Source organism: Sycon ciliatum, chromosome 1 (genome assembly GCF_964019385.1).
Source record: "Sycon ciliatum chromosome 1, ocSycCili1.1, whole genome shotgun sequence".
Lineage (NCBI taxonomy): Eukaryota > Metazoa > Porifera > Calcarea > Leucosolenida > Sycettidae > Sycon > Sycon ciliatum.
This window is the reverse complement of record NC_088643.1, coordinates 73,747,789-73,819,877: the sequence shown is the minus strand read 5'-3', so window position 1 is coordinate 73,819,877 and position 72,089 is coordinate 73,747,789. Positions and strand designations below refer to the sequence as shown.

The following is a 72,089-nucleotide window of genomic DNA, read 5'->3' as shown; positions in this document are numbered from 1 at the left end:
TCTTCTTACCCTGAGTTGTCACCACTTTCATAATGTGGGGGCATAACTGCCCATTTGACATGCAATGTAAACAACAACAACAACAACAACAACAACAACAACAACAACAACAACAACAACAACAACAACAACAACAACAACAACAACAACAACAACAACAACAACAACAACAACAACAACAACAACAACAGTAGCAGCAGCAACAACCTGTCAGTCAGCCTTCATAACATGCAACATATTTGCCTCATACTAGCTGCAGCCGTAACCAACAGCTATAGTCTGTTTCAAAAAGATTTACAATCAGGTTTGGGTCTTAAAAAGTATGAAGATAAGGGAAATTTGGACAACAAAGTACATAGAATGGCTTGTTAGGACACGGCAAATTGTTCTGTGAAGGTTTCGGAAAAATTGGATCAGCCGTTGAGTTAGAATTTCGGCCAGGTTTCCGGCCTTTTCCCATGGTTTACAATTTGCCCAGGAAGCCAGTATCGATTTTTTATCAAAACCCACGATTTATCCTTTCCTTTTTGGCCTTGTGGTTATGAATGCTGTCTGCTGATCATGAAATTGTGAGTTCAAATCCCAACCTATCCTCAAGTCAAACTTTTTTTCTTCATTGTTTTGGTGGTCAAGCTGGTACGAGACAAAGAAGATGGCTGTACCAAACGACTTGTTGTTGGAGCTCGCGCTTCCTGCCGAACTGACTGACACTTGACTGGCCCACGCCATGTGAACACACCCACAACATGTAACACTGCAATGGTGTGAGTGAATATGGAAGACATCGCGCTGTAGCTTTTTGAGATTTATTCTAGTATTTCAAGATCGCCAATTTATTTGAATTTAGCAGTCAACGCCGTCTTCTATCAGCGTTCACAAGCGTCTGCTTTTCTCAATGTCGTCGAAGTCACACGGATAGCTTTGCCAAGTCATGGCCTTGGGAATGAGTCCGTGTCGATGTCGTTTTCGTCACAAGGTGAGTAAATTGCATCGCAGCTCAAAGAAACTATTTTGGTCACAAAACGAATTGGGACCCATGCCGCTCGTCAACATTTACAACACTTTCGTTTCGACATGTCCTCTCTGACTCCATTATCGATACGAGGAAGAACTCGTTTGTTGTAAACCAGACGACAGACGTACATGACTGTATCAACGTGAGTGAGTTGTCATTTTTCCTGCTTTCGCGCGGAATATTTCTTCGAGTTCACAGTGAGTTTTTCCAGGCAGCGCTCGAGTGCTCATACGGTAAGACGCCAAACTCCGCGGGCGATCGCCAGGATTACAAATCTTTTTGAAACGGACTGTAGTGCAGCCCAACCCGGCTATTTGTTGATCGCCAGTGTCTGCTTTCATGTGAAGGTAACACTCCAGGCGATCCCTTGGCATATAGTCATGCTGGCCTTGGGTACTGTTGGGTACTGTTCCTCTATGCCAGGAGTTCTACAGGAGCAAAACAACACACAGTCTTGGTATGTGGATGACTCTACGGCTGCCGCTACCATTCGGGAGCTACGCCATTGGTGATCACTACTGGAGCAGCAAGGCCCTTTTAAATGGCTACTTTCTCAATTCAGCTAAGTCTATCCGGCTTGTCAAGACTGAATTTCTCCAAGTTGCAGAAACGCTGTCTGCCATACTGATCCTTGAAGGGTGGTGGCGTTCCTACAGATGCCGAAAACTTGCCTTCTAGCTGTGTCTAACGCGACCATGAACATTTTTGCGTGGGGAGAATGTTGCGAAACCACAAGCTCTCGAGAGTGAAAGGCCTTCTCGCTTGTGACATTGTGTTCGTTTCAATGCAGTTGTATCCCGACTCCGCCGTACCACTGATGATTACGACGTAGCATACGCTACATGCGCTATGTGTGGTTTGCTGTGTGCGCTGTAGTTGTATGTTGTATGTGTATGCTTTTCTCATATACGCTGTCATTTTCACGCTATAACTACCTGGTGGTTTTAGTGTTAGTTATTCATTCATTATTGTTAGTCGATCGAAGTCAATATACTGTTGAGAATAAATAGTTGTCCTCGTGCCGTGTGGTCGTTCGTTCCTGACACTTTAGAGAACCTGAGGGTTCACAACATTTGGCGACCACGCCAGGATACGAAGCGAGCATGGCATAGGAACTATGGATCATTGAAGCCCGCTTTATCGCCAATGGAATTCTGTTAGGATTGGAAGGCGATGAGTTGAGGGACTATGTGAAGAAGAGGCTCCGACAGTGCGAGGAGTTTGAAGAGCGCAGTGCTAGACGGCAAGAGGGTGCGCTCCGCAGAGAGTTTAACGAAAAGCTCAAGAAGATGAACGAGCGCATCGCCAGCAGTACATATGAGGAAGCAAAGCTAGATTTGCTTGCCTCGCTCGGAAGGACGCCGGACAAGGCGTGGAACACTTTGCTTACGGACAAGCAGCGGTCAGAAGAGTATTTGAAGCCAGTGGGAGGATCAAATCCAAGGCCCACTGCGTCGGTGCAGTGCATGGCGACATCGGTCGGAGACGCTCAGAAGCAGCTGGAGTCTCGGCCGAAGGACGTAGAAGAGCAAGACGTAGAAGAGCAAGACGTAGAGGCGCAAGACGTAGAGGCGCAAGACGTAGAGGCGCAAGACGTAGAAGCGCAAGACGTAGAGGCGCAAGACGTAGAAGCGCAAGACGTAGAAGATAAGGAAATGAGAAGGGCGATACTGGTTAGCACGGAAGAGGTCAACGGCGAGACTGTGTGGAACACAGAGATCGGATGTGTGTCCTCGGGTTCCGCGCCCGCCCCGGGTCGAAGCAGTGTACCGGTGACCGTGTCGTGTGTGACAGCCCACATCGGCGAGCTTGGTGAAATTATCGGTTGTGTGTTGTCTGGTCCAGCGTCCGCCCCATGTCGAAGTGGATCGGTGACAGTGTCGTGTGCGACAGCCCGCAGCGGCAAGCTTAGCAAAATCGAGTTGGCCGAAGTGGTGAGCAGTAGTGATATTCCACCTTGGCCACCGCCACCGCAGGGGATGACTCGTTCTGGGCGTGTAGTCAGAGCCCCGGTCGTTTTTGACTTGTGAGTTGTTGTACGGCGGTGAGAAGCCCTTTGGTGGGGAGAATGTTGCGAAACCACAAGCTCTCGAGTGTGAAAGGCCTTTTCGCTTGTGACATTGTGTTCGTTCCAATGCAGTTGTATCCCGACTCCGCCGTACCGCTGATGTTAACGACGTGGCATACGCTACATGCGCTATGTGCGGTTTTGCTGTGTGCGCTGTTGTTGTATGTGGTATGTGTATACTTTTCTCATATACGCTGTCATTTTCACGCTATAACTACCTGGTGGTTTTAGTGTTAGTTATTCATTATTCCTGAATTGAGTAACTGAGTTTTATGTTTCGTTACATTGTCGACAGATCTCCTGTGTACCGGTTTTGTGGCACAATGATTATAGCCATTTGTCGTCTCCATTCTTGTGCAATCATGCATATGTAGGTTGGTTCTCTTCATGTCCATGTTATTGTGACCTATTTCATAGATGTTGGTTGCCTTGTTGTTTTCTTTCCCCTCTCCTCTCACCCAAGCCATTCTGCATAAGCGAAGCTGTGGACGCAGCATACTGCTGCTACACTTCAATGCGGAAATGCGTATAATAATAATAATATTCATTATTCATTATTGTTAGGCGATCGAAGTCACTGTGGAGAATAAATAGTTGTCCTCGTGCCGTGTGGTCGTTCGTTCCTGACACTTTAGAGAACCAGAGGGTTCACAACAGCTAGTGACTGTCCTTGTCCGTGCCTTCTCTTCGCTTCCTTACACCTCTATACTTCTTCAACAAGGGGCCGTCCGGGGTTACCGTTTGTTTTACAAAGCGAAAAGTTTTAGTATTTTTCAGCCCCCACCCACCCACCCACCTTTTCTGCAGGTAAAACGAATTCCAATAAAACATTGATGTCAATTTTCGACACCCAGAAGTAATTGGGCATTCTCCATCTGCATTCAATAATTATTTTCAAAACGAAACTCCATCAAACCCACCCACCCACCCCCAAACGAAAACTTTTCGTTTTGAAAATATTATTGGTAACCTTGGACTAAGGTGGACTGGCATTTGCTGAGTTTGAAAGTAACTTCATCATTTCCAAGGCTCATGTGTGTTATGGGTCGTTATACGTCATAATAACTATGGGGCTAGCATAATTATGTAGACACACTACATGTGCCTGTTTGTGCTGCGACTTAAAATAAAATCCAGCAACAACAACAGCGGCATGCTACAGGAATCCTGGATCATGGGGTGTTCTATAAATTTGAGGACATCTCCAGGACTGTAGCAAAGACGTGGCGGCGCACAGCAGCAGCAGCAGCAACATGCTCTGCAGATCACAGCCATGGGCCGCATAGATCTATCGGCGAAGAACGGTCAGTCGAGTCATTATGACAAGTGAACCTCCCCGTCCCCTATGTGCCTCCCAACGAATCCACGCTGCGCTACTTTTCACTACTTTTATTTTAGCTCATACAAAGATATTATTATTTATCACTCTCTTATTATTGACCCCCACAGAAACTTGTGATCTCTAAGCGGTCAAATATCAGCATAAGTATATTGACCGCTTATTATTGACCACTTAGCCCGAGGACTTAGAACTTTTTCCTCAACTTAGAAAAAAATCAGAACTGAAAGAAGAAAAATCTGAAGCCAAATGCTTGGATTCGAACCCAAACTGTCAGATTCTCAGTCAAAGACTTGGGGAACATACTACAAGAGACAACTGAAAACTTTGGTTTACACAGAAGTAATGTCCAATGTAAACGGCATATGTACATACTATTATACTATTACAATAGTATTCCTTTCTTCCTATAGCAAAGCAAAAACAGTTTTAGGTATGCTATGTCGTGATAAATCTATTATTGCCCTCATAATCGGTCAATATATGAAATATAGACCTCGTAAAAGACCTCGGGGGACCTCGGTCTTTTACTCGTTCTATATTTCATATATTGACCTCTTTAATCGTGCAATAATAGATACTTAAAAAGGGGGAAAAAATGTTCATGGTCGCGTTAGACACAGCTAGAAGGCAAGTTTTCGGCATCTGTAGGAACACCACCACCCTTCAAGGATCAGTATGGCCTAAAATCAATTTTTCACCAATAATTATTGTAGTCTTGCTTGAACTTTTGAAGGTGTTTCAGTTCGTGTATTTTTCGATTTTTGATCTTGGTCATTATCTAAGGGCGCGTTCGAATTGTCACTCTTTGACTTTTCGAGGAGTTTCGTTTTTCTGAAGAGGTGGCCTTATTGGCCTCTTCAGAAATTCAAAGCTCCTCGAAACTCCACAACCTCATCCGATGGGAGTGGTGGATTAGTTTCGAAGGGTTTGGAATAGCTACGTCACGTCGCACGTGGAGATGGTCGATCTGATCGGACGTCATCATCGCCATGACAATTCCACTGAAAACTTGACTCTAAAAATGATAGAAACCGTTCTAATGGGACACCTCAACTAATCTCTTTATAAAATTTGTTTGAACGATGAAGACAATTCGAACGCGCCCTAAAGACGGGAGGGTTTCTGGATCAAGCTGTCATAGTGAGTGCATTCGACTATGCATTTGAATCGATTCATGAATTCACATCACCCCATGTGAATGGAGTCATGAATCGATTCAAGTGCATAATCGAACGCAGCCACTGGGTGAATGAGGTCCACCTAGGGATAAAAGCCTGGAGGAGCCAACTAATAATTACTTTGAGCGAAATCGTGCGTGCACTTGACTGCACCGGATTACTCGCAGGTAGGCGCTACAGCCAGCACAGTAAAAGGTGCACGCGCACGCAGCACTAGGGGATCGCGTTCGCCATAAGGGTCAAGTAAAACGCTGTATGGCAGGTTCCTCGGACCAAGGCCATTCGATTCAGCGTACTGAATACTACATATCCTGAGAGTTTTACCTTCGTCCGTCCTTCTAATAAAGAACGAAGTGATGCTTTCAGTGAAATTTTTTACACAAATCCCTATTTTTAGTAGGGCGCACGCATCCAATGTTGGAAGCAGGGAGTAGTAAAATACTACTCCCTGGTTGGAAGTGTGCAAGTTTGATTGGGAATCCGAATAGGACGAAGGGAGCATTTCGGGTGAACTCCATTTTGACTCAGTGCTCAGAACCCTACAAGCAGCGAAATTTTAGGCCACGCTTCGCCTTTCGGAGAAGACGAAAAAGAAAAGAAAGGAACGCTCAACATCGACTTACCGCTTGAAGACATAGAGCGGAACCGTAGTCCCCACTCGGGTGTTGTTTCGGACGACCTCGATGCATTCCTAGATCATCCAGCTGAGACAAACTTTCGATTAGGGCTTATAAGTAATAGTTATAGGAGATTCTTCAAAACCTTGACACAGTGACAGTGACTCAAAACCAAACGTGCTTGGCGGTTGAAACTACTGAAACTGGAGATCTACAGGAAGAAAGAGTTCATCCTGGAGAGCCACAAGCCTGAGCTGTGGGGCCGGGGAATCCTTAAATTAAAATTACAAAATTACAATAATTACATTATGTTGTAGCATCAAGAGTACATAAGGTTATGTACTCTTGGTAGCATCTTGGTAGCATGCTAGCAGCAGTCTGCTTGGCCACGTGGCTACGCATGGTATCAAAATAATAACCCATACATGAACCCATTTTGGTCATGTACGCTTGGTCTATCCGAGGTGCCGCATGGCCCATGCGGCATGCCCATGCATGGTACGGTAGGGACTAGGGTAGGGGGTATAGGGGCCGTTTTCAGCATAATTATGGTAGATCTACCATGGTACGACTATTTATAGCTGTGTTTAGCGCTGCTGCCACGTGCTACGTGTAGGCTTTTGACTTTTGTAGCATTTTTCTTTTCTTGAATCTTGTTCTTTCCGCACACACCACGCAGACACCCTTCAATCCGTTGCAAAGTACGGAAACTCGACGTCCACTGCACATGCATGGTGATTTTAGAGAGGTTCTGCACAACGAAAATTCGAACGAAGTTTCGCGACAGGCCTTGCGAAAATGTGTACGAATTTTCGCACGAACTTTGTGTTCTGCACATTTTCGTAGTTTGCACGCGCCAAGTGCACGTACGACATGACCCAATCTCACGAAACTTCCTACGAAAGTAAGTTAGTTTAGAAAAGCGATCCTGTCAGCTTTTCTATTATTGTGTTCACATGGCAAGAAAAACGACACCGCTATGCTACGTAAGTTTCTACGTAAGGTGCTCGGTATTTCACTTAGGCTACGTAAGTCTCTACGTAAGGTGCTCGGTATGGATCTACCAACGGTTGGTAGCCGCGTGCTGTGCACGTGCACGGCAGACATTGTGTTGCAGTGCAGTCCGTGTTCGGATGTGCATGCGCGAGGAACTTCCTCCTTTGGAACTGCTTCTTGTATGAGCTGTTTCGGATATTTCGTCTCCTGGCCTGGCTTATTTCGTTTCGGCGCTGCTGAGACCTCCTTTCGCGGAATATTATATAACTCAATGACAGGTGAGTTGACCAGTTCCCTTTGATTCTTTTGCTTGTGTTGACTCTTTCATTTACGAAAAGTGTGCTCATTTTGGGCGGAATGCAATAAATAATGGAATGGTTTATACTCGCTTAGCTTTCTTGGTTCCGATCGTTGGAACGCGCTTCCTGCTGATATTCGCACAATCTCCTTGCTCAGAAACTTCCGTTCATCTATTCAACAATTCATAGGGTACCCTGTAAAAAGGCCCAAGGCCTGTGGGACTGCCCTATTCAAAATTTAATAATAATAATAATAATAATAAAAGCTGGCAGGATCTCTTTTCTAAATTTAGCTTTTCCGCTGCCGAGGCCTCCTTTTACGGAATACTCGATGACAGGTGATCTCTGAGTTGACCGGTTTCCTTCGATTCATTTGCTTATGCCCACCCTTTCATTTACGGAAACGTGTGCTGATTTTATTCGGATTTAGATCCATTTTTACCTCTTTGCCCTTGTCTACAGTGTGCGAAGAACGCGAGTTCACCTTCTTGACGGTAAGGCTTATGTTAGATGTGTTGTCGAAATACTCATATTCATTGTACATTGGTACGTTACAAGTAAGGCACTGGTCAGTGGCATACTATCGTTGGCAGTTCCCAATCTGGAGGGAAAGGTTCAAGGACCCATTGACCAATTTTGCAAAATAAATTCGCATATCAGGGAAAATCTCCATTGTGGAGAGGTTCAGTAAACTTGTTTGCTTCATACGAAACAAGTCAAAGGGTGCAGTCTCGTCTCGTGAAGATGTCGTACTTGTATGATTAGATTTGCTTACCCGAGTCTGGGCTGTTTGATTTATTATTTGTGAGTTCCGCCGAGATTGCACTGCCCCAAATGAAGTTTCGTGCCGCCAAGGCAAGAATTACGATCTGCAATCTGTTTGTAGTACCTGCAAGAATGTGCTGTACATGTATCGTACTTTCTCTCTTGCTGTTTCAGTTGCCGTCATGTTGCTAAAGAAACGTTCAGTAGAGAGGTTCTGCAAAACGAAAATTCGAACGAAGTTTCGCGACAGTCCTTGCGAAAGTGTGTACGAATTTTTGCACGAACTTTGCGTTCTGCACGTTTTCGTAGTTTGCGCGGGCCAAGTGCACGTACGCCATGACCCGATCTCACGAAAGTGTGTACGACTGTTCATTTCGCGTTCCCTGCAAGTTTCGCGTCCAAAGTTGCGAAAGTTCGTGCGAAGTTTCGCACTTCAGGACGTGGAAGGACTGTTTGTACGCATTTTCGTTTTGCAGAACCTCTCTAGTGACTCATTTGTTTCATACGAGACGAGTCAATGAGTTGGTGTGGCTTAGAATCTTTCGCTGTAGAAGAAATCTATTCGTATGTCTATTGGAGAAATAATTGTATTCACTGGTTATAAAATAGGTTAAGACAAACTCACAGAATAAATACCATCGGTCCCTTGGTGTTCGTCCTTAAGAGGTTCGACTGGATATCATTCATACTCACCAAAAAATGTGTACGATTCTATTATTATGGAGTGCCTTGTTTATCTCTCAGTACCTCCAACCATAGCCTTGCCCCTTTTATCCTCAGTTTCAGTGTAGTTGTTGGAACGAGGTGTCGGACTCAGCAATGTATTTGTTTACATTTTAATACATATTTATTGTTCCTCCTTTGCTGTGTTGTTTTAGAAAATCGTGGACTAACAGTTTGAAGTCATTGAACTACTTCCAAAAGTTGTATCGACATCAACAGGGTTACGATTTCAGTGCAATATGATGCAGGATGACCTTATCACGATAACCCATGATTATAAACCATTATAAACACAGAATCAACAAAAACATCTGCAACACGCACCTGGTTACATTTCTCAAATAAATCTGTTCAAGGGTGGGGAAATCTGAAATATCTGAAAGGCAAGACAATTTTATGACAGTCATGAAATTCTGCTACTGCAACATGCACAGAATGACCTCCGTCTAAAAAAAGTATCACCACGGTCCACCACTACTCACATGTATCCCCGCAGAAGAACATGCTAGTCCCATTTTCTGCAAGAAAAGGCTTGCACATCAATGCGCATAATACGGTATTGATATGATGTGAAGGCCATCATTTACATATTGATATAGGGCATTCCATTGATTGGTGACAGAAAAAACAAAAGAAATTATAGCAATAAAAACTGCTTTATGGCAGTTTTCTAAAAAACGTTATTGTGTTCTAGTCCATGGACCCCGTCTAAAAAGTAAGAAATTAACGAAATGTGATAGCTGAAAATTAAAATTTCACACAAAACCTCACAATAATCACACACAGAATGAAAAGCTACATGTACATGTACATGTAGAAGACCTTTTCCCCTCGTGATCCTCTTTCCTATGCATGCATGTTGCCAATTGTTGGTGCAGTACAAGTAAGTTTAGTGTTGAAAGCAGCATTTCAAGTGTTGTGATTATTGTGAGGTTTTGTGTGAAATTTTAATTTTCAGCTATCACATTTCGTTAATTTCTTACTTTTTAGACGGGGTCCATGGACTAGAACACAATAACGTTTTTTAGAAAACTGCCATAAAGCAGTTTTTATTGCTATAATTCATTTCGCGTTCCAAGTAAGTTTCGCGTCCAAAGTTGCGAAAGTTCGTGCGAAGTTTCTCACTTCGTGACGTAGAGCGAAAGTTCGTACACATAAACGGCAAATTCTGGTGCTGTTCTCGTCTGAGATTGTGGAATTGAGCGGAAGCGTTCACACAAATAATTATAGTACCAGTGAACAGTCGGCACTACTGGGTATTGCGTCACCGTCCGCCGACTCTATGTCTTCTCAGCAGCCATTTTCCACGATCAAGATGTTGGAAATGGGCCGAAATGAGCCGGCTATATTGGGTCATGTGTGAAAATAGGTTGCTCCATGTTAGGACAAACCTGAAATGGGCGCCGCTATTTTAGGGCAAGGGTGAAATCATGTGGGGCGCGCTGAACTAGGAGTGCTGAAATGACGGTCGGCTGATATTGGTGGCGCTGATTTGGGTGACAATCCGTGGCCTATACCGGTATATGGGAGCGCTGTTTGAAGTTTTATTTTATAACTGCGCAAACCACACGGCCGCGGCCCTACGGGCATTAATGAATTGATGGCATGATGCCCAATATCCATACATCCTGTACACACACCTTGTACACACTCTCTCTAACGGTCTCTAGGCTACACTGCAATTGATATACATTAGCTCAAATTTTCGGGCAAGGCCCATCATCAGGAATAAGTCTACTGTAGACAAAACAGGGGTTTATATTATATATATGTGACAAGTACTAGTGGCCAAAGGTGTGATGGTATAGCGTAAAATGTTGCAATACCACAGGAAGCGAGAATATTCTGTGTGATATGTATGAAGTGAAAATATAGTGCAGTGATAGTGCAAGATTACTAGTGTGAGTGCAAAGCAGAAAAATACACACTTCTAGCAACACTCACGCACATACATACACACACACACACACACACACACACACACACACACACACACACACACACACACAGTGCACACATTCTTGCACAAATTATGACAGATATATTTACACGTCACCCAACAGTCGCCAACCATTGTCACTGTTCACTGCAGGCTTCCTCTTCCTCTTCCTCTTCCTCACTCGTGCACTGAAGCCACACAACTCGCGAATGTCCACCTTCTATGGACTCCCCAAAGACCACAAGCCTGGCCTCCCACTCCGCCCCGTGGTATCGACATGCGGTAGCCCGACCAGCAGTATTTCACTTCTGCTTGAGCGCATTCTTACACAGTTGCTTCCATTCGTGCCTGCACATTTATCGAGTACTGAAGATTGCATGACGGCGATGTAATGCGCAACCTCGAAAACCTCCCAGAGGAATGTATTGTAGCGTCTCTGGACGTTGTGTCATTGTACTCGAATATTCCTATTCAAGAAAGCATCGATGCGGCCATGGAGTTATTAGAAGAGCATGAGGAATCGGTTGATATGTTCGCGCTGTCATTATCAGACATACGCGAAATGCTCATGTTTGTTCTCGAATCAAATTTCTTTGAATTTGACGGCGCCATCTATCGACAACAGCAGGGTCTAGCTATGGGCAACCACCTCGCGCCCCCATTGGCTATTATCTTTATGTCGAAATTCGAGTCACGTGCCCTGTCTGAGTATCCCCTGAAACCGCTCTTATATCGTCGGTATATTGATGATTGCATACTCGTTTGGATCTTTGGTATTGCGGCATTTCTGGCATTTGTTGATTATCTCAATTCCCGCCACCCACGCATACAATTCACCGCAGAATATACACACACGACCAACTCTCACACCATCAGTTACTTGGACCTGTCAATCTCGGTGTCAGGTGGCAAGTTGGACTGGGAGTTATTTGTCAAGTCGTCCCATAGTGGTGTACATTTGTCATATTTGTCTGCTTTGCCAATGGAAACAAAAATCGCTGTCGCCAACAACCAGATCCGCAGGGCAGTCAACAACGCAACAACGGAGGCAGGACGACAACGGGGGATTAAAAAGATCACCACACTCCTCCTTGAGAACCACTACCCACGACGCATTATACAATCAGCCATTCAACACTCCGACACCGCAAGGACAACCGCACGCATCCGAGAGCAGCCCCACCATGTACCAGCAGACACCACACCGGAAGGCGAAACGACAGTACACGTCACTTGTCAAGGTACCGTACGTAAATGACCAGCTTGCAAGGAGGGTTCGTCAAGTGGTCAGGTCGTTTGATAGAGATGTGCGTGTGGTCTTTACGTCTGGTCGCTCACTAAAGGATGTGTTGGTCTCGTCGTCATTCAGCAAGCCACAATGCCCCAGGACGGTACAGCAGCAGAGGGAGAAGAGGGGGCGGGGTCGGCCGGCTGAATGTCGTGCATGCGATGGTGGTCTGAAGCGTGATGTTTGTATGTCCCAAGATGTGGTGTACTCTATGAAATGTACCATCTGTCAAGAAGAATACGTCGGGGAAACAGAAAGGACAACACGCAAGAGGACTGAGGAGCACTACAGACAAGCCAAGAACGCGACACTGGGAAAGCCATGGGGAGACCATTATCGACAAAAGCAGCACGCCTTCCCATCGTCACCGCGGTTCTCGCCGTTTTCCCATCTACAAGTTCTCGCCAGCAGGCAACGGTCATACGTTGACCGCAGAATCATGGAGGCACTATTCATGAGGAAGAGGAAGCCTGCAGTGAACAGTGACAATGGTTGGCGACTGTTGGGTGACGTGTAAATATATCTGTCATAATTTGTGCAAGAATGTGTGCACTGTGTGTGTGTGTGTGTGTGTATGTATGTATGTGCGTGAGTGTTGCTAGAAGTGTGTATTTTTCTGCTTTGCACTCACACTAGTAATCTTGCACTATCACTGCACTATATTTTCACTTCATACATATCACACAGAATATTCTCGCTTCCTGTGGTATTGCAACATTTTACGCTATACCATCACACCTTTGGCCACTAGTACTTGTCACATATATATAATATAAACCCCTGTTTTGTCTACAGTAGACTTATTCCTGATGATGGGCCTTGCCCGAAAATTTGATCTAATGTATATCAATTGCAGTGTAGCCTAGAGACCGTTAGAGAGAGTGTGTACAAGGTGTGTGTACAGGATGTATGGATTCAAGTATTGGCTACAGTGGAGTCTCCAAACCTTGAGAAAAGTGATGCCCAATATAATATGGCAATACAAAAATTAATATGAAGATGAAATGCGCCGCGGCTAGAAAAACTTGAGCACGTGACGAGCTGTACGAGGTGAATTGCAATTTCTGGACATGAAAATAAAATAGAGCTCCACTGGCTGTGTGTTTTACATTTTTCATATCTTTTTGTATCTATTGTATGGCCTAATCCTTCATCTTTCCAAATATGTGACAATTGCTCATGCTGTGATCCCAGAAACTTTATAGCAGGACATTTTCGACAGGCCAATTTTTGGCCTAAATTTCAGTGTATGGAATTCTGGACATGAAAGTAAAATAGCGTCAAAAGGCATCCTATACTGCACCATTTTTGTTATGTTTGCTATTGCTATTGGTGGACTGCTGTTGTGAAACGACAAGTAAGTGTGAAAGGCCTTCTCGCTTGTGACATTGTGTTCGTTTCAATGCAGTTGTATCCCGACTCCGCCGTACCACTGATGATAACGACGTAGCATACGCTACATGCGCTATGTGCGGTTTGCTGTGTGCGCTGTAGTTGTATGTTGTATGTGTATGCTTCACACAGAGAAAAGATATACGCTGTCATTTTCATGCTATAACTACCTGGTGGTTTTAGTGTTAGTTATTCAGTTGTTCATTCATGCATTCATTGTTCATTGTTGTTAGTCGATGGAAGTGAAATATACTGTAGTGTTGAGAATAAAATAGTTGTCCTCGTGCCGTGTGGGGTCGTTCGTTCCTGACACTTTAGAGAACCAGAGGGTTCACAACATTTGGCGACCACGCCAGGATACGAAGCGAGCATGGCACAGGAACTATGGATCATTGAAGCCAGCTTTATCGCCAACGGAATTCGGTATGGATTTGAAGGCGATAGGTTGAGAGAATACGTGGAGAAGAGGCTCCGACAGAGCGAGGAGTTTGAAGAGCGCAGTGCTAGACGGAAAGAGTGTGCGCTCCGCGCAGAGTTTAACCCTTTGTGAACCAGGCATCTAATGTATGCGCGGGGTACTCATCGGTAATGATGGACCTATAGCATAAAACTAAGACACATTTTGTATGTGCAAGTTATGTTTTTCTGAATCTGTTGGTATCAATGTGTCCAGGTAAGAAAATATTTTGACCGAGCACACAACTACAGATACAGGCCATACCTGGAATACCTATTTCTGAGTCAATTGTCACCCATATTCCTGACAATTTAGATCCGTGTACTTGGAATCGTGAATATACTTGCTGATATTGCCCTTCTTCACACAGAGCAACAGGAGACCACTGCACTAGTGTATAGCCGCCAGTTGCATGCTTCAACAATAGCGAAATGGACGGAAAAGAGCCATATTGCGTGAATACCAGATGCCAAACAATTGCATCAAAATTTCAAATTATTGAAATTGTGTCAGATTTGAATATGTACTTTTCACTTATCTACTTGCGTCCAGCGAGGGTATTGGCGATTGAGAAGACCAGGAATAGTCGATGGGAGAGGAAATTCACCTGCCTTGATTATTTCAGGCCATCGCTGCGCTCCCTCTCGCTGCTGCTTGGAGAGCGAATACTGCAATGGCTTCAGCGATGGAAATTCTCATTTTCGATTCAGACCCTGAGATTATATCGCTACTACAACACTCTCCTGGCGTTCACCATCACTAGTAGACATCGACAACAGCTAGAGCAAGCTATATTCCAGATACAAGCAGCGTAACCGAACGAAAACACGATCGAAATTGCTAAAATATATCGCAGAGCGCTGAAATTGCAAAGCGCACTTTTCGCCGCGATCGTTCTCCATACTTTCAAATGGTAACCTACCCACATCATACATCAAAATTTGCAGTGGGATCTCAGCTGCCCAGCGCAGAAAACCGCGAGTCGATCGGAGCAAGGACGCCGCCGAACGGCGCGGCGCAGTGCGGTGCGTCGAACCGTAACGTACGTTACGGTTCGAGATGGGGCTGGTACACAAAGGGTTAACGAAAAGCTCAAGAAGATGGCCGAGCGCATCGCCGTCAGTACATATTATGAGGAAGCAAAGCGAGATTTGCTTGCCTCGCCCGGAAGGACGCCGGACAAGGCGTGTAAGACTTTGCTTACAGACAAGCAGCGGTCAGAAGAATGCTTGAAGCCAGTGGGAGGATCAGATCCAAGGCCCACTGCGTCGGTACAGAGCGTGGCAACATCGGTCGGAGACGCTCAGAAGCAGCTGGAGTCTCGGCCGAACGACGTAGAAGCGCAAGACGTAGACGCGCAAGACGTAGAAGCGCAAGACGTAGAGGCGCAAGACGTAGAGGCGCAAGACGTAGAGGCGCAAGACGTAGAGGCGCAAGACGTAGATAGAGGCGCAAGACGTAGAGGCGCAAGAGTTAGAGGCGCAAGAGTTAGAGGCGCAAGAGTTAGAGGCGCGAGACTTAGAAGCGCAAGGCGTAGAACCCGAGATAATGAGAAGGGCGATACTGGTTAGCACGGAAGAAGTAAGCGGCGAGACTGTGTGGAACACGGAGATCGAATGTAGGTTATCTGGTCCAGCGTCCGCCCCGCGAGGCAGTGGCCCAGTGACTGTGTTGTGTGTGACAGCCCAGATCGGCACGCTTGGTGTTGAGACTGTTGAGGTGAAGCCGTTCGGTGCGGAATCAAGCCAACAGCGGATGGACAAGGTCGCCATCACGATCCTGGGTAGCTCCGCAGTCATTCCGGTATGTGCTCTGGTGAAGCCAACGTTAGAGCTTCATCTGAAGTGCGCAAGCCCGCAGACCATTGCTCAGTTGGCAGAAATGGTGAGCACTCGTAATATTCCACCTTGGCCACCGCCACAGCAGCGGATGACTCGTTCTGGGCGTGAAGTCAGAGCCCCGATCGTTTTGACTTAGGAGTTGTTGTACGGTGGTGAGAAGCCCTTTGGTGGGGAGAATGTTGTGAAACGACAAGTTCTCGAGAGTGAAAGGCCTTCTCGCTTGTGACATTGTGTTCGTTTCAATGCAGCTGTATCCCGACTCCGCCGTACCGCTGATGTTTACGACGTGGCATACGCTACAGGCGCTATGTGCGGTTTGCTGTGTGCGCTGTAGTTGTATGTTTAGTTGTATCAAGAGTTCATAATGAACTCTTGGTTGTATGTGTATGCTTTTCTCATATACGCTGTCATTTTCATGCTATAACTACATGTACCTGGTGGTTTTAGTGTTAGTTATTCAGTTGTTCATTCATGCATTCATTGTTCATTGTTGTTAGTCGATGGAAGTGAACTATACTGTTGAGAATAAATAGTTGTCCTCGTGCCGTGTGGGGTCGTTCGTTCCTGACACTTTAGAGAACCAGAGGGTTCACAACAACTGCAGTTGGCCTCTTCACACTTCCAGCCAACAGGTCCAAGACTATACAGCGTCTGAAGTGGAGTGCACATGATTCGTCCATTACTTCTTATTTTACTCAAAATTCAAAATTATCATGCGACATAGTACCACAAAACTCGTTGAAATGCCTCACAAGCAAAGGCTATCAACAAGGCACCGACACGAGGAGAAACTACAACAACCCAGCTGTCAACTACGGCAAGAAAAAACTTCATCAAATCGACTGACTTGACTCTACACGCGACGAAAACTTATTTTACTCGAAATGTCCAGAAATGTACAATGTCCAGAAATAGCAATTCACCTCGTACTCGAGAAAATGAGATACACGTACCGGTACTCGCATCTGGCCCTTGGCGGATTATGCTCGGTATTTGGGATAAAACTGCTGCATTATGCTTTCCATTTAAATATGCCCAAATAATAATTATGCCAGTGATTATGCTAACAACGTTACGTAATGGGCGCTTTCGATTACACGTTTATGGAACTGTTTTTTTAAATTCTGGAATGACCAGAATATAATGAGCGGATTCCGGCCTTGTAAACCATGGTAAACGAACGACTGGAATTCACAACGCATTTTATCAAGAGTTGCAGAATGGCTCAGACCACGCAGTGGTTGCCAGCTATTCTGGATTTTATGAAGAATGCGATGTCGAACATATCAACGTGTTTGGCCTAGTTTCCTAGCATGTGACAGCTTTTTTGTAGTGAATAATTTATGTTTTATTTTGTTTTGTGCGTTTTCATGCACATGCTTGTATAAAATAGCCCGTGTTACCCTTCAGCCAGTTGGCCTTTTGTATTGCGAGCGTTGGAGAACATAAGGGCGGGCACGGGTGGGACGTTGATATGTTCGACATTGCATTCTTCATATAATCCAGAATAGCTGGCAACCACTGCGTGGTCTGAGCCATTCTGCAATTATATTTCAGAATGCTCTGTCTCCATATCAACGTGATTTTGTAGCTTTACTGTCAGTGGTTGACAGCGTCTTTTGGCGGGATAGGACCGCATTGGCAAATGAGATATCATGTTGAGGCTTATAGTAAAATTTCTGGAAGACAGACTGACTACTCCAGTCAGCTGCTTTCAGGATTTCATTTGTTGTGACGCCGGAGTCGGCAGCGGCCGAGGCAGATGCACCCCTTGTGGAGTGTGCCTTGAAGATAGATGTATCAATACCTGCTTGTGAGAGGCAGGATTTAAGCCACCGTGCGACCGTAGAGGAGGTCACCGCCTTGTGAGGCCGAATGGTCGCAAGGAATACGCGAGTCTCACCCGAGCGGTGAGGCTTGGTCCTTTGTTCGTATTCCATCAAGGTTGTGACAGGGCAGAGTTTAGCCTCATCCGGAAATTTAGCAAAGAAGAATTCAGTCAGAGGTCTCGATTGTCGAGACTGTTTTGCGAGGGCACCTGTTTGAAAGGTTACGCCTTCTGGAGAGAAATGTTGAAATTTAATATCAAGATTTGCTAAATCAACCGACCGGGATGGTCGAGTTAACGCAAGTAGCATTACAGTTTTGTGAGCAAGACTGCTCAGTGATAAGTCATTGTTATTGCCCAAAGATACAATATATGACAACACCTGGGCAACATCCCAAGTGGTACTATATCTGGGCTGTGGGGGTCTTTGGTGGAAAACTCCCTTTAGGAGTCTTATGACCAGGGGATGCTGTCCAGCATCATAGCCATCAATTTTATCATGGGCAGATGAGATTGCAGAGCGGTAGTTATTGATAGATCTATACTGGTAGCCGTCTTTGAAAAGAGACAGCAGAAAGTTGATTATGACAGAGACATCACTTGAAAAGGGATCTGAGTCCCGTTCAGAACACCAGCTACTCCATTTGTTAAACAAGGAATCATACGTCTTACTAGACTTCTCTCTCCACGATGCGATGAGGAGGTCTGAAGCCTCTGTTGAAACTTCATTGCTCGTGAACTTTTTCCGCAGATGCTCCACGCGGCTAGACGAGGGTTTATGTTGGGTCTGTTCACACTGTGTGTGGGTTGGATGAGGTTGTCCATCTCCGGTAGGAGGAGTGGCTCTGCTATTAACAGTTCCAGCAGAAGCGGGTACCATGGCTGACTGGGCCACACCGGGGCAACCAGTATCACCTGCGCTTCTTGCTCCTTGACCTTGGCTAAGGTTCTGCCGATCAGGTTCCATGGCGGATTCGCATATCCGTGATATCTGGTCCAATCCAGAGAAAATGCATTCGTTTCCATTGCCATGGGGTCTGGCCGCCAGCTGGCAAATAGCGGAAGCTGGTGAGTCAGCCGAGATGCAAACAGGTCCACGTCCAGGGGGCCCTTGATCTTGTTGATTACTTGAAAAACTCTTGGATGAAGCATCCAGTCTGATCTGTCTTTCATCGCCCGCGATTCCTCGTCCGCGACTACATTCTTGGATCCTGCCAGGTGGGTCGCCTGCAGAACTATCTGCCTCTCCATGCACCATGACCACAGATCTCGTGTTAGATGGTTCAGGGTCGCTGACACGGTTCCCCCGTACTTGTTGATGTACGTCAATGCTGTTGTGTTGTCCATTCTCAGGAGTATTGTAACATTTTTGCGAGATTTCGCAAAGGTTTTTCACAGCCAGAAATGCTGCCAGCAGTTCGAGACAATTGATGTGCATCTCTCTTTCCGAGTGTGTCCAAGGTCCACCCGTGCGGTTGCCCTGACACACCGCACCCCAACCAATTGTCGACGCGTCTGTTTCTATCACCAGGTCTGGTTTGGGAGACTTCCTTGCTGGGAGTGAGTTGCGATTTCGGGAAGTTCACCACGAATCCCAGATTTTGCAGAAGGAAAATCAGACCGCCCGTGTGGTCGATTGCTTTGCTTTGGCTGTCTGCCATGATCAAGATGTCGTCTATGTAGATTATCAATCTCAGACCGAGGGATCTCAGAACGACTACTACTGCTCTGGAGGTCTTGGTAAAGACCCACGGAGCTGACGACAGACCGAAGGGCAGACAATTGAACTGGTAGAGTTTGTTCTGCCACACAAAGCGTAGACAGTTTCGATCGTTCAAGTCCATTGGGATCGTGAAGTAGGCATCCTTCAGATCGACTTTTGTCATGAAGTCTCCCTGACGAAGCAGGTCTTTCAGCATGTGAATTCCCTCCATTTTGAAATGGACTGGTTCTATGAATTGATTCAAGGCTTTGAGGTTTATTATTGGCCTGATGGCTCCGTCCTTCTTTGGGACTGCAAAGAGTTGAGAGATGAAGCTGGGGGGCTCCGCTCCCATTATTGTGGGCATTGAAACTTCTGAAATTGCCCCTTTGTTGATCATCGAGATTACCTCGGAAGAGATTTTTGTTCTCTCTTCCTCTCGAAACACAATCTCTCGTGGGGGGTGAGCCTGAAAAGGTCTCTGCAACCACTGAATCCTGTACCCTTGAATACAGTTCAAGACCCACTGGTCTGAGCTTATTGCCTTCCAATTCTCTGCAAACATTGCTACTCTCCTCGCAACTTGGGGTCGTTGAAACACAACAGTCTCCGTCATGTCTTTGACACACATTTGTTTCAGAGCACTCACAACAGAGGACATTGGATAAGGTTGAGCAACTTTTATTTCCTTTAGAGGAAGGGGTAAAGGCGATGCATTCTCTGAGCTCACTTGCTGGGCTCGCGGCTCCTGTCGCTCTGGTTGAGTGGTTTCCGGTTGCCGCCGAACCGGAACTGATTGCCGTGACCGTTGTAGGGTCGAAAACGGCTGGTGTTGTTGAAGTTGCCCCGATTCGAGTGGCCTCCCCGAGGGGCACCGGTTCGGCCTCCACGAAAAGACAAGCCAGGTGAAGACTTGCCACGAGTGGAGCTGGAGGCTTGAGAGAGACACTTGATCTCCTCGTTCCGTTCTTTGGCTCTCTTGGAGAAGCCCTCTCCGAACAACTGAGGGGCAGACGCCTTGTAGATGGGATCATCCTCAGCCATGTCGGCGAGATCCCGATTCATACACATGATTGCATTTCTTCGCCTGTCTCTGTTCAGGTACATATTGGCGTTGCCGATAAAGGCCAGAGCAGTCTTGCATGCCTCAACGGCATCCCCCGCGGACAGGGTATCCTTTTGTGCCTCTTCAAGCACGTGAGTCAAAGGACCCACAGCGTCAAGGAGCAAGGCCTGTTGCTTAGACAGGGCCTTGTCACGCGACTTCGTCGCAGGGTGAAGACGAGATTTAATGATCTTGTCCATCAACGGCGGGGTAGCCACGTCAATCCGTGGACGCCCGAAACGACTACGCCATTGGCGTCTTACTTCGTTCGAGGTGGAAGCAGTAAAATGCTCTTGAAAAAACTCCAAGGTTTCCGAAGACACCTTGAAGTCTGTGCCAGACTTGTCCAACACATTTGAGTCCTCCATCTCCTCCTCGGACTCGTAGTCTGACGGAACGTCAGCATTGCGGGTTTTACCCGGGGTTGATGAGGCGCTTGGCGCCAGAACGGAAAACGAGGCACTTCGTGCCGGGTTGGACATTGGTCGAGCCGCGTCCAGAGCAGACACTCTCTCCGCAATGTCAGACATATTTGATCCAATATGCTCCACCACCTGCGTCACCTTCCCAAGCCGGGAAATCATCTCCGTCATCAATTGTGTCTGTGATGGCTGACCAGCAGCATCAGACGCGTTATCAGTGACATGATCCATGATGAGAATGGAATGCAGGCGTTCAGCAGATAAGCAAACAGGAGGCGATCTACAAGAATCACACACACCGAAATAGGTTAGAAACACTACCTCGAGTTCGAAAAAACCACCTCACAAGAAAGAACTAAAGCAAGGGATTGCACCACAAGCGAGTAACTATTACTTACTTCAAGCGAGCTAGAAAAAAGGCCAACTGGCTGAAGGGTAACACGGGCTATTTTATACAAGCATGCGCATGAAAACGCACAAAACAAAATAAAACATACATTATTCACTACAAAAAAGCTGTCCCATGCTAGGAAACTACAGTCCATTCATAAAAAAATGGGTCCTGGCTCTGGCGAGCTCCCGTATTTGGCGATTTTTCGTGATTTCATCGTACACAGTGCAGTGCTGCGAACTTTGAAATTTGAAAAAGGGTCCAAAAAGGGTGCCTGAACTGGGGTTCGAACCGCAGAATGCACTGTTGCAGGCGGGGTCAAACGGCCTGGATTTTGATGGTTTTTCCCAATTCAGTGCTTTTGGGGCAAAACCTGGCCGAAATCCTATTCTTGCTATGGCTTGCTTTTTGGACAAAAAAACTTCAGAAACATAATTGGAAGAGGATTCCATATGGGATTGCAGAAAAAAATTCTAAAAAAACTCAACGTTTGACCCATTTATGGCCAAAAGCTAGAAGTTCATTTTTTTCTGAATGGACTGTAGGCCAAACACGTTGATATGGAGACAGAGCATTCTGAAATACGCGAAATACATAACCCCCCAGAGTGTGCAACGCCGATCCCGCTCTGTGTAGGGTCTTGGTCGAGCGGAATCGGATCTTCTGATGTCATGCGTACACTTCACACCAGGGAGTCGTAAAAGCCCGGGAGAGGACACGGCACACATTCCCAGAAAACATCTTTGCCTCGCGCTGCCGGGGAACGCTGCCAGGGAACGGTGTTGCGAGGCAAGGAAATTATTATTTTCGAAAATTGTGATGTCTTCTTGAAATACTAATTGGGACATTCTCCGATTTCTCTTAGAGCACGGAGACGATTGCTCCGTCGAGTCTTCTGATCTCTATTTTCATCCTTCCAGCTGCCTCACTCATTCTCTCTCAGTTTATCGAAGTTAATTTATTCTGAGGCGATGGAAATGCAAGATAAATCCCTAATTGTACTTCACTTTTGATTTGAGTTGGGGTGAACGAAATGAGATTTGTGGAAAATGACGCCATTTCCCGTGTTAGCCGCTGGTCGTATCATACAGCCCATATTCCATTGCAGGTGATGGGCGAACGTTCGTGTTGAGATCCGCTGAGCTTCCTCGTACTCGTGGAGTTGAACTTGTGGCAGAAATTGCACTGAATTGCAGTCAAATGGTTGTGAATGAAACGAGATTTGTGGAAAATGACGCCACTTCCCGTGTTAGCGGCTGGTCGTATCATACAGCCCATATTCCATTGCAGGTGATGGGCGAACGTTCGTGTTGAGATCCGCTGAGCTTCCTCGTACTCGTGGAGTTGAATTTGTGGCAGAAATTGCACTGAATTGCAGTCAAATGGTTGTGAATGAAACGAGATTTGTGGAAAATGACGCCACTTCCCGTGTTAGCGGCTGGTCGTATCATACAGCCCATATTCCATTGCAGGTGATGGGCGAACGTTCGTGTTGAGATCCGCTGAGCTTCCTCGTACTCGTGGAGTTGAATTTGTGGCAGAAATTGCACTGAATTGCAGTCAAATGGTTGTGAATGAAACGAGATTTGTGGAAAATGACGCCACTTCCCGTGTTAGCCGCTGGTCATATCATACAGCCCATATTCCATTGCAGGTGATGGGCGGAAGTTCTTGTGGAGATCCGCTGAGCTTCCTCGTACTCGTGGATTTATGAATTTGTGTCAGAAATTGCACTTAAATTGCAGTCGAGTGGACTTCTGTGCGTGTGTTGTGAGTTAATCGCAATGGCTCCCTTCCTTCAGCATCGTCAAAACGCAACATGGAGCATTATTACGCACTCGTTCCATGATTCATGATATTGCCTGGATTCTTTTCAAAACAATCAATGTGTGTTCCCTATCTATCTACATTGTACATGGTTGCAGGTCGTTATTTATAAATCTTGATAATTTCAACACTTTTCTCCTCGTACCTGAGTACGCGGTGACTTTAGCCGTTTAGGAAATGGAAGGCTCAGCCTCCAGGTTGGCCAGAAAGGTTCTCAGTGAATCTAACCGAAGTCTTGGCGAGTGTACAAAAGGTAAACCTATCATTTGTACTTCATAACGGAATTGTGCACAAAAATGCGCGCGCACACACACAAACACTGTACAAACACACACAAAAGTACAAGCACATGTGCACATACACACGCCCCCCCCCCCCCCCCCCCCCACACACACACACTCAACTCCCCACCCCCTGTCCCATGTGTACTGAGTCTGACAGACAGACACACAATCATGTTTATGCTTCCTTCGCCACCAGTTTTGGATGTGTCAACAACGAGTTGTAAAATATTGGTATTTTAGGACTCCCTGCCCTGAACTGCTGAAAACGAGCACAGCGCCGTGGATCGAGCAGATCCGGCCGCGCCGGCCTAGCGTGCTTCACTTTCTGGCCGAGGCAAACATCGTCCGCGTGCGCGCATCCCGTGTCCTCTCCCGGGCTTTTACGACTCCCTGCTTCACACCTGCGCAAGGCCGGTCTCGAGGCAGGGCACCATTGTTTTGAGGTATATTATGTATCAGATTGCAACGACCAGGAGGCTCTTAGTAGTGGCTGCAAATGACCGATATCCGTCACTTTGCAGCTCCGCATCAGACACCTGTAGCTGGCCTGAAGAGTTGTAAAATTACTCCTTCGTAGCCGGGGGAGTCCGAGCGAGGGCGATTCAGGGCTTGGTCAAAAAACTGTCGGCCTGGAACGTAAACGTGGATCTGCCGACACAGTTCACCTGGTTCACACGCCTGACCTGGCATGCTGCCTTGCGTGAAAGGAACATTTTTCCGAAAGCAAGCTTCTTCTCCAAAATTCGAAATTTCTTTCCAAAAATGCCGTCGTCCTTGACCTCGAAGCTGAATGTTATTAGGATAGAAAATTAGCGAAGATGTAGCCGACCCATTCTGGCAAGCCGTGTGCCCTCTGGATATGCAGTTGTTCGCCATGGTCAACAATCTTCTTCTCCTTCGTTCGTACTTTCACTTTCCTGACCACGAATACAAGCGGTACCCATGCTCAGGTTAGTGTTTATTTGTCTGTCTATGCACATACATGTAATACAATGTACTGCTCGTGCTGCAGGCACTGGCCGATCATGGAAATAGAGGAAGCAGCCAGCTTTCTTTGAATTCTCGTGCTTTCAACAAAAATATGTACACACTTTCCTTGGCTCCTCTTTCCCACCGCCACCATGCATGCACAATCGAGCTTGCTTTAATGTCCTGCAGTGCAGAATGCTCCCACCACCGCAACTACCACCGCCGCCACCACTACCAGCAGCAGCACCACCACCACCGCCACCACCACCGCCACCGCCACCGCCACCACCACCTCCACCACCACCACACCACCACCACCACCACACCACCACTGTGACCACCACCACACCACCACCACACCGCCACCACTACCATCACCGTGACCACCACTATAGAAGCATTGTCGTGCACGGCACGTCTGCAAGAGAAAATAATAGTATGCCAGTGCTGTAATGCCCTGCAGTGCAGTATGCTCCCGCCACCACCACCACCACTAACGTTATGGAAGCATTGTCACGCACTGTACATCGATCCACAAGAGAAAATAATGCCAGTGACTTACTAGCACCTCCATGCTGCATGCGGACCTGGACACAGCACTGTTCCCTCTGCAGGAAAGGGGCGGGGGGGGGGGGGGGGGGGGGTGTATTTCATTGTCCCTGCCTGAAGTAATAATGACTACATGACATGATATCCAGCTAACTTTGCCAGTAACGAACGACCCTTGATCGGGCATGAGAAAAGTGTTGGTATTTGGGAGTTGTCGTCATTCACAGGGTTGAAAATATACGGCTATATTGTTACTAGGTCTGAAGATAGTGTCACTATCCGTGGGTTGTTATACCCGTGGTTGACTGCAGATACGTTTGGATTATTCTATGAGTATATGAAGGGTATACGTTAAATATTTTCCTGAGGACATAGCACGAGGAAATTATGGGGAATGCAGTACATGTATAGAATGGTGCAATCCATTTCTCCCAGGGCACTTTCCCAAGACTCCTTCCAATATTCACTCTTGGCGCGACCCTTGTGAACTGAGCGGGGTGTATCGTTGAATATACCCCTCTCAGAACGTCTACTGATTGGCTGAAATCACCCAATTCATACCGTTCCATGGATGTCAGGGAGTCGTAGCACCCAAGGAAACAACACGAGATCATGATACCCAAAATGATGTACTGTAAAAGCGGAAATTTTCAGTGGTGTTTTATTTTCGGTAACTTCGGTGCCGACAATTTTTACCGAAAAAATGCACCGAACTTTTTCGGTACTACTTAGTGGTACTAGCACCCTTACCTGGAAAGCGGGTACAGTGGATATCGGTTATAAAGTCATCGGACATAGTGATAAACCGGCTATATTGATACAAAATGAAAATATCAAAAGCAAAACCAGAAAAAGCCAGTCAAATTATCGTTCTAACCAATAATATCGGATATAGCGATAAATCGGCTATAAGGATACAGAATCACCTTTCAAAACACCTCTTTGTACGGAAAAATATCGTCTATAGTGATAGCAACACAAGCGTGTGAGGCATTCACGTCTCGACTTGGAGCCACATGTGCGTTTTCATAGTGTATTCTGGTCTGATGCTTCCTGGATGATGCCTTGGGGCCAAGAAGTTCTTCACTCTAGACTGGGGAAGGTGCAGCAGCATGCATCATGTATCAGTACGCTACATTAGCGCGATCGAGTACTCACACATGTATAATGTGTATGTATGACGCGCGCAGTTGAAAATCGCCTGTAGTGATATACCGGTTATAGTGATAAAATGTGAAAAATCAGAAGGGCACGTTATAACCAATATCTACTGTATTACCGAAAATTTCCCTCCACCGAATCGCCGATTTTGGAGAATTCCGAAAATATTACACCACCGAAAATTTCTGCTTTTACAGTACACAGATTGGATCCATGGAGATTCTACATGATCTGTGGTTTATGCAACTCGTGATTGCAGACTTGACTCACTGGCCCAAGCATGGGTCAGTCAAGCGATGCTATATGCGAGCATGTATGTATCGCACTTGCCCCTAAGGCAGTTAGGGCAACTGTCACTGGCAGCCCAGGGTTGAACCCACATTATCAATTTTTGAAATTGTCTAGGGTGACACGAAAAGCTTCATGCACTGGGTGGTCACTCTCTATTCATGTATACCACTCTGCCAATAGTGCATAGAGCTCTCTTTTGAGCTGCCCAGCTGGCCCTCGTTATGATTTAGGCTGAAAGTCTACCGTGCCGTCTCCCTTATGCTATGACTCCATAATGCATATGTACAGAAGAAAAAATCCCGGGACTCCGTTGATGAAATTCTGTTTTGTCAAGTGGGCATTTTTGATTATTGTGAATGGCGTGTAGTGCCATAGTACAGTTCCTTTTGCTACATAACGTTTGAAGTCACCTTTCAGCAATTGAACTAGGAAGATCTATGTCTCTGATCTTGTCATTTGGCCCAGCTGGTGCTGTGCACTAACAACCATTGTCAGGCACCCTCGAAAGACCAACAGCGATGAGTTCATGACCCAAGCATTATTTGGGCCGTTAAGTTGACTAAACGGGAGTGTAGCAAGCTTTGATCGGCGTGCTTGTGAAATGTTGTCCGAGCTGAATAGAGTCTATCTCCTGCGGTTTAGTACAACAGTTTCACACCTAATACTGTAGATTCCACGTCTCCAAGAAAAACCTCCATGGAGACTGGAAACTATAGCAGATCATAAATGATGCAGCAGCTCAGCTGATTCCTCAGCTCGTGTCTAGGTTCATGTACTTTGGTAAACGTGTTGTGGCAGACTCCATGTGCAAAGCTGCATACTCTTGGGGTTATTGATTCTTGCTGATAATTCCATTAACGTTATTGCATAGATATGAACATCATAATAATTGAATGTTGGCAAGACCCAACAAGGTGTCCCTAATGACTTACATCAGATCTTCACAAAATGCACATACTGTAAGACATGATTTTATAATATACAATCATGTCTTACAGTATATATTATATAACGAGGAAGCAAATCTAACGTTTTAACGGATGACATTTCTTTGTTATAATAGATCCGTTGAGGCCGTACTGCTTCATATATGCTGTGTGTGGATATGGCAGAATACTGCAAGATTGTTAACATATCTTCTCGTTAACCTATGAATTTTGGACAATCGTTAAATTTGCGACTCATAACAGCATGTTTGGTTGAGTTGGGTAACTCCGCTCTTCTTCCTCGCTCACCGGAGGAAATGTAGTCTCCTCGCGCAACTGGGGAGCAGTTTTCATTGGACATTAGTGACGGGACGATGCGACGGGAATCAATGGTACGAGCTGATGAACGAACGCTTTACGGAGGAAAAGAAAAATTTGCTGTCGGAATTTTCAATGTGCGGGGCCTCATGTCGGCCGTCAAGAGGAACTGGCTTGTGTCGGTACCTCTCTTTCTACGGCATAGACGTCTGTACCCTTCAAGAAATCAAGTTACCTGCAGGGCTTGACGAGCAGCGAAACGGCTAAAGAGGGAGTACGAGTGGAGCGGAGTGTTAGAGCACGCGGACGGCCAGTGTCATTGTGGAGTCGCGACTTGCAGCTGTTCGGCTTGTTGGTCACCCGGAGCTCCGTCAACGCGGGCATGGAGCTAATGCGAGCGCGTGGCCGAGGTTGCGCTGACTAGTTGGCGGCGGCTAGCCGAGCTCGACGACTTGTATACGGCCTCAGTAACGGAGCTGCCACCCAACACCTGAAACGCAACGGCTGCAGAATCTTGGAATGTTCGAGTCTGCCTTGTTCGTTCTGCCAATGTGTCATGCAAGTAATGTCTTCTCCCTGAATGTTCGGAACGTTTTTGCAAATTGTCTGTACATGTGAAAATGGGTTGGCCATCTTTTGTAGCTTTCCACTACGTGGTTCGCGGCTGTAGTTTTTATGGTGGGAGATCTGCGCCAAGCCAATGCTGGATTGTTCAATAGTAGACGCTCTGCAGAGCCTGGGAGCCATTGCCCATGACAGACCAGCATGGCGAGATCTATGCATGAGGGTCTGTGCATTGTGATATTCCGACAGATCCTGAAACAGTCAAACTCAGGAAATAGCACTATCATTATCACTCAGGCTGCAATATTCATATTATGGACATATTCATAAATGACATATCTTCAATACCCATGAGCTACATTGTATATAATATATATGATATAAGTATCATAATTATTATTATCATCGTTCTAGCTCATTTTTTCCCCTGTCATAGTCCTGTTTATCATGTTCAGCATAAGCGAAGTTGTGGATCATGCTTGCATGGTTGACTCCAACGCGTACATGCAAGTAATAATAATAACAGCATGTCTCACAGTACATCTTGAAAAGCCATATTTTGGTTTCACATACACGTCTCATTTCTATCACAGAGATCAGTAGCCATGGGCCATTGGTGGCAATACTGGTAGGAGTCGCCCGAGGCTTAGCCAATAATTTCCGTTCTATACCCAATATACATGCCCGAACTGGGCACAAATCTATCCCATTCCTTGGTGCTGACCCCTTTGATGCGCCCCCGAATCCCTTAGCATTATTAGTACCTCCAATTCATTTCATCATCAGCTTACCGCATGCTCAGTACTGTGTTGTAAAGTATGCAAATTTTCGACGCTTTTAAATTGCAGCCTCCCCAGGGCAAAAACACATCTCGGCCACATTGAAATGGCACCTATGCATAAAACATGGCGGCCAGGTCGCCATCGCGACTTCGCACCTTTGTGCGGGGCAACTTGCTCGACGCGAGGCTCTCCTTTGTTTTCAGTCGTTGCAGTGGAAGACAGTTTCGATATTAGTTGACAGGAAGATGGCAGTCAGTCAGGATTTTTCCCAGCTCACCTTGAACCTTCTGAAGGTGAAGTGTGGAGAGTATGGTCTCAAGAAGTCGGGAAAGAAAGCCGATCTAGTTGCGAGGTGAGTTGTTTTCTTCCCACAACAAAATCTTATTTTTTTGAAATTATTTGTGAATCTGAGTTTGTTATTTATCTGCTCGTGTCGTTTACAGACTTGCTCAGCATTTCTCTGAAGGCGACGGTGATGGCAAGGAAGGGCCACCTCCGCCAGCTGCAGCGCTTGCTGTTATTCCCCACGACCCTCTGGATTTTCCTGTTACTGGGTGGCAGCCGATTAAATCTGCGAGTGGAAGGCTACTCTCCCTGTCGTTCTCCATGCAAACTATGGTTTCTTATTTCGTGGACACTATGACCAGCGATGGACCTGCCAAGAATTTCAAAGCGCTTGCTGCCACTGATAGCAAGTCAATTCGTCTGTATCGAGCAGGTTATGTCCAGAAAATCGAACTGATGAAGGCCCACAGCCGTGTGTACTACCGTGCCCGCTGTCAGCCTGAAATGAAGACCAAAGCTGACTACAAACTTCGGCTCGTTGCTCAGTGTGACTCAGGATCTGCCACCAGTGTTGTTGGTGCTCAGTGCACTTGTCCTGCTGGCAAGGGTGTTACTGCCAGTTGCAAGCATATAGCTGCACTGATGTATGGCTTGTCCGAGTTCACTCTGCTTGGGTTTAGTGACGCTCCGACGTGCACGGACATGCTGCAAAAGTGGAACCAGCCTCCTGCAGGTGCAGGTAAAAAGAGTGAGCCCATGCTGGTTCAAGACATGGAGTGGCGTAGAGGTGGCAGTACCACTGACAAATCTGCGCCAAAGAAACGTAAGCATTCTGCTGCAGAAGTACTTGACCCTCGTGCTGTTGCAAAGCGGATGGACTTTGCCCGGCGTGTGGAGGAATACGCCAACTCAACCATTCACTCCAACTCCATCCACCTAGCATTGCCTCTTGTTGCTGGTAGCTCAGGATTTGCTGCTAAGCAGAAGGAGGACAGGTTGCACAGAGCCCAAGCGCAGAAAAAGGAGAGACTGGCTAGGGCAGGGGAACAGAAGGACAAGTGGCAGGTTGAGCACAGCAGATCAGGTGATGTGACACCTGTGCCATCTGACTGCGAGTGGCTAACTGAGGACAAGCAGATGCTGTGGTACGAGTCCAATGTCATACTTACTTGTGAAGAAGCCAATGCCCTGCAAGAAGCCACTGCATCCCAAACAACAAGTGAACTCTGGAGGAATGAACGAAAGAAGCGTATTACAGCTTCCATTGCCCATACTGTAGCTCATCGACGACCTCAGACTGACCCGTCATCCCTCATAAAAACTATCATTGATCGGCCGGCGTTCACCACTCCTGCAACCAGATGGGGGATTGATCATGAAGAAGAGGCACGATGTGCCTACGTAGCCCACCAAGCCAAGTCTGGCAAGCTGATAGATGTTGTTGCATGTGGCTTATTTGTGCATGCTGATGAATGCTGGTTTGGTGCCAGTCCCGATGGCATTGTTAGGGATGGTGATACATCACTTTTGCTCGAGATTAAATGCCCGTTTGTTGCTAGAGACCAAAGTCTAGCAGAGGTAGCTGGGTCTACTGCATCATTTTGTTTGTCCAACAAGGATGGTGTGCTTTCTCTCAAAACAACACATGCCTACTATACACAAGTGCAAATGCAGCTCTTTGCTGCAGGCCTTCAATTTTGTGACTTTGTAGTGTGGTCTCCCTGCAATGATCTTTTTGTTGAGCGCATTTCATTTTGTGAAGTGCATGTCAAGAAAACTCTCGCAGCTTGCCGAACATTTTATTTTGATCATGTTCTCCCGAAACTGGCTCTGTGATCAAGTTTCTTGGTAATAGATATATTCCTCGTCATCTGAGATGACCATTGCTCACTTTGCTCCAGTTCCTGTAGTCTTGACTGTTTACATTCTTCCCTGATTTGTGGCAATCTTTTCTTCTGTAAGTGCGTCTGAACTGTTCTATACGCTGCACTCTATGTTCTTTATTATAGCTTTTTCTGTTCTGCCCTGTTCTGTAGCTCCTTCTTGATATAAACGCCGTGATTAGATGGTGGATAGTTCCATCAGCTACCGGCTTCCTGCATTTGTACATGATTAGGTAGTGTTGTATACATGTACCCAAGACGGTGGAACTCTGCTGTAAACAGTGCGTTATAGTAAGTTATACTGCCATTACTGGTAACCACTACAAAAACGGCACGTACAACTGGTTTACAATAGCTCGCCATTCCGTGTTACAACGGAGTTCAAAAAGGCATGAACGTTACATGAGTATTCGTATTTACTTCAAAGTAAGCGGCACTTGCAGCAGTCACAGGCCACATTTCCTACCTGGTGAACAGCACAAACAGACAAATAGGAGCATCACTACTTCTACTTCGAAGTACGAAGTCCTGAGTGAAATAAGCATCATTGTGTAGGGGCACCATTACTCACAACATAACACAAAGAAAAGAGGGGAAGAAAATACCGAGGCCACGTAGGAATATCGGCATGCGCAAAAAGCTTTCAACAGAGCGGCCTGGTCATAAAGCAAGAATTACATAGACGCCCATCTTCATCATCATTCTGACACATATGGTGGTAGCGTGAGTTACAAGACCTACAAACTCTAAGAAGTGGGCCATCTGAGCGCTTGCAAAACAAACATACGGGAGTGGTCACATAGGCAGCAGCGGCTACAGAAGAAGATGGCACGCTGATAGCAGCAGCAGTAGCAGCTACAGGAGATGGCACGTTCGTAGCAGCAGAAGTAGCAGCTACAGCAGATGACAACTTGGTAGCAGCGGAAGCAGCAGCAGAAGCAGTAATGGCAGGTGAAAGAAATGTGCCAGCTGAAACAGCCACTGCAGAAATGTTTGCATCTGGTGATATCTGGGCAACTTCTGCAGCAGAGGAAAAGTGTGCAGACTGTGTCGATGGCTTACTAACAGGCGGAGGTACCAGGGGCTCCATGTAGTTAGTGAGGAATGCACACACAAATATGATCTGCTCAGCCAAAGGGCACAACACGGAAGATAAGAAGTGAGTTATCCTGAAGTTCTTGATCCTTTCCATTGCTCTCTCCACATGAATACGCACGCTAGCAATACGCCGAGTTTCGATCACCTCTTCTTCATCAAGCTGATCTCGAGAACCAAGAAACGGGGGTATGTTGAGATCGACACCCTCCGGTAGCAGATCGGCAATGTCGAAACCACGGTCGGCCATGATGGCATCACCCTTCTCCATCAACTTCATTAGCCCACTTCGCTTTGTCAGTTTCTTATCAGAAATGCGCCCGCCATAAAGAGGAGACAGAAACGATATTGCACCGGTAGGTGTCACACCAACTAACAGTTTGAAAGTGTTCCTGTTTTTGTAATTCGACCAGGTGGCTGCTTGTACAGTTGGGTTGGCTGGCTTCTCAATGGGAAACTCTGTTGCGTCAATAATTACCCGGGTGCGTGGGTACTTGTCTTTGAAGACGTCGGGCATGTAGCGATCAATCAGAGCCCGGCTCGGCCAAATGTCCACTTCTTTCATAGAGAAGTACATGCAACGAATGTACGTTGAAAATATTCGGGACACCGTGGATTGATCTATTCCGAATCGCAGTGCTAAATCTGACTCAGGGAAAGCATGCCGAAGTTTGACAAGGGTCAATAGCAACTCGTCTTCATACACCAATGCTCTTCGTCTGCCACGGCTGTCCTGGCCAAGGAAATCAGCTGGCACTTTAGTAGCAAAGCACATGTCTTGACATCCACACCGCAACTGATCCAGCAACAAGTCAAACGCCAGAGAACTCAGGCCCGTGTAAAACAGTACAATCTTGTTGTCATGTCGGATGTTCGAGTAATGGAGTTGGCATTTCCGCAAAGCTTCTTCCGATTCATCCAAATTGTACAAGGCCTGCTCCAACTGGGACCGCAACTTAGCCACTTGTGCTTCCAAAGTCTTTATTTTGTTCTCTTGGAGAACGGGAACTTCACCATAATCATGGTCAGCTAAAAGTGTTGCAGCCTCAGGCACCGATTCATCTGTGACTGGTAAATCAACATCGTCATCAATATCAATCGCTTCAACGGGTCGACTGACTTCGCCTGTCGAAACACGGCTCTTCCTCTTCACTACGACGGCTTTGTCCAAGAAACGGGAAGGTGGCTCGTCCTCCGTCACAGGTCGACCACCAGGAAAGTGCACCCCACAGACATACGAGTTTCCAGAAAGAGGAGTGTTGACTCTTGGTATTTTGGCAAGCCACTCGGCCCTGATATGCCGGCGTCGATCCGAATCTTTAGGCAAACGATGAAAAGATACAGCTTTACAGACCTCTGCTGTTCCTCCGCAGCCAACACGAGCCAGATCTGATCCACATAGACGACGCTTCACAAACACTTTTCGTCCTTGCGAGTTCGCATCATCAGTTTCAAACAAACCAAACTTGCAGCTGCTTTTACGATTTGAGCAGCCAGGGACGATACAATGAGCGTTGCTTGGCATGATTGTGTCAGCTGCTTACTGATCTCTAACTAACTTGCTACTTATACACAACAGCAAACTGTGACAACCCTTGCCTTCCAAGAAGGAAATAAATGTCTTGCTTTGAGTTTGATTCTTCACCAACACAAAGGAAAAAAATTTGTACATTGTACTTCAGCCTCAGCAAACGCGAAGCAGGTACGTAGGGCTCTACGATCATCAGAGTTTCCACGCGTGCATGCATGAGACTGCATGCTGCGCTGCGTGGTGCAAGTACAGTGTCGAGGTTGTGAAGTTGCCCCGCACAAAAAACCGCGGGAAAATTATGCATAGGTGCCATTTCAGCCTGTACTGCTGATGCCTGTATACACTGTCACATTGAACATTGCGAAACAAATTTTAGGCTACAAATGCCCAGTACATAAAAGGGGAGAAGGCACTGAACGAAGTGTCAACCTACGAATACAACCTACGAATACAACCTCAGTGCAACAACATGCTCTTTCTCTTTCTGCTTTTGTAAGCAGAAAGAGCACGTTGTTGCACTGAGGTTGTATTCGTAGGTTGACAGTTCGTTCAGTGTCTTCTCACCTTTGGTTACGTAATCTTGTTACCTTTTGCGTTTCCTCTAGTAAATAAATGACAACCGCTCTATTCAGTTGCTATTCACTCCTGGCGCATGCGCTGGACGCAAAATTCTTTTATTAGTGATGTCGAAAAAGTATGCGGTTGTCAGTTGACAAACCTCCTTATATTTACAATTCAGTTGCGTGATGTCCACCACTTTCCGAATTAAAAATGCACAGGCCGATATTAGCCGAAAATAAAATATGCGCCGAATATGCAGTACCTTGGGCACTCTGTTAGAAGACATTAGGGCTACTGGGAATGAATGCTCAAGTAAAATGATGAAGTACAGTAATACAATACTATAGGGAGTTCATTTGGCATGAATACACCAAGCCAACTCTCCTATACAAACAGTATAGTGTTGCTGCCAAAAATATGATTAGCTAAAGTTGCCTTTTTGCATTATTATGGTTGAACTTTTTTCCTGTAGCTTCGTTCCCATGCTGTGGATTTAATCACGAAATTTGTTAGCAAGACGAAGAGGTTTTATGTGAGCTTACTATTATTCTACCTGCACTTGCTTTTATCTTTTTTGTGCAGGACTCTGAGAAGCTGGAGGGACCCCACAAACCTCACGCATTGAGGATACAACTTTTATCCAAGAACCAGGCAACATGATGTGCATGTATCACGTTCGCTGTGATTGCATCGTTTCAGGGTACACTGACAACATACTAGTACTAGGAACTAGTCCTTGATTAGCAGCAGTGGTCTGAATTATTGCCTGGCCGCTATTCATATAATCCTTTGGTGCTTACTCATCGCCTTGTTCTGTCTCTAAAATGGCGTATGGGTGTTCTGAGGCTTGTAATATTTGCTCAAGCCGCGCATTGGCATTGGTGCATGTCGGTAAATGCCAGCCACTGCTGCCTAGCTCAACATGTTTTGTATGATGTAGAATGCGCTCTGTGTATCTACAATCGAGTGACCTGCTTGTGTGGGCTAACTGTAACTACACCAACAGTTGCACTAGTATGTGCACTGTGCTGGCACAGTGTATCATACTCAGTCTTGTCACTTCTTCTCCCACGTTTACTGTATTGTTTAATTCACTGTACACATCTTGCCCAGCTCCTCTAAGGCCACACAGAATTAGTTTGTTGTTTTGGGCCACTACACTCAGCTGGTGTAAGGTTGGTCTGCTTCTCTCTTCCTTCTCTTCGACGTGTCCAGCCAATCATTCATGTCATGCTTTGCATAACTTAGATCACTGTATATACAGTCACCTGGCTGGAAACGTCCATGGCTGCAAAATCCCATCTTTCTTGAGGGACCCCATTTTATAGAGTGGACGACATTCACTTTCCTGATAGACTCACCTCAGATGTTGGTACACTGTATGGTACCAATCCCTGATTTGTACATGCACCACTTTTTTGGCAACTCCGAACAGTGAGAATGTCTGCTGTGGATAGTTCTCATGCTTTTAAACTCATTCGTAAACAAGTACGGTTTTATACCACCAAAATGTTGTTCATTACAAGTCGTCGATTATGATCCTTAGTTGAGACGAAAGCTTCGGGACCTGGGAGTACTTGTGACATACCCATATCATACTCTGTCAGGTTCTGAAGCTGTGTGCTGTGTGCCAGGGGTTATGGCGATCGAGTGCATGTATGTTCGGATAAGGGCGTGGGAAAACACTCATCTAAAACATACTCATTTACTCATGCATACTTTCATTTCTCATTCTTTTTGGCACACACTCCAGCTCCTCGAAATTATCATGGGATGCATGTTGATGACAGCCTGCTGCCATGCAGCCTGAGCAGTTCGGACAATCAATCATTCGGATAATCAGCATTCTTTTATTACTACAGTTGTAGCAGCTGTATTTCATGTACAGTACTACAGTAGAGTCAGGCGCCGAAGAACGTGTTGCCCAAGAATGTCCAGCCTGAAATGCTAAGAACACCACCGCCTTAATAAAAGAATGGTGGTGTTGGTTTTCCGGTAGCTTTCGAGATACATAATTATGATCCTAACATGATTGTTTCCAAGAACATGCTACAAGAGCGCAGCCGGATGGCTGAAAAATAAGAACACCCCAGGCTAACCTCTTGGACACAACGTTCTTGGACGCTCGACTCTACTGTAGTATGGAAGAACACTCTTCGGCAGGGATGTTACATGTTAGAAATCATGCGTACAAGATGCCTATTTAAGTCTGCTCTTCTTTTATGACAAGCTTTGGCATGCATGCAGCTCTTAATAAATCCCAAAGGTGGAGTGCTATGTTTAATAAGTCCCAAAGGTGGAGTGCAATAACATGCATTTGGAACCGTGATCACTAAAATCCTGCGCTTACCGGTAATTCTAAGATTTAGAACTATAAGTGATGTTGCACACCAAAGAACGTCGTTCCGAGGGCCTAGGTCGGGGGCGTTCTTGGAAGAACATCATGCTGGATTGTAGATAAACTATATAACCCGCATGTGTGTAATAACAAAAGCTGCGGTACAGTGCGGAGAAACTAGTATAACATACTAATATCACCAGTAGGTTTTCTAAACTTCTTGTTCTATACTGGAGAATATTCCAGCGAGTGAATCCAGAGCAAGTGCTATGGAAATGGACTAGCGAGAGCTCACAATAGCCAGACAGACCCACGAGTCCTTTCTTGAACCGAACAATAATCATCTATGGCATTCAACATGCAGTTTGGAAGCCATGCAGTCCTGGGACAAATATCCAAATGCATTCTTGTCTCCAGACCAAACAACGATTGTTATCATACTTGACAATTTCCAACTCTACGACCACCATGCCAGCTCAAGCAAAACGAAGCAAAGGAAGACGGAGATTTCTACTTGTGCAGCCATTCAGGGAGGAGCACGAAGGCTGTTTTAACATTACATGATTCGACTGTGCACGCACTTTCCAAAAGTTTACTTATCACACACCACGTGAACTCTTAGGCTGTTTGCAGTGCGATATACTTACATGTGCATGCCCTTGCCGCACATTCACACTCCAGTACAAAACATAATTATGCAAATATGTAATGCACATAATGTAACATTCTACGCTTGAAAGCAGATCAGCATTCGAACTTTTTCATTGCCTTCAGGCTGCAACAGCATATTGCAAGAGGGCACAATGGTCCAACCCAACATCTTCCAGAGAACACCATCGGCCATGGCAGTACAGACCATCTGATATTCACTCACACCACCCACATAGAAGAGAAGCAATATTGATACTTCATAGTTAACACGTTACAAATACTACTGAGGGTGCATATAGGCAGTACACCAGGTTCAGGATGCATTGATCCATTCTTCTGATTCAACTACCTCAGCTGCTCATTTGATCTATGGCTATGCATGCTGTCGTCAGTGAGCCACATCATTGCGAAAGACTGATGACGGAGAGATCATTGCGCGTGTGTAGTCACAATACTATCAGAGAAATACGTTTGGCAAATATAGGAATACTGTGGACAAAATTGTACACAATAACCTGCCTTGAAGCAAATCTCAGAAAGAAAGCGCTGTGCAGATGCATGTCAGCCGCTTCAGATTCAGTCACTTCGTGAGATCCAATATTCTTCCAACTGTACTGTTCAGCCTTCGGTGATCCACAGAGACAGACAAACAATCTGTTCCGTCCTTCCACATGAGAAACAGAGAGTGAACATGTTCCAGTTCATTCCAGTATGAAGGTGGCGGATACAGGCAATGAAAGTCATCGTTGGGCCAACATGACCAGCTTTCAGACATGAGTTCTCAGAGACCTTGGCTCATGATAATGGTATTCACCCTTGGCTACAATCATGCAAAACACGTGAAAAGATTGCAGCAAAACAAACTGGATGTTATAAAGAAGCAATTTAGGAAAACTAAGCCTATCGTATTTGTAGTACAGTGAAGCTAAGATACAACACCCAGCAGGCAGGCAAACTTGCTAATATCCGATGAATTAGCATGCCTGGTCATGGCACACCGGGTACAAAATATGCAACCAGCATAACGTTTCCACCAGTATTGATAATCTATCGTAACGTTATTATCAAACTACATAACTGCTAAGAATGTGCAACTACTAACATAAGGTGCGATCGGCTTCGAAATCCAATGATTATGAGCAAGCGCGCATATATTTCTACATGTGCCATGTAGATAGAGTGTTTCATCAGGTTCAGTAGGCATGGATCCACAGTTCATTGTTCTGCTTCAACTACCGTAGCTGTGATGTACAAGTTTTGATCTCTGGCTACGCATGATGGTATTAATGAGCCCAATGGCCCCCAAAAACCGAAGTGATGAAACTTTCTGCCGTGGGCAGAGGGATCATCGAGTTGCCCACTCTTGGTTATGTACTCATGCCATTACCAACTATCAGTGCACAAGTACTGCTACGCCCTCACTATGATCCATTGCAACAATATCACCAGGCACATGCATGCTACTGCACCCATTAAACCAAGAGTCGCAAATAGGAAAATCTTTGCTGTGAACCACAGCTAGCTATAAGGTGCTTTGAGTCCAGTTTTGTGGGAAAGTTGCACTGCATGATGCACAATACCACATGAGCGAAATTCTTTTTTTCACATAGCATAAAGTGTCTCTCGAGAAATGCAATGCACAATGCATAGCACATCGCAGAAAAATCTTGTATTGCACCTGCAGTCTAAAACTGCTTGCCAGCCAGAGCTCTTGAGTCACATGCACCAGCATGCAGGAAGTGATGCCCATCACGTGTCACCCAACCTAGAAGTGAAGCTGGACTCAATTTCCCGTGATACGACCTGTGATGGAGCTGCAACAACCAGCGATGCAAGTTTGCAGTCCACTTAGTTGAAACTGGCCCGCTATGTTGCTGAGAACGTACTCAAGGCAACATTTTACCTTTCGAAAAAATGTTCGGTACAAACATGGCCGGATATTGTTTAAACTTTACGGTACTGTGTGAAGAAAACAACTATTTTATTGCATAGACTAAAGGAGCTATCCAGCATTATCCATAATTTTCACGAAATGAAAGAAGGACCCTCCTCCACCCCCCCCCCCCCCCCGATTGATGTCTGTAATATCAATATTTTTTTCGAAACGAAACTCCCCTTGACCCACCCACAAACGAAACTTTTTCTCTTCGTGTAAAAGATCGACAATTATGGACCCGGCATTATTGATAATTTTCACGAAATGAAAAGTTTAGTTATGAGTAACTTGTGACCGTCCCCCACCCCCACCTACTCACCCCTCAACGAAAAATAGCTGGAATGGACTAGTGTTTCAGCTATCAATATTTTTCATTACGAAACCCTTCTTGACCCACCCGCCCATGAACGATTTTTTTCTCGTTTCAAAGATACTCAATCTGTTAAAGATAGATAATTATGGACGGCCCCTAACGTGCCAGGTTAAAAATGAATGGACCGTAGAAGATTGTTTGTGATATCACACGATCAGAACAGGTGACAACCAACACTACATGGCTGTATACTTGATGTGCTGCATTTACTGGGTGCAACGCAGGGAGTTGTAGCATCTAGGTAGACGGCACAGGCGACTGTAAAGCTAAATGACATGGGGTTTGTTTGACCCAGGGGTTCCTGTTTCAGCCACCCTTGGGGCACCATTGGGCAGATCTATACACGCTCGTACATGGTATTGCTAACCTGGGCCGTTCTCAGGGTCAGTAGGTCAAGGCCGTGATCGCGGGTTGCACAGATCACGGAGAACCTCCAAATCCTGAACCAAAATTCTATAAAGTATTGTGTAGTCTCCCTACAGTGTAGGTGCTATGACTCCCTGGTGCGATGTACCTGCTGGTAAATAGACAAATTGCAACCAGGCCATAATTCGGATAGAGCAGACGATCCTGTCCTGGACCCTGTTCCACATTCAAAGTATCTAGACTCATATAGTGAGGGAGGAATATTGTGGTACTGACACCGATTTTCATGCGCTAAGAAATTATCAAATACATTGTATATGTAACTGTAAGTGATAATCACTCAAAGTACGAAGCTAACAGTAATATTCACTGGTTAGAGGGAAAGGCACTAACGGGAAAGGTCTGAAGAAAAAATTGACTGTCATCACCAGGATTCGAACCAGGGACCTTCGCTTGAGGCCAGCGATGCTCTAATCACTGAGCTAAGGTGTAGCCGTCATCCCAGCCGAGATCGTTCAACATTTTCTTCAGACTTCGTAACGCACACTAACAACATCAGCTAATGGTATATGTACTCTTTTTCGATTGTACATGCAAGCTCTACCTTGTGATGTTGAGCTCTCTTCGTTTGGTGGGGGTACTCCGATCGTCTAATGTGAACCACAGTCCACCTACAATTCTACATTTGCAACGTTGTCCAATGTGCATCGGCACGCATTGTACATAACTGTTACAGCAGAGTGTAGATTATCCGCACCCCTCGGGCGCACGCTTTCTCCAGGGGGTTCGGATGGGGAAAAATTCGGATAACGGAGCAGTCACACATCCATCTAAGACTTGCACATTCCTTCACGTTTCCATCAGTTCTCACATTCTCTTCACAGGAACTAGACACACTCTAGCTCCTCAATATGAAAACTGGCATTTCGAATAAGTGATTGTTCGGAATATCGGCATTCTACTGTACCGTAAAGTCGCGGATAAAAGCCGGGCTTATAAGCACATAAGCCGCTTTCTCCATCAGGTTTTAATGCAAACCATGCTTATTATGCACCACTGATATTTTTGCCAGACCTGTATGCCAGGCTTCTACGTGCGACACGCGTAGATCTACCACTGACTACCGGTATGGCGGCAGTTTTACTATGCACCATTCATAGCGCATGCACTCTTGACCCACCCGATCCGCGCGTGCATAGAGCAAGGCTTCTACGCCGCGACGGGCTTATATGCATTCGACCCGTTTGATTTTCAGGCTTCTATCTGCGATGTGCTTGTATGCAAACCCGGCTTTTATCCGCGACTTTACGGTATTCATATTCACGCTCTGGAACAGGAGATCCTAGTTCGACTCAGACTGCCCTTTCCATAATACGTTTCCCATGTACTCGCAGTTCTTTTATCGGAACATCTTTTCTTCTCAACCTCAAATCCTGTGCAACACCGGTTGGCTTTCCTCAGTTTCCTGAATGGTGTTACCTCTCAATAGAAGCATTAGTGGCCATTCAATATACCGGTATAGTAAAACATGTCCATAATTATCGGAGAAAGGATCGGATGTGGCTAAATAATTTGAAACTGTCCACCTCTCCTCACTGCGCTCTTGGCCCACATTTACCACACCATAGCGAGGACGTTTGTTCTTGGATAGATGCTCTACATCCTCCAGACATCTATCCAAGAACAAACTTCCTCGCTATGGTGTGGTGAATGTGAGCCAAGAGTGCAGTGGTGGACAGTTGCAAATAATTTTACTACAATGTGCTAAGCAGAACAGAGGCACTAGCACCTGGGTGGAAACTATTCTGAATTTTGAATGCCACGGAAGGCTGAAGGATACCCATGAAACCACTGCCAAAGCAAACACAAATTTGAAAAGCAGTGCATGCATGGTGGCGGTGGGAAAAAGGAGCCAAGGAAAGTGTGATTGTGTACATATTTTTGTTGAAAGGATGAGAATTCAAAGAAAGCTGGCTGCTTCCTCTATTTCCACGATCGGCCAGTGCCTGCAGCACGAGCAGTGCATTGTATTACATGTATGTGCATAGACAGACAAATAAACACTAACCTGAGCATGGGTACCGCTTGTATTCGTGGTCAGGAAAGTGAAAGTACGAACGAAGGAGAAGAAGATTGTTGACCATGGCGAACAACTGCATATCCAGAGGGCACACGGCTTGCCAGAATGGGTCGGCTACATCTTCGCTAATTTTCTATCCTAACAACATTCAGCTTCGAGGTCAAGGACGACGGCATTTTTGGAAAGAAATTTCGAATTTTGGAGAAGAAGCTTGCTTTCGGAAAAATGTTCCTTTCACGCAAGGCAGCATGCCAGGTCAGGCGTGTGAACCAGGTGAACTGTGTCGGCAGATCCACGTTTCAGACATGGCACGTGCTTGTTGCCAGGAGACGGCCAATGAGCGGCCAGAATAAGCAGTCAAGATCAGTCGATCTTGACCGCTTAGCCGGTCAAGAACAGCAGTCGTACAGCATCGCGCCGCACATGCGCATTTACCATTTTTCGAAGTCCTTGCCTTGGGCAACATCTCCGACGAGGACTAAAAATTTGTCTCCCTTCTCCAAAATTATCATACTCACTACTGTCTTGAACGTCTGCAGGGAGACCAGAAACGCCAACCGACCTTGCAGCTGATCCTGTTTCTCGCGGCGAAACGTACACAAGGGAAGCAGACCTCCACAAGTACATTTTGTACCTGCCCTAAGGCTGCAGCTTCTCAGCACTCGCATTTGAACCTTACTCTGGCAATCATCTAACTCGAAGAACGGGTTTATTCCGAATCCGTCATATTACTGGTACTAACGTTACTACTGCCTTCACTGTACTTGAATACTTTCATCTCAAAACTGGAAAGTTCCGACCAAACAAATAGCTGTTTGTTATGATCACTGCACACAATGTGACATCAACTCATTTGCCGTCAAGGCTTTCTTTCTGTTTGAATCTGTACTGGGCCTTGTTGTTTGTGAGGTGGGCCTTGTCTGAAGCGCAATCCTACACAGTTGCGTCGGGCATGCCGCTCTGATCAGGCCCTCGGTCATGTGAGTAATCTTGCCCTCGGTCGCGACGCCCTCGGGGCTACGCCCCTTGGGCGTCGCGACCTCGGGCAAGATCACTCACAGACCTCGGGCCTGATCAGAGCATCATGCCCTCGCAACTGTGTAGGATTATGTATTTACGTTCCAGGCCGACAGTTTTTTGACCAAGCCGTGAATCGCCCTCGCTCGGACTCCCCCGGCTACGAAGGAGTAATTTTACAACTCTTCAGGCCAGCTACAGGTGTCTGATGCGGAGCTGCAAAGTGACGGATATCGGTCATTTGCAGCCACTACTAAGAGCCTCCTGGTCGTTGCAATCTGATACATAATATACCTCTTGTTTTTGATCCAAGAGTACCCGCGACTCCCCGGGTTCCCCTCAGATGTGTACGGTATTTATGACGCAAAGATCCGATTCCGCTCGACCAAGACCCTATGCAGAGCTGGATCAGGCGTTGCACACTGCTCTGGGGGGGTTATGTACTCTTGATTTTATTCATGTCATGTCACACAACTGACAAACCAACTTATAGTCAATAGATAACTCGTCTCCTTGGTATCCAAGTTGACAACTGCCTGTCATGGACCAAGCATATCGATGTAATTGTTAGAAAAGTATCCCAGAAGGTGGGTGTTGTGTTCACTACTAACACCTCAAAAGTTTCAGGATCGCACAGACGCCACAAGACAAAAGGTCACGTAATTCTTTACGGACTATAATGAATGAACAGTAGAATACATTGAGAAGAAGAGACTGGAAAAATACGAACTACATCGGAAAGAGAACTCTAGAACACTAAAGAAAACAAACCACAGCATCGAGGAAAAGAACAACGCATGAGGGGTAAAGCGTTGGCCAGCCACACCGTGCGTCCAACTTTGGCATGAGCGTACAGAAGAGCGTACAGCGCTCGGAAAGCGGAAGCTAAATTTGGCGGCAAAGCGACAGCATAAGTATGGCGCGAGGCACATGAGCAGTACGAGGCGCGGCACGTATACGCGTGTGCGGCAAACATTACACACCATGTACCATATATGCATGAACCGCGCGGGGCGCATACTAACTCATTCAACATCAGTGCGCGGCGCAGGCATCTAGCTAGCTGGCGCAAGCATGATCATAATTGCATGCCATCACGCAATCAGCGCACATAAATCGCGCATCAAATAAATAAGTAATCAAACACAAATCAACACATCAACTAAATAAATCAACAAGCTAGCAAGAACACAATTCAAAAATGCAACGAAGAAATAATTACTATTCTAGTCGGTTATTCGCATGGGACCAAGCGCAATGTCCAAGCTGATGAACTGTGATTGCACAAGGTAAGCCCAAGCTCCTGAGCTAACCGTTCTGGTGAGCAGTCTTCTTCGTGCTGCAAACACACACTACACAATGTGTCGTATCTCGTAACAAGTATTGTACCAAATCAAAACGAACACTAACAATACGCAATAGTAAACAATAATCAAAAACACTACGCAAAAAGCAAAGCAAGCAGCACCTAGCCAGGGAGACAAGCAGGAGTCACGGTCGCAACGAGATCTCGACGACACCCCAGAAGACCTTTCTCCGACACGATACACAACATTCTCCCCACCAAAGGGCTTCAACCACACTGATCACAAATCAAGACGAGGTGGTGGTCGAACGGTACGACGAGATCGACGCGTAACTTGCGGTTCAACGGTCGTCGAAGGTATTTCAACATCATCGACGACGTTGACTGGATCAGCGCTCGCGGGTGTCTGCGGCTGCGGCTCAGCGTCCACAGCAGGCGGCTCAACATGCTCCTTCGCTACTTCCAACGGAACCAAGCGTTGAATGGGCCGTAGCATGGACGATTGGCCAACTTGGACTTTGGCCACCCTGCACTTGCCATCTCTTCCAGGATACAGCTCTGCGACCCTACCCAAGCGCCATGATTGCCGCTTCCGGTTGTCGTCGGCAATAAACACAACGTCGTTCACGACAATCGGAGTTGACTTCGACCGATGATACTCACTGAGACGAATGAGATACTCAGACGACCAACGCTGGTTGAGGTGCTCGTAGACGGTGTGGACATACTTGACTCGAGCGGACAACTGCCGTGGATCGAGTGGTCTGTCAGACGAGGCAATACCGGTTGCAAAGATGTCTCCCAACATCATGGCTGGAGTCAGCGGCGGCTCGTCAGCTACATCCGTAGAAACCGGAGTGAGGGGTCGAGAGTTGACGACTCTCTCGATCTCCGTCAAGACAGTGAACAGCTCGTCTCGACTCAATGACGCTCGACCGAGAACCTTCTTCAAGGGAGCTTTCACACATGCCACCAGACGCTCATAGAACCCTCCATGCCACGGGGCAGATGGCGGATTGAAGAACCACGGGATTGCCACCTTGTCTGCGGCGGACTTGAACGTCGTAGCATTATCTGAACGTATACGCAGCGGCTTCCCACGACGGGCGATGAAACGACGCAATGCTAGCAGGAACACCTCTGTCGACAGGCTATCCACGAGCTCTAGGTGCACTGCGCGAGTAGTACCGCACACGAAGAGTGCGACCCACACTTTCTGAACATTTGATGAACTGCGCACGTACAACGGACCTGCATAATCAATACCTGTGAGACCGAATGGCTGGTGGTGCTTCACCCTGTCTGAGGGCAACGGCGGCATCTCCTCAGCAGCAGTCTGTGCGCGAAATCTGCGGCAAACAATGCACTTCTCCGACACGCTACGAAGAAACCGACGAGCTCCGAGAATCCAGAACTGCTGTTGTAGAAACGCAAGCACGCTCTCTACACCCTGGTGCATTCGCTGAAGGTGAGCATCACGCAGAAACAACTCACTTAGATGACATCTGCCCAGGATGATCGGATGCTGAACCTCGTAGGACAGATCGCTCTCCTGCAGACGACCACGAACTCTGAGCAAACCAGCTTCATCCAGAAACGGAGACAACTTGAACAGCTTCGAACCCTTCTTCAGTGGCTCCTTGCTCCGCAACTGGGACAACTCCTTGGGGAAGCATTGCTCTTGGATGGCGCGAAACATCACAGACTCAGCAGATGGAATCAATTCTGCACGCGAAACACCCTTGTGTCGCCATGACAGCATACTTGCGACCAAACCGCGAGCTCGTTGCCACTTGGAGAACTTCTCCCACGGCCAAACAACTGGAGTGTCAACCTCCACAGCCAACACGCGTGCTTCGGTGACGGACTCATTGGTGCTCTGAAACGAGATGACTGGTGGCCACTGAGACTCATCGCTCAACCATGACGGACCATGCAGCCACATCTCCTTCTGCAAGTCACACACTGGGACACCACGCGAGACAAGATCTGCAGGGTTGCTAACTCCTGGACAGTGACGCCATTCTACTTGCAGCTTCTGCGAAACTTCTTGCACTGCAGCAACTCGATTAGCAACATACGTCTTCCAGTGATACGACGGCTTTGAGATCCAGTGCCATGTGGTTAGGCTGTCTGTCCACCCCACAATCCTTTCAATTGGCACTCTCAATTCATTGACGACAAAGGACAACATCTTCACGCCAAGACACACAGCCGACAATTCCAGACGCGCAAGAGTGGGACGTACAACAGGTGCAACCTTCGCCTTCGCACACAACAAAGAAGACGTCAAACCGGACACAACATAGAAACAACAGCCATAGCCCTTCTCGGATGCATCTGAGAATACATGCAACGTGACTGGAGCATCTGGAGTACACCCGATCCATCTGGGGATTTTAACGGACGAAAGCGCTGCGAGCTCTCCCCACCATGAAGCACATCGGACAGCCAAATCAATAGGGAATGGGTCATCCCAACCACCGCCGAGCTTCCAACTCTCTTGCAACATCATCTTGCCTGGCACAACTGCGGGTGACGCCCAACCTAGCGGATCGAACACAGCGGCAACACAACGCAACAACGCACGACGAGACCAACCAGACACTTCCTTGGGACACTCAACATCACCGAGCGCAGCCACCGAAATACAATCTGACTCGGTGTTCCACACAATACCCAGTGCCTTGGAACCAGCCTCGGGGTCTGAGGTCATCGTGTTCCCTCGCCACTTCCGCAACTCCATGCCTGCTCCCTGCAAAACATTAACGCTATACTCCTGCAGCTTTTCAGCATCTGCACAGCATGGCAAGCTAGAAACGCAATCATCAACATAAAAACTACGCAGCAGCAGCTCTATGATATCACGCTCAGCAGCAGAAGCAGACTCGAATGCACTATCGAGATGAAAGCGCAGCACAGCACTAAGTATGAAAGGAGAACAATTCACTCCAAAAGGCAGCTTCTTTAAACGCCAAATACACATTTCTTCGCTACCTATCTCAGGCCAAACAAAACGCAGATATGGCCTATCTTCTTCACGCATTCCGATCATAAAAAAAGCCTTGCGAATATCGGCTTGTACAGCACATTCATACTCACGGAACCTGAGGAGGATACCAGTGAGATCCGGTAGGAGTGATGGCCCGGGATCGACCATGTCGTTTAGGGATGGTGCTCCGGTGCAGGCGGCGGATGCATTGAAGACGACCCGTGTCTTCGTCGTTGAGGCGTCGCTACGGAATACGGCATGATGCGGCATGTAATAGCCGGCTTCCTCCGGATGCGGTTCCTTTTCAATGGCATCCAGCTTCAAGTACTCAGTGATGAGGACGTCATCATACGCTAGACGTTGACCTCGTCTCTGTAGCTGCTTCAGCAGTGAGTGTGCCGCTGCCATCGCTTGGTTTAGGTTGGCTGGCGGACGCTTCTCAGATCGCCATAGCAATCCCACTTGGTAATGAGGGCCTTGCCGCTCTATCGGGAAGTCCGGTAACGTCTCAGCTATTTCCGGCACCTCTTCCATCTTCCACAGTCGGTCAAGTTCAATACAACTCACACTGACGGTCGCTGACTTGGTTTCACTATTAGCCGGTCCTGACAGCACCCAGCCTATTTCAGTGTGCCAGGCCGTCTCTCCATTGATTTGCTCCTTGCGGAGAAGGAACTCATTGCAGTAGTCAGCTCCAATCAGCATGTGCACTTCGCTTGATCCGGCCTTTGTCGAGTCATCAGACAGCTGCAATCCCTGTGACTGCCAACGTGCAATTGTGCTGTCTGCTAGCGGATCGAATCGGAGACCTAGCGACTTCTTTTGCCAGGCATTGACGGAAATGGACTTCGTTGCACCCTTGATGGTGACACGGTACCTGTCCATCTTTTCAAACTTCGGCTCCACGTCAAACGCCTTCAGCCTGACAGTTTGCGATCCAAGGTGTGCCGGTTGCAGCGAGTTCACCAGTGGCGCGGTGATGAACGATGCCTGCGCACCTGGGTCGATGAATATGCGTACACTGGCCTTTCGGCTAGGTCCTTGTACCTCAGCCACGCCGGTCATCAAGTGCACGCTGTTTGCACTACATTCATACGTACCGACTTTCGATTCGGCTATCGGTTCGGATGTTACCTGTTTGTCCTCTCTGTGCAGTAGACTGTGGTGTCGCTTGTTGCAGTGCTTGCAACGACCCTTGTTCTGACAATTCATCACTCGATGTCCTGGTCTCAGGCAGTTGAAACACAGTCCCTCTGCCTTGACGTACGCGTTTCGGTGCTCAGACGCCATAGCTGACAATTTCTTGTTAGCCTCATCAACGCTGACCGTCAAACACTCTGCCGACGCAAACGGTATACGTTTGTCGCTGGTGCTAGACTTGGCAGGCTTCAGCTTGCTACGTCCGTGGGCTGTTTGGTAAGCCATACCATCCTCCGCAAACGCCTTCAAGTCCTTCGTGTAACATCTCTTCTCGATCAAGAAGGCCTTAGTTTCTGCCGACACAGCTTCTAGCAGGACTTGACGTACGACACATCCGAACAATTCAGTGTCGTCCAGCTCACCGATTTGTCCGCGGCTAGAGGTACGGCTAGGCCTGGCGAGTTTTGCCCACTTCTCCGTCTCGCGCGTCACTCGTACCACAAACTGGTAGAAACTCTCCTCACTTTTCTGCTGTATGGCCATCAGGGCTTGCCACGCTTTGTCGGCGGTCTTCCCATGCGCCATCAGCAGCTCGCGCTTCGCTTCGGCAAAGGTGTTGCAGCCATAGCATGCACCTTCCAACTTGCTGCCAGCAACAGCCACGCGCAAGCGGATCAGGTACTCGTCGTCGCTGAACTCATTTTGCTTTGCCACATCCTCGAACAGTTCGAGATAGGTCTCAACAGTCTGCTTACCGTCGAACTTCGGCATCTTGATGGCAGCCCTCTTGCTCGCTAAACTGCCATTCGTCGTATTCAACAAAGTGCTCTCATCACTCTGAGTCTCTCGTGCGTGCTGGACTTGCAACTCCAAATCTGCAATCCTCGCAAGCAGCTGCTCGTCATCTTTCCTTTCCAATCTACTTCCTGCTCGTTCGTCGCGCTCTCTGTCTGCACGCACTTTCTCCTCGTGCTTCTCGATACGCTCCTCTACGTAAGTACGCAATGCCTCTCCAGTGTAGCCATAAGCTTGACCATTTGCGATCAGCTTCGCTTCTACCTCATCCATGTTCACGCGTCTCGATCCTGGCGTGGTCGCCAAAATGTTGTGTTCACTACTAACACCTCAAAAGTTTCAGGATCGCACAGACGCCACAAGACAAAAGGTCACGTAATTCTTTACGGACTATAATGAATGAACAGTAGAATACATTGAGAAGAAGAGACTGGAAAAATACGAACTACATCGGAAAGAGAACTCTAGAACACTAAAGAAAACAAACCACAGCATCGAGGAAAAGAACAACGCATGAGGGGTAAAGCGTTGGCCAGCCACACCGTGCGTCCAACTTTGGCATGAGCGTACAGAAGAGCGTACAGCGCTCGGAAAGCGGAAGCTAAATTTGGCGGCAAAGCGACAGCATAAGTATGGCGCGAGGCACATGAGCAGTACGAGGCGCGGCACGTATACGCGTGTGCGGCAAACATTACACACCATGTACCATATATGCATGAACCGCGCGGGGCGCATACTAACTCATTCAACATCAGTGCGCGGCGCAGGCATCTAGCTAGCTGGCGCAAGCATGATCATAATTGCATGCCATCACGCAATCAGCGCACATAAATCGCGCATCAAATAAATAAGTAATCAAACACAAATCAACACATCAACTAAATAAATCAACAAGCTAGCAAGAACACAATTCAAAAATGCAACGAAGAAATAATTACTATTCTAGTCGGTTATTCGCATGGGACCAAGCGCAATGTCCAAGCTGATGAACTGTGATTGCACAAGGTAAGCCCAAGCTCCTGAGCTAACCGTTCTGGTGAGCAGTCTTCTTCGTGCTGCAAACACACACTACACAATGTGTCGTATCTCGTAACAAGTATTGTACCAAATCAAAACGAACACTAACAATACGCAATAGTAAACAATAATCAAAAACACTACGCAAAAAGCAAAGCAAGCAGCACCTAGCCAGGGAGACAAGCAGGAGTCACGGTCGCAACGAGATCTCGACGACACCCCAGAAGACCTTTCTCCGACACGATACACAACATTGGGTGTCTTACGTCGCACCTTCCGGCAACTGAGCAAACTTGCACGCCGCCAGTACATCCTGTCTGTCGTTCTTCCTGACATTCTGTACTGCATCTGTTCCTTCGTCACACTCATTACTGCGAAGGATCACAGTCGTCTAGTAAGCGTGTACAATAGAGCTATCCGAGCGGCTTGTGGGGCTTCGAGCCGGGACAGTATTTCTGGTCTTCTGAAAAACCTTGATGTTAAGCCCCTGGACTACTATTTCCTGGTGTCAACTGGGAAGTTCATTTTCATTAATCATATTCTTCGCCCTTTGCCTGTATTCACATCGTTATTCCCAGCCCCGCAATCTACCCGGAGCACGCGTAATCGCGACACACATGATATCCCTTATTTAAAATGCAGAACAACACTCGGTCAAAAATCCTTTGTGCTTCGTGCTGCTCTTTTTTTTAATGCTCTACCTAATGACTTGAAATCCTCTTTGTTTACCTCTCAGTTCGATCGCGGTTTTAAGCGCTTATTGGATGATCCAGTTTGGTTTGAACGATATCGTGCAATTTTGTTTGACAACGTTGGCAACGTTTAGTCTCTCACCAGCTACATGTATGTATTGCCCAGGTTCATTCAGCATACGTTTTTCTTCTTTTCTCTTTATGTTCACCACTCATCCCCCTTTTTTTTCTAAACATTTGAACATTGACACTGATGTATGAACATATACACTGATGTATATACATTGTTTATTTTTTTATTTTATTTTTATTTTATTATTATTTTTATATATATATATTTTTTGGTCCCATCGGCCTCTTCATATTTGTGCAGCTGCACTGTTGAGCTTCCGATGTAAAACAAAATAAAAAATAAAAAATAATAAAATAGATGAATCGTAAAAAGAGATCACGTACACCCTCGCGCGCACTTGGACCAAGAGTGCATTATAGCAATAAAAACTGCTTTACGGCAGTTTTCTAAAAAAAGTTATTGTGTTCTAGTCCATGGATCCCGTCTAAAAAGTAAGAAATTAACGAAATGTGATAGCTGAAAATTAAAATTTCACACAAAACCTCACAATAATCACAACACTTGAAATGCTGCTTTCAACACTAAACTTGTACTCCACCAACAATTGGCAACATGCATGCATAGGAAAGAGGATCACGAGGAGAAAAGGTCTTGTAGCTTTTCATTCTGTGTGTGATTATTGTGAGGTTTTGTGTGAAATTTTAATTTTCAGCTATCACATTTCGTTAATTTCTTACTTTTTAGACGGGATCCATGGACTAGAACACAATAACTTTTTTTAGAAAACTGCCATAAAGCAGTTTTTATTGCTATAATTTCTTCTGTTTTTTCTGTCACCAATCAATGAAATGCCCTATCAATATGTAAATGATGGCCTTCACATCATATCAATACCGTATTATACGCATTGATGTGCAAGCCTTTTCTTGCAGAAAATGGGACTAGCATGTTCTTCTGCGGGGATACATGTGAGTAGTGGTGGACCGTGGTGATACCTTTTTTATACGGAGGTCATTCTGTGCATGTTGCTGTAGCAGAATTTCATGACTCTGTCATAAAATTGTCTTGCCTTTCAGATATTTCAGATTTCCCCACCCTCGATCAGATTTATTTGAGAAATGTAACCAGGTGCGTGTCGCAGATGTTTTTGTTGATTCTGTGTTTATAATGGTTTATAATCATGGGTTATCGTGATAAGGTCATCCTGCACCATATTGCACTGAAATCGTAACCCTGTTGATGTCGATACAACTTTTGGAAGTAGTTCAATGACTTCGAACTGTTAGTCCACGATTTTCTAAAACAACACAGCAAAGGAGGAACAATAAACATGTATTAAAATGTAAACAAATACATTGCTCAGTCCGACACCTCGTTCCAACAACTACACTGATCCTGAGGATAAAAGGGGCAAGGCTATGGTTGGAGGTACTGAGAGATAAACAAGGCACTCCATAATAATAGAATCGTACACATTTTTTGGTGAGTATGAATGATATCCAGTCGAACCTCTTTAGGACGAACACCAAGGGACCGATGGTATTTATTCTGTGAGTTTGTCTTAACCTATTTTATAACCAGTGAATACAATTATTTCTCCAATAGACATACGAATAGATTTCTTCTACAGCGAAAGATTCTAAGCCATACCAACTCATTGACTCGTCTCGTATGAAACAAATGAGTCACTAGAGAGGTTCTGCAAAACGAAAATGCGTACAAACAGCCGTTCCACGTCCTGAAGTTAAGTGCGAAACTTCGCACGAACTTCCGCAACTTTGGACGCGAAACTTGCAGGGAACGCGAAATGAACAGTCGTACACACTTTCGTGAGATCGGGTCATGGCGTACGTGCACTTGGCCCGCGCAAACTACGAAAACGTGCAGAACGCAAAGTTTGTGCAAAAATTCGTACACACTTTCGCAATGACTGTCGCGAAACTTCGTTCGAATTTTCGTTTTGCAGAACCTCTCTACTGAATCTTTCTTTAGCAACATGACGGCAACTGAAACAGCAACAGAGAAAGTACGATACATGTACAGCACATTCTTGCAGGTACTACAAACAGATTGCAGATCATAATTCTTGCCTTGGCGGCACGAAACTTCATTTGGGGCAGTGCAATCTCGGCGGAACTCACAAATAATAAATCAAACAGCCCAGACTCGAGTAAACAAATCTAAGCATACAAGTTTACTGAACCTCTCCACAATGGAGATTTTCCCTGATATGCGAATTTATTTTGCAAACTCGGTCAATGGGTCCTTGAACCTTTCCCTCCAGATTGGGAACTGCCAACGATAGTATGCCACTGACCAGTGCCTTACTTGTAACGTACCAATGTACAATGAATATGAGTATTTCGACAACACATCTAACATAAGCCTTACCGTCAAGAAGGTGAACTCGCGTTCTTCGCACACTGTAGACCAGGGCAAAGAGATAAAAATGGATCTAAATCCGAATAAAATCAGCACACGTTTCCGTAAATGAAAGGGTGAGCATAAGCAAATGAATCGAAGGAAACCGGTCAACTCAGAGATCACCTGTCATCGAGTATTCCGTAAAAGGGGGCCTGGCAGCGGAAAAGCTAAATTTAGAAAAGAGATCCTGCCAGCTTTTCCATTATTTATTGCATTCCACCCAAAATGAGCACACTTTTCGTAAATGAAAGAGTCAACACAAGCAAAAGAATCAAAGGTAACTGGTCAACTCACCTGTCGATATTGAGTAATATTCCGCGAAAGGAGGTCTCAGCAGCGCCGAAACGAAATAAGCCAGGCCAGGATCTAGGAGACGAAATATCCGAAACAGCTCATACAAGAAGCAGTTCCAAAGGAGGAAGTTCCTCGCGCATATGCGCATGCACATCCGAACACGGACTGCATGCATGCACTGCATGCAACAAAATGTCTGCCATGCCGTGCACGTGCACAGCACGAGGCTACCAACCGTTGGTAGATCTATACCGAGCACCTTACGTAGACACGGCTGTTACGCAGTGGACATCTAACAAGATGGCGGCGAAAAGTTTGAAATCGCTGCGGATTTACTAAAATCCTTTCGACTTAGTACAAAATGTATAGAATTATATAATTTCGCCGGATTTAGTACTTTCTTTCGGTAAAGTCGGTCTAAACCCAAATATTTTTTGAAACGACAAGGAAGTAAGAACAGAAGTCTTGCTGTCGAAAACATCAAGAAGAATTATTATTGGAGGAAGTAGAAGTGAACAGTTAGAGTTAGACCTTACCTCTCTGGCTTTGCGTGTAGTCAGTGTTATGGCGGACTGGCTGGTTGATCTGCCTGCGATGGAGCAGTCCGCTGCCTCGATCGAACTTTGGGCCGTTGATCTGCAACGTCTGGCAGAGTGCATACGAGGTGTTGTTCTGCAACAGCATGCAGGCGCTCAAGCTCGCCGGGAATGGAACCGTATCTCTTCTCGAGCAGGTTGAACTCGGCGTGAATTCCTTCCGCGCCCTGTTCCGACAGTAGACCAAGCCCGACGTGCACTCTCCGCATCAGCGGCACAGTGTGTTCCTCAAGGAGGTGCAGCTTTGGAGTGATGTGACCTAAGCCTCTCTCCACCACCTCGCTCCGACATTTCTGTAAGAACGAGGCAATGGAGAGCTCCAATTGCTGCAGTTCCTCCTCTCCACATTTGTTGCAATGGCTGAAGGAAGATCTGCACGCTGCGTACTGGCTGAACAGGGACTTGTACCGCTCACTGACTACTTGAGCGTCATTCTGCAGAGCTGGGCACCGATCTCCAATGACAATTGCTGGGGCCTCAGTGATAGCTGTGATCACGGCGGGCTTGAGGGCACGGTGGATATGGTTCCCTACAAAAGCACCGCCGTGATAGGCCTGCCGATGGATAATGTTCTTCTGCAGTACTGGCTCTATGGACGCTTCGCACGGGCCGAGAACATCCTTGCTGCGGCGCAACTTGGCCAGTTCGGCTTCAGCAATCTTCAGCTGCGAGCTACACTGCTCTGTGTCGGCCTGTGCTTGCTCAACCTCCCGTTGTAGCACGCCTGCGAGTGCTTCTATCGCCATGCCCTGTTGCTGGCCAAACAAGACGATGAAGTGCAGATGATTCTCCAGAGCGGTGGCTTTCGCTGTTGCTTCCGAGAACGCTGTTTTGCAGCCAGACAACTTGTGATTTGCAGTTGACAAGGCTCTAAACCGTCCACTGTCTTGCTCTTCAGCGTCGCATTGTTCTGCAAGCTGCATGTCCAGAAGACGGACCTCGCGTGTGAATACATCAAAGATCCACGGGAATACACCGAGGTCCAGGTGCAGCACTGGAATGATGGCGCGCGCAACGGGCACTGGCAATAGGACTGGTCGGATGGTGTTGTTATACAGCTTTGCCTTTGACAGCAGAGCACCTGCGCTAGTAAACTGTGCATAGTCCTCCGCCATCTTCTCTAAGGACCGTGCTCCATACTGTACGTCGCGGTTCGCTGGTGGGACCTGCATGTCTTTCTTCGTGCACAAGCAATGGAGGCAAGGCCTTACGCCACTGGAACCCGACAAGCCGTAGTTCATGGTTTGGTACTCGTAATCACCAAACAGATAAGGCACAATGGTCTTGCCTTTCCATTTCTGGCCCTGTAGCTCTGCAATTTGGTTCCGATACATTGAGAGTGCAGTTTCCAGGTTTGCCGGCAAGTCCTTCTCTGCAAACACGCAGATTGGCACAGTGTTGGCGAGTGAGTTTGGATGCATGGTGTTGGCGATTTGCATCACGAATTTAAATGATGTCTTACCATGGTCACCGCCCAGCTTGACCCATATCTCCGTTTCTGGGATGGCGCCATCATGCCATGTCAGCTTACTGCCGCTGTCAAGTATGTCGAGGTAGTGGATAATGATGTCGGTTAGGTTTGGAAAGTAGACAGCTGCAGCAAGTGACAACTCGCCAGTCCGCTTGACAAAGGGGAGCTGCTTCACTGTGTATTTCGGCAAGGTGGTGGCGATGAATGAGCGAATGCTTCTCTCCGATTCAAGCTGAACTCCGAAGGAGCGGAGCCATCTGCGCAGCTTCCGGAGTTGCGCCCAAGGAAGGCTTAGATCGGCCTTGATGGCAAGGGCAGTGCCTGAAGGTGGTTTGATGCTGGTAGCGCCAAGTCCAGCAACGCCATGCCGTGTTGCATCTGCTGTGGTGCAAACTGTCTCTGTGATGCGCTCCATTTCCAGTGACCGTCGTTTCAGCGTCCTGGCTGATGCCTCCTCCGGCTGCTTGCTGCCAACTGTTGTTCGCATGAAAACTTGCGGTCTTCCTTGGCTGCTGGTTTTCACTTCCAGCCTCCCATCTTCTGCTTTGGCGGACACAAGGTGACAGGTCAGTCTGTCACTCACATCGCCCCGTAGCTTTGATGGTGACGCTGCTAAGATCTCCTCCACTGTTGCAGCTTTGGTTGCAGTACGAATGGGCGTTCCTGAGGATGTGGATGGATTGAACGGACATGATGTGACATGACCTCGTAATTCATGGAGGCGAACGGTTGCGGGGCAACCTGACAATGCTGGTTCATGGAAGTCACAATGTACACCCCACTTGCTAACCATATTGCACACTAGCTTGCATGGCTTCTGCAGTGTCGCCAGTGCCATTGGCTGTCTGCATACTGGACATGTATTGTGACTCTTCATCCACGTGTGCACGCATGTTGAGCAGAATATATTTTCACAGCATTTGGCTTGAACTGCTCCATTTACCACTTGCAAACATATCATGCATTCCTGCACAGCTCCACTGTCAATAAACCGCTCTTTCTCTAATGCTGCTTCAGCCCGATACATAGGCGCTGCGTGCGCCGAAATCTCGTCCAAAGTAACTGCGGATGTTTGACTATCAGTGGTGTGTGCTACTGTGTTGGTGTCACCGCTGCTACTGCTGCTGGTGCGTCTTTGCTGAGAGCTAGGACTGCCTTCTGGCAGTTCTGCTGATGTTGATGCCGTTGATGTCTGTCGTTTTGCCGCTTGGCCACGCAGTTCACTGACGGCTTTCCGTTTCGGTGGACGGCCGCCCTTGGCTCGTACAGCATCACTCTTACATACGGCACAGTTAGATCTCGTATGTGGTTGCCATGTAACTGGGCCATTGCAGCCCCCACTACAATACTTATATGTGTCATCTCTCATTGAACGTGCAATAGCAAATTGACAAAGTGAGCACATGTACTGGGGATGCACGTCAGGGGAATCTTTGGAAACATCAATTTTAAAAACTTTGGCGATCTCTTCAACATAATTCTTCACCGGATATGGAGTTTTGTGACTAGCACTGGCAAGTTTTTGCCCACCAATGCGACACACGGATTCAAGAATACTCGAGTGGTGCTCCATCGCAGAGCAGAAACCAACAAACAAGGCTAAAATGTCGATGCGCGATCGAGACTTCCTTTGCACGATCTGGGACAAGAGCGCGATTTTCGAGCTATAGAAGGTCTCTAGGGCCACCAAAAACACAGCAAGCAGCTGCGAAAACTCGGAGCCGGGATGTAGGCAGCAATGAAAGTAGAGCAGTTTTGGGAATCGAAAGAACAAAGGACGTGGAGGCGACATGGCGACAGAAACCTGTCGCCTCTTGGGAAAGACGATCCAAAAGGCATCAATGCGTTCCTTGAAGCTTCCCCTGGACGAAAATCGCGGTTGTATGGTAAACCGTGTCGATGGGAGACGATGGGAGCCAAAATAGCCTGGATACCAACGTGAAAAATGCAATTCTCAGCTATTCTCTGGGGGCCGTCGCGTTCAAAAATTCAAAAAGTTTCAAAAAAATGACGCCATTTTGAATGTCCGATTTTGTGATCTACGTAACAGCCGTGTAGAGACTTACGTAGCCTAAGTGAAATACCGAGCACCTTACGTAGAAACTTACGTAGCATAGCGGTGTCGTTTTTCTTGCCATGTGAACACAATAATAGAAAAGCTGACAGGATCGCTTTTCTAAATAAACAGTTTATTTAGAAAAGCGATCCTGTCAGCTTTTCTATTATTGTGTTCACATGGCGCTACCTAACGACACCGCTATTCAGACACGTTGTCTACGTAGCTACGTAGATTTCTACTTCAAACGACCCACGTGCTCTTTGCTAGGTTACGACCAATCAGCAGCCTCGGAGAGCGGGCTTTGATATTCCATCAAAGCCCGCTGTCATTGACAACCTGTACGAGAAAACCATCAAAGCCCGCTGCCATTGGCAACTGTACGACAAAACCATCAAAGCCCTGATCATGCCCAATCTCAGTCTTTTCAAGGTGATCTGGCTATAAGAACAAGAAACCGATAGGGGTGGTGGTCGGGGATCCGGTGGCTCTCAACTTGTGGAGTTGGAAATCTAGCTCCAGCACCGCAGAACTCTCAGCAGTATGCAGCGTGAGCAAGGCGTGTGTGGTGGAAGTGAAAATACTTCCGTGACTCTTCAGCCACGTCTGGCTCTTGACACGGAGTCCTGAGAAATTTCTCACGAAACACGTTTTACATTACTTTCCCTTTGCTGTAATCTCTGTGTGAAACTTACGAACGGGACGAAAACGACATGCACTTTAGACTTCAGGCTGCTCTGAAATCCCAAACGAAAGGCCGACATTGTCCACACTCGAGATCACCCAAAGAATAAAGCGAGTTTGATTCAAAATCAAAAAAAATGTTGGGGATCGTCTGAAGCATATTCAAGCGAGGTACAGTCGGGCTTGATGACTGATCAAAGCCCTCGGGCCCAGCCCTTGGGCCTACGGCCCTCGGGCTGGACCCTTGGGCTTTGATCAGCCATCAAGCCCTCTGTACCTCGCTTGATTATCTACGTAAGATGCTCGGTACCTGGTCCTGGACCGGGGAGCTACTCCATGGCTCCTACCATCGCGCGGCCGGCTGGCCGCATGCGTGTGCATTGCAGACTTTTTGTTGTTGCCTTTTCGGATGTGCATGCACGAGGAACTTCCTTCTTTGGAACTGCTTCTTGCATGAGCTGTTTCGGATATTTCGTCTCCTGGCCTGGCTTATTTCGTTTCGGCGCTGCTGAGACCTCCTTTCGCGGAATATTACTCAATGACAGGTGAGTTGACCAGTTCCCTTTGATTCATTTGCTTGTGTTGACTCTTTCATTTACGAAAAGTGTGCTGATTTTGGGCGGAATGCAATAAATAATGGAAAAGCTGACAGGATCTCCTTTCTAAATTTAGCTGTTCCGCTGCCGAGGCCTCCTTTTACAGAATACTCAATGACACAGGTGATCTCTGAGTTGACCAGTTTCCTTCGATTCATTTGCTTATGCTCACCCTTTCATTTACGGAAACGTGTGCTGATTTTATTCGGATTTAGATCCATTTTTATCTCTTTGCCCTTGCCTACAGTGTGCGAAGAACGCGAGTTCACCTTCTTGACGGTAAGGCTTATGTTAGATGTGTTGTCGAAATACTCATATCAGGGAAAATCTCCATTGTGGAGAGGTTCAGTAACTTGTTTGCTTCATACGAAACAAGCCAATGGGTGCAGTCTCGTCTCGTGAAAATCTCGTACTTGTATGATTGGATTTGTTTACTCGAGTCTGGGCTGTTTGATTTGTGAGTACCGCCGAGATTGCGCTGCCCCAAATAAAGTTTCGTGCCGCCAAAGCAAGAATTACGATCTTCAATCTGTTTGTAGTACCTGTAGTACCTGCAAGAATGTGCGGTACATGTATCGTACTTTCTCTGTTGCTGTTTCAGTAGAGAGGTTCTGCAAAACGAAAATTCGAACGAAGTTTCGCGACAGTCCTTGCGAAAGTGTGTACGAATTTTTGCACGAACTTTGCGTTCTGCACATTTTCGTGGTTTGCGCGGGCCAAGTGCACGTACGCCATGACCCGATCTCACGAAATTTCCTACAACAGTTCATTTCGCGTTCCCTGCAAGTTTCTCGTCCAAAGTTGCGAAAGTTCGTGCGAGGTTTCGCACTTCATGATGTAGAGCGAAAGTTTGTACGCATTTTCGTTTTGCAGAACCTCTCTAGTGACTCTTTTGGTTCATACGAGACGAGTCAATGAGTCGGTGTGGCTTAGAATCTTTCGCTGAAGAAGAAATCTATTCGTATGTCTATTGGAGAAATAATTGTATTCACTGGTTATAAAATAGGTTAAGACAAACTCACAGAATAAATACCATCTGTCCCTTGGTGTTCGTCCTAAAGAGGTTCGACTGGATATCATTCATACTCACCAAAAGATGTGTAAGATTTTATTATCACGGAGTGCCTTGTTTATCTCTCAGTATCAGTACCTCCAACCATAGCCTTGACCCTTTTATCCTCAGGATCAGTGTAGTTGTTGGAACGAGGTGTCGGACTCAGCAATGTATTTGTTTACATTTTAATACATGTTTATTGTTCCTCCTTTGCTGTGTTGTTTTAGAAAATCGTGGACTAACAGTTTGAAGTCATTGAACTACTTCCAAACCTTGTAACGACATCAACAGGATTACGATTTCAGTGCAATAATGATGCTGGATGACCTTATCACGATAACCCATGATTATAAACCATTATAAACAAAGAATCAACAAAAACATCTGCGACACGCACCTTGCGCATGGCTACATTTCTCAAATAAATCTGATAGAGGGTGGGGAAATCTGAAAGGCAAGACAAATTTATGAGTCATGAAATTCTGCAACAGCAACATGCACAGAATGACCTGTGTATAAAAAAAGTATAACCACCACTACTCACATGTTATTATTGTTATTTATTTTACTAGGGTGTTTCCCACAGACCTATGGTCTTCTTACGGGAGCCCCTAGAAAGGTTAATAATCTGTTCCCCCGCAGAAGAACATGCATTATGCTAGTGCCATTTTCTGCAAGAAAAGGCTTGCACATCAATGCGTATAATACGGTATTGATATGATCAAGAGTACATAAACCTCTTGATATGATGTGAAGGCCATCATTTCCATATTGATTTACATTCCATTGATTGGTGACAGAAAAAACAAAAGAAATTATAGCAATAAAAACTGCTTTATGCAGTTTTCTAAAAAAGGTTATTGTGTTCTAGTCCATGGACCCCGTCTAAAAAGTAAGAAATTACCGAAATGTGATAGCTGAAAATTAAAATTTCACACAAAACCTCACAATAATCACACACAGAATTAAAAGCTACATGTAGAAGACCTTTTCCCCTCGTGATCCTCTTTCCTATGCATGCATGTTGCCAATTGTTGGTGCAGTACAAGTTCAAGTTGAAAGCAGATTTTCAAGTGTTGTGATTATTGTGAGGTTTTGTGTGAAATTTTAATTTTCAGCTATCACATTTCGGTAATTTCTTACTTTTTAGACGGGGTCCATGGACTAGAACACAATAACCTTTTTTAGAAAACTGCATAAAGCAGTTTTTATTGCTATAATGGACTCTTGCTTGGACCCATCGCGCACACGCCGGCCAGGGAGGCTCTTCGCGCGCTTGAGTCATGACCAGACCGGTAACACACCGACTGTGCAATTATTTTGGCGCCAGAATTAGAGAAATTCCGCCCTCTCTTCAGAATTGACGGATTCGACGGAATTGGATAAAATCAATTCTAACGACGGAATTTGTCACTTTTTGTGTAATCGAACTGTGCATCAACAATAACTTACCGTATTGTCTCTATAAGCACAGTCTCCAATAATAGCACGTCTCCAATAATAGAACACCTTGGGGCGGCATTCAAAATATAAAGTGCTCAGTCTCCATTATAAGCACACTGTGTAAATTCATTATCTGTGTCGGCGAAAAACCCCTGAAATGTGTGTGTCATACATGAATTTGGCATGGCAACATGCCTCTGAAATGAGGTTGAAATAATGGAACAGTCTCCAATAAAGGAACGTCTCCATTAGTAGCACGGGGCCCGGGCGGAGGTACATTGGAAAAATAAAGGACCGTGCTTATAGATAATACGGTATTCTAGAATTGACCGAAATGCGTGTAATCGACGAAAGCGCCAAATGTAACGTTTTTGGCACCATCATTGGCATAATTCCAGCATAATGTCATTATGCTGGAATTATGCCAATGATGGTGCCAAAATCGGTCCCAATTTCTGCTGCTACCACAACATTACACAAGCCTCAATCACTGCCTTCGTGCCAATTCCGAGGCACGTAGCCGTCGCACCTGCACAAGGTCTCAAGTCTCGCTTGGACTTGTACTGCCACGAGCCTCCTCTCGATTTTGTTATTCCTCTCTTTCTTATTTACCCGCTGACCGCTGGAACTCAGTTCCGGCATCGGTCGGGGGGTCCGACTTGCTGCTTCACCAAGTCAATTTCGTATCGCAATCAATTATGGAGACCATAGGTCTGTGGGGACTGCCCTTGAGAAATATACACAAATACTATACTACTGATTGTAAATAGGCGTCGAGGCGACAATAGTTTTAGAATTGCGATCAACAGAACGAGCTGAACCGACATTTTCCCAAAGGCTTTTATTGTATTCAAAAAACGAGTGTATACGAAGGCAGTGAAGAACATGGAAGAAAGAAAAAATGTGATATGGAAGAAATGATGAACAAAAAATTGTACTTCGAACTAGATTTCGCACAACACTCCTCAGGAAGCTACGTTGTACTAATGAAAAACAATCCAGAAAGATACTAATAAAGAGAAATGGAGTGAGAAGAAACAACACCTATGAAAATGATAATCCTAGCACTAAGGTAATAACAGGAAAAACTGCGAAAGCACTTAACGAACTTGTAAGGACTACTAGTATACTGTGACACACGATATGACACCATGGCCAACCAGAGCCAAACAGACAGAACAAGTTGCTACTAAAACAATTTCAAACGAATAATGCTGTCCTTCTGGACACACAGATTAGGCTTATGAATACGTTGACAAACGGCTTCTAACACACTCAACTGCAACTTATAACCATGACGAGCACGGCACAAAACAGAAAAAGAAGAATCAGAATAAACCTTACAGCAATCAGGACGAGATGCAAGATGCTTATACACTGATGACTTCCTACTAGAAAACACACGCTCGCACCCACTCTTACTCACACGATCATTCTCGCTCTCACACTCACCGGAATCACTGGACTCACTGGCCGAATCCTCCTCGACGACTTCCTGCCTCGGAGCAATCAGGTCCCGTCTCCTCCCATCCCTCGTCTCACGTTCCTGTTGTGTATTCCGTTGGCTCGGTACTTCCGTACTGAAATAGGTCATGGTGTAATTAGCAGTTGTTCTTCTGGGTCTCGTTGATATTGAGGTAGGTATTGTTGTCGTCTCTGCCGGTGATGCAGCAAGCGATGCTGATGCAAACGTGTCTGCATGCAACACACGTGGCGTCGCCAAAGCCACATCCACCTCCGCTGGTGGAGGGAGTGACTTGGTCATGGCCACGGGAGCCAATGGTGGACTTGTCGAGTGAGACGCTAGGTCCTGTGTTGGCGGAGGTAGTGGTTGTTTACGGGGTCTTCCCCGCGTGGGACGCTCCAGTTGTGCGCTACGTGGGATAATGTGTAAAGGAGTGTGTTGCTTGATGCGTTCGCTCAGGTGCTGAACAGTCCTACCAACATACCGGCTAGCACAATTCCGGCATTCAAAGTTGTAGATTACATGACTTAAATGATGGGTTGGTAGGACGTCCTTCAACACCGTGAACGAACGCATCGTTGTGTAGACGGGTATGAAGTGTATTGTGCTAGCGGAATTGTGCTAGCCGGTATGTTGGTAGGACTGTTCACTGTACACACACGCACACACACACACACACACACACACACACACACACACACACACACACACACACACACACTACTTAAATGATGGGTTGGTAGGACGTCCTTCAACACCGTGAACGAACGCATCGTTGTGTAGACGGGTATGAAGTGTATTGTGCTAGCGGAATTGTGCTAGCCGGTATGTTGGTAGGACTGTTCACTGTACACACACGCACACACACACACACACACACACACACACACACACACACACACACACACACACACACACACACACACACACACACTACTACTACTACTACTACTACTACTACTACTACTACTACTACTACTACTACTACTACTACTACTACTACTACTTCTACTACTACTACTACTACTACTAGCAGCATGACTGCCCAGATGGGCAAGTGTCATCCCTATGCAAAGGGGACCAGAAAACGGGAGTCGGATCACAGGCAGAACCGCGAATGTCTGGCTAGGTCCTGCTGCCGGCGGAAATTGCGTTTACAATGTGGGCAGCTGAGGGGCAGAGCTGCTCTCTCAGCAGCAGATGGTCTCGCACCACGATTGCAGTTGTGACGCTTGAACCCACACACACACTGTGACACACACACGCACACACACACATACTGTATTTGTTTGTGTGTGTGTGTGTGCATATAATAATTCACATTAGCTAATAATAATTATAGTCCGTGAGCCAAATCTCAGAATCGGCTGTTTTAGCATCGACCGTTGCACCCAGAGAGGGACAAATCGTCCTTCAGCACACCGCTTCAGGATGGTATCCTGAAGCGATTTCCACTTGTTGGACAATTCGAAACTGATCCAGGGAGGTCACAGAAGACGCCAAACATCCAACTTTGCTCACGGACAGCAGCGGCCATTTTCGCCTTCTTCACTTGATTTTTTTGCGCTTGTTCACGGATTCTCATTTTTTGAAGCCATGAGCAGATTCCACGAGTGCACATAACGCGGAAACCAGTGCACAAAACTAGATTTGAATTTTTTTACCGCTGAGAATTATCAATCCGGATCATGCATGCAAACTGCAGCAAAGTTACAATGCATTCGTTCAGAACTAAACTGACTTCAAAGAATGTCCTAAATACCTCTCGAGATATTTGTTCACCACTTCCTAGGCGTAGAAGACTGTAGTGAGTAACCTTCTGGAGCGAATGGCGGACTCTGCCCCGAGCATGAACTTCTTTTCATCCTGTTCAAGGTCAAATATTACTCAGTTTGCGTTGAAGAATAACAATTACATTCGTGAATGGCTGAACTGAGAATACCCTAATGATTTCTGTTGGATTTCGTATCCCAAGTTCCTCTACTTGGCTGGATAAATCGCCTCTTGACTTCATCATACTGGAATTGGACTTGTAGATAATAGCGAGCAATGAATAGACCTTATTCAATTACGTCATCCTTTCACCGCGCGGCCGGCGCGGGGGTACTGTTCAAAATCAAGCTGGCAGAGGCAGCATTTGCATTGTCTGGGAGAAAGATTTTACGAACAAGAAGTCCGCTTTGCTTGTTTTCTTTTGACGTGACTTAGTTTTGGAACGTGTGTTGTTTTGATCCCTTACTAGCTAAGGGGTTTTCTGTTTTCACCGCTGTCAGCATACGTTCTAAACTAGCAATGCCGCACTCCTGTACTGTTCCTGGCTGTCGGAACGTGTCTGGGGCGAAGAAATGCAAGCGAGGGTACCGACGTGTTCAGGACTGCACTGGCAAATGGTCGATGGAAGAGTATCGTCTTTGTGGGAATACGGCAAAGCGAGTCGGCTGTAGGGGCGCTTGCAGCGTGTGCAGGACGTTGCCGTTCGCCAAGTTCCCCAAACCCCTGCCCGAAAGCGCTGATCCACATCTAGCTAAACGGCAAAGAAAATTAATCAAATCGTGGAAAGATGCTGTTCGAAAACAAAATTTGACTGTGACTGCAACAAACGATGTGCGTGTATGTGGAGCACATTTCCCAGCCCTGCAACGCCAGAATGACGATGAAGTTCCCTCTGTATTTGCTTGGACCATCCCAGTGGTGGAGCGCCAAACACTGACCTCCAAGAAAGCGAGTGAGGCCGAGGAAGAAAGTATGACGGTGGATGAGGAAGAAGTGGCCAGCACCGAAGATACTGGAGAGGTGGACGTTGTCGAAGAGAATCAGCGGCTGAGGGATGAGATCTTGGACCTGAAATCACAGCTAGAGCTATTGAAAGACCAAAACACGATCCTCGAAGCTCAGCTTGAACGGCAGCGTTTTACGGCACGGCAGTTCACATCGGACAAAAACATTCGCTGGTATACTGGGTTCAGAACATTCGGACAGTTTGAGGAGATGTTCAAACTTGTTTTGTCCACCCGTTCTGCCACCCAAGCAAGAGGTACTGCACCAATCCTTCCACTGGAAGACTGCTTTTTTATTGCAATGGTGAAGGTGTGGAAGGATTATCCGGAAGAGGAGCTGGCACGGCTAACTGGTGTCTCCCAACCAACAATATCCAGGATTATCCGCCATTGGATTCCGTTGACTGCCAATGCACTTCGCCAAATCCCGATCTTCCCGAGCAGATCCCAAGTGGATGAGCTAATGTCACTGTCGTTCCGCGAAATGTATCCACGGACACGGATTATCATCGATGCGTTGGAGATTCCGATAGAAAAGCCAAAGAACCCCACCACTCAAGCTGCCACATGGTCGGAATACAAGCAACGTAACACCGTTAAAGCGCTTGTAGGAATAACACCTGGTGGTGCTCTGTCGTTTGTGTCGCAGCTGTATGGTGGACGGACGTCTGACAAGGAGTTGGTGAGGAGATGCGAACTACTGAAGCTGCTGGACAAAGGCGATGTGATTATGGCCGACAAAGGGTTTGACATTGCATCCGACGCACTTGTGTATGGTGTTGGTGTCAATATCCCACCCTTTCTCCACCATCAACAGTTCTCCGAAGAAGATCTACTTACAACACGACGCATTGCATCACTGAGGATTCATGTGGAGCGAGCCATTCAGCAGATCAAGAATTATTCCATCCTTCGCTTCCTGCCGATCAGTATGGCTGATATTGGAGATGAAATCTTTTCATGCTGTGCCCTTCTCACTCTATTTAATCCACCATTGATGTAAGTTATTCTGCAATGGTCTCTCCCTCCGGGACTGTCGCGCACATAATCGCGTAATTTACATACTTCCGTGTACATACAGCTATTCCACATAACCTTTCCATAACGCGGTTGCTTGCGACCAACTAGTTACTTTCGTGCATCTCAAGTGACAGTCACTATGGTAGTGACAGCTATTGTAGCGTGTGGGACAGAATGGTGCTCAGCAACAGCCTAAGACTCCCCCCCCCCCCCCCCTGCTGCCATTGAATTTGTATACTGTCGACATTGCATTACTTGTGATCTGTGCGCCTCCTTATGTAGCCTGTATTGTTGCCTTCAGGACAGCACACCTTACTCCGTTAGGCATCTAATGCAGTACATTGTAGGATATTTTGGTGTTTGTTTGTTACATCGGACTTGGAATGGGCCTTCACTTTTCTGTGACTAAAGATGTTCTGCTCTGGAGCCGTGCTCCCAAGCAGATGTGATGCCGTACACACCCAACAAGTATCCATTCTCATTACGACATTATGAGTGACAGATCATGAAAATTCTCACATAAAATATGCTCTTCATGCCGGTACAACTGCAGCATACATAATGTGGCCAAGCTGATAGCCAGCTGGAGCCACTGGAGGGCCAACCACAGCCTGAGGCCGCCCCCCTGTGGCTGCATTCATGCCATCGTAGAAATAAAACGTGCCATTTTCATGAATATGAGACACAAAATGTTGACCATTTCCATAGGTCACACCCAGCAACCGGTATGCAGTCAGGCGGCCGGAATCAGTGCCTGGCACTTTAACCTGTAAAGGAAAATCTGCAGCAGAATAAATTGTGTGCCGACCAACCATTTCGCGGCAAATGCAGCAAAAGAATGCCACAGAGCACCCCACTCTGGAGCCACGTAGCACCTGCAACCTCCGTCGAGAATACGAGCGCACACCACCACAACGACAAGGCTGACTTCCCGGAAAAAACCAGGCATTCAACATCACCTTTACCTGGTCCGGCCCAGGCAGGTGAGATAGGTCTCCATCTGCAGAGATAAAGATTTCTGGAGTGACGACATCTTTCTTCACATTGCACGTGTCACATTCGTAGGATACTGACGGAAGACAAAACGATTGATTAAACGCTATAACAAACCGATCTGCTTCTGAACCATAGAAATTAATGTTCTGTCCATCACAGGGTACTCGGGGAAGGCCTAGAAGTTCAAGGGCGTGCCACCAGATGTACTTCGCTGCGCCTGGTTCGCCAATGTCAATGAACCCACACATATCCAGCAGGGCATGAGCTGCGCGGTTCCCACTTTTAGCTGCGTCTCTAAATTCATGAATATATATGTCATTGCTGCTGAGGAGAGTAAAACAAAACATCAAGCCATTGTCCAGTGGGCACGTATTGCTAAAATAGAACTGTTTGCCATCTTCTGTCCGGTGAGAGCCACCCCAAGGCAGGGGGTACTCTTGCACTTGTCTGTTGTCACTAGCATTCCCAGTCACATCCATGGGCGACTGCGGATTCACTTCCTCTCGGGTAAGTTGCGTGTCAGGTTCACCACTTGGACTATGTTCACCACTGAGACTAGGTTCACCACTAGGACTAGGTTCACAGGATGCACCCTTAGAAGCCTTATCTGTGCCTTCAGCCCGCAACTCACGACACGCCTGCTGCTGTTCGTTCGCCCGTGCAATGCGTTCCACCCTTGCAACCAGCGTTGACTCGGACGGCAGAACGTGGGTGAAAGCCATTGCCACGCCGCGGGTACTAAGTTCGTTTACGTTCTTGGCGAAAGTCAGCAAGGCAGTTGCTGGCAGCCGAGGTGGGGCAAGTGGCTTGTCCAGTTCCTTCCGTGCAGCAGCTACCGGCGTTGCGCTGCTCTTGCTGTACGCAGCCTTTTTAAACACCAGATCCTTTAGCAGGCACACTTCAACCTTCTTGCTCCGTGGCACATTCCATTTGCTGGCCTCTTCCGTGCAAGTCAATGCTGACCGGTGGTACCCCAGCCGCACAAACTCCTCAAGAGCATACGCAAATGCCGCAAGGTGTTTGCAGGAAGCGTGAGGAGGGCGGCCAGCAGGACAGCCACACTCTGCGTACAGGACCTCTGCATGTCTGTCCAGCTTCATGTATAGGGTATAGGTTTTTTTTTGTTTCATTTCTGCCAGCACAATGCAGCGGAGATACATTGTTCCTTGCTCTTCGGGATCCACTGCACCTTTAATGGCCTGCACCAATCCATTGCTGAATAGAAGCAGGGCATGCTCATTTACAGCCTTGAAGTTCATTCGGCTCCCATCAGTGGACTGACCATAAATGAAATAAGCCACCATGTTGGCCATGGTGAACATCGGCAAGGCAGTCCGAATGTCAACCAAGGGCTTCCACAAGTTCGGGTCGACTGGAAGCTTGCTTTTCGTACGGGTCACTTCTATCGACTCTGTGGATAGTGGTATATGCGGTGGTTGTGACTGTGCTGGGGGATTACTGACGTTGCCTTGTACCGGTGGCGATAGAAAGCTACTTTCAGCTTGGCCTGAAGTTTTCGCAAATGTCTTTAATCTGCAGTTGACACAGGAACACAAGCCACAGGAAGATTTGGAGTTTTTAGGCTCAGCAAGGAATATTGTCTCGTTTCATGGGTACGGTGTCACAAAACAAAAGTAAAATGACAAGAACATAATACAGGTAAAATGACTATGGATGCTGTTGCACACTGAGTTGAAAGCAGATCCCATTATAGCAACTCTCAGCAGAGTCGCAATGCTGCCATGCACATGGTCATGGCTATGGCTTCGTCCATGCCCACACCAAACGTAGTCCAAGTGTAATCCCCCCTCCAGTCTCTTCGGAGGCGTGGGTTCGAATTCCACCGCTGCCACCATTGTAACTCGTATACTCTCAGCACTCAAAGCACATACTTGTAGTTACGTAAGTAGTTATCATTCGTTCATTGTCTCACACAAGGAGAAGAAGAAGACAAGGCCGTGCGAGTGTGCGCAGAGCTATCCAAGCATTCCTACGGTGTACTATTTATGTGTATACAAATAACGTGTGTGTGTGGGACTCTACAGGAGTCAGTTAGGAATTTTGTAGCTCTCATCGTTTGATTAGTTTTTGTTAGTTTTCAGTTCTCAGGGACGACTCTGGGCTTCCAGGGTCGTCCCTGGGACAGTTCCCAGTAGAAGTCCACAGCGGAAAGTCAGCAGAGCAGATTACAGGACGAACTTCGGGTGTCGTCACTCTGACTCTGTTTTCCGCTGTTGGACCCATCGCGAGGCCTTGCAAGCCCGCGAATGGAGCCATCTACCGCACGCAGTAGGAGACGAAAGGAGTTTACCCTGAGCGTTGGGACGTGGAATGTCCGCTCGTTGCTGGAAAGTGAAGGACCCGTCCAAACAGCATCCACTCGACATCAAGTGGCTGACGACAAGAAAATTTATCGGATAATTCAAATTTTCAAACGTCTTGGATTGGAAATAGTTTGTCTTCAAGAGACCTACTGGCTGGATAAGAACGTTTACAACATCGACGGAGCAGTGCTAATTTCGTCTGGAAGACCTTCACCTGGCGAGGGAGAGTCGTGTCGAAGGGGTGAAGGTGTTGCGATTCTGTTGCTGGGAAATGCAGCTCGCGCGTGGCGTGACGGCGGTTGTCAATACGACGCCCGCAGCTCTCGGATTGTGTCAGCGCGATTGAAGTTTGATATTCATGGGTGTTCACCGGTATGGTATACTGTCATCTCCGCATATGCTCCGACGTTCGCCAGCAAGCGAATTGCCAAGGAACAGTTCTTTGCGGACTTGCAAGCGACTTTGCCACGGATGGCCACAGAAAAGTTTATTCTGTTGGGTGACTTCAACGCCAGAGTTGGATCCCGTACGCATGCTGACGCTGATGAGTGGTCACGTGTACGGGGCCCACATGGAGTGGGTGAGATGAACTCTGCAGGACGTGAGCTGTTGGATTTTCTTGCAACTATTCAGGCGATGGTGTGTAACACATGGTTCTGCAAGACAGAGGATAGGAAGTGGACCTGGCAACATCCAAGGTCAAAGAGATTTCATTGTATTGATTTTGTCATCACGTCACAAGCTGACTACCACCAATGTATTGATGCTCAAGTTATAAGAAGTGCGGAATGTGGGAGCGACCACAACCTGGTGGCTGCGCGTTTTGTAGTAGGCCGTCTGCAGCGCCGCTCGCGTTGTGTGCAAACGAAGAAATGTAAGCGGTTTGATGTTGCACGTTTGAAGGATGTCCACAGCACTGACTCATCTGGAAACATCACACGAGTTGCTGATGTCTATCGTGAATGCCTCACAAACAGTCTGCAACAGCCGAATGAACATACCACCGTTGAATGCAAATGGTCGAGGTTGCGCACCGCGGTCACCGAGTCTGCAGAGGAGACCCTCGGTTTTCAGAAACGTCGTCAACCAGATTGGTTTACTGAGAGCAAAGATACCCTCGAACCCTTGTTGAATGAAAGGAATCAGCGATATCAAGAATGGATTTCAAGTGGCAGGTCTGATGACACGTGGAACAGGTTCAAGGCTGCCAGGAGTAAGGCAAGAGCTGCTGTCCGCTCTGCCAAGAACTCCTGGTTCACCAACAAAGCCAAATCTCTTGATGGTGCACGGTTCAGTTCCTCACGGGTGTGGGCATGTGTTAAGGATATGCAGGCTGCCAAGCAGGGATTACGCCCTGTGTCTACTACCGCTATTAGGGATGCAAATGGCAACATCTGCAAATCTGTGGAGGAACAAGGTGGACGATGGTACCAACATTTCGATGGCGTACTCAACATCCCTAGCACATTTGATCCATGTGCCATTGACGAAATAGACCAGCAGCCTATCAACCAGAACATCGCTGGCAAGCCGGATGCAGCAGAGGTGGCGCGAGCTATTCGACAACTCAGCAACGGCAAGGCCGCTGGCGCCTCAGCTATCCTGCCTGAGTTGGTCAAAGCGGGTGGTGAGAGTTTCATGGAGGCACTGTTGGATCTGTTGCACCATGTCTGGGATGACGAGGCTGTTCCGCAGGAATGGGTAGACTGCAACCTTGTG

The 72,089-nt window shown here is 46.7% G+C and overlaps 4 protein-coding genes and 1 long non-coding RNA gene across 5 annotated transcripts in view; 2 read left to right on the top strand and 3 right to left on the bottom strand.

Moving 5' to 3' along the window:
• Positions 1-6,485, bottom strand: part of LOC135807099 (uncharacterized) — a 37,278-nt gene extending 30,793 nt beyond the window's left edge. Inside the window, exon 1 of the mRNA XM_065321160.1 lies at positions 6,227-6,485. Within this exon, the coding sequence (XP_065177232.1) occupies positions 6,227-6,292 (66 nt within the window). The 5' untranslated portion in view covers positions 6,293-6,485. The remainder of the gene's footprint in view (positions 1-6,226) is intronic.
• Positions 6,486-29,171: 22,686 nt separating this feature from the next.
• On the top strand, positions 29,172-31,490 carry LOC135805371 (uncharacterized). The gene is made up of 2 exons (XM_065319398.1): positions 29,172-29,391; positions 29,483-31,490. The coding sequence occupies exons 1-2, from the start codon at positions 29,285-29,287 to the stop codon at positions 31,158-31,160; spliced, it is 1,785 nt and encodes a 594-aa protein (XP_065175470.1). The 5' UTR covers positions 29,172-29,284; the 3' UTR covers positions 31,161-31,490.
• Positions 31,491-44,741: 13,251 nt separating this feature from the next.
• Positions 44,742-49,661, bottom strand: LOC135807084 (uncharacterized). Its single transcript, XM_065321157.1, has one exon. It carries the CDS (start codon positions 49,659-49,661, stop codon positions 44,742-44,744), a length of 4,920 nt encoding a protein of 1,639 aa, XP_065177229.1.
• Positions 49,662-51,941: 2,280 nt separating this feature from the next.
• On the bottom strand, positions 51,942-53,993 carry LOC135807098 (uncharacterized). Its single transcript, XR_010551456.1, has 3 exons — positions 53,889-53,993; positions 53,562-53,593; positions 51,942-52,467 (listed from the first exon to the last, which is right to left on the bottom strand). It is a non-coding gene; the product is annotated as an uncharacterized LOC135807098 (long non-coding RNA).
• Positions 53,994-65,998: 12,005 nt separating this feature from the next.
• On the top strand, positions 65,999-67,033 carry LOC135807070 (uncharacterized). The gene has a single exon (XM_065321154.1). It carries the CDS (start codon positions 65,999-66,001, stop codon positions 67,031-67,033), a length of 1,035 nt encoding a protein of 344 aa, XP_065177226.1.
• The last annotated feature ends 5,056 nt before the right edge of the window (positions 67,034-72,089 follow it).

What these genes read in the sequence shown, in the direction of transcription:
- LOC135805371 (XM_065319398.1), top strand. Translation starts at nt 29,285, where the DNA reads ATGGCAGTCAGTCAGGATTTTTCCCAGCTCACCTTGAACCTTCTGAAG. An exon ending in AAAGCCGATCTAGTTGCGAG is followed by an intron (nt 29,392 to 29,482) that starts GTGAGTTGTTTT and finishes TGTCGTTTACAG; the next exon opens with ACTTGCTCAGCATTTCTCTG.
- LOC135807084 (XM_065321157.1), bottom strand. Translation starts at nt 49,661, where the DNA reads ATGGATGAGGTAGAAGCGAAGCTGATCGCAAATGGTCAAGCTTATGGC.
- LOC135807070 (XM_065321154.1), top strand. Translation starts at nt 65,999, where the DNA reads ATGACGGTGGATGAGGAAGAAGTGGCCAGCACCGAAGATACTGGAGAG.